Source organism: Vicia villosa, unplaced genomic scaffold (genome assembly GCF_029867415.1).
Source record: "Vicia villosa cultivar HV-30 ecotype Madison, WI unplaced genomic scaffold, Vvil1.0 ctg.002549F_1_1, whole genome shotgun sequence".
In the NCBI taxonomy this organism is placed as follows: Eukaryota; Viridiplantae; Streptophyta; class Magnoliopsida; order Fabales; family Fabaceae; genus Vicia; species Vicia villosa.
In genome coordinates, this window is record NW_026705965.1 from 41,183 (window position 1) to 113,271 (window position 72,089).

The 72,089-nt window shown below is 34.1% G+C and overlaps 6 protein-coding genes across 7 annotated transcripts in view; 5 read left to right on the plus strand and 1 right to left on the minus strand.

Annotated features, from left to right (window-relative positions):
- The window catches only part of LOC131639180 (protein FLX-like 4), a 3,999-nt gene extending 633 nt beyond the window's left edge, over positions 1–3,366 (plus strand). Inside the window, exons 1-3 of the mRNA XM_058909685.1 lie at positions 1–14; positions 2,495–2,634; positions 2,724–3,366. The exon at positions 1–14 is cut by the window's left edge and continues 633 nt beyond it. Of these exons, the coding sequence (XP_058765668.1) occupies positions 1–14; positions 2,495–2,634; positions 2,724–2,935 (366 nt within the window). The 3' untranslated portion in view covers positions 2,936–3,366. The remainder of the gene's footprint in view (positions 15–2,494; positions 2,635–2,723) is intronic.
- A 15,749-nt stretch (positions 3,367–19,115) lies between these two features.
- On the plus strand, positions 19,116–22,578 carry LOC131639170 (cytochrome c oxidase subunit 6b-2). Its single transcript, XM_058909674.1, has 4 exons — positions 19,116–19,184; positions 21,040–21,128; positions 21,210–21,291; positions 22,338–22,578. Exons 1-4 carry the CDS (start codon positions 19,176–19,178, stop codon positions 22,389–22,391), a joined length of 234 nt encoding a protein of 77 aa, XP_058765657.1. The 5' UTR covers positions 19,116–19,175; the 3' UTR covers positions 22,392–22,578.
- A 6,950-nt stretch (positions 22,579–29,528) lies between these two features.
- On the plus strand, positions 29,529–30,545 carry LOC131639174 (uncharacterized). The gene is made up of 3 exons (XM_058909680.1): positions 29,529–29,858; positions 29,967–30,185; positions 30,279–30,545. Exons 1-3 carry the CDS (start codon positions 29,529–29,531, stop codon positions 30,543–30,545), a joined length of 816 nt encoding a protein of 271 aa, XP_058765663.1.
- Positions 30,546–30,563: 18 nt separating this feature from the next.
- On the plus strand, positions 30,564–31,496 carry LOC131639175 (uncharacterized). The gene is made up of 2 exons (XM_058909681.1): positions 30,564–30,698; positions 30,831–31,496. Exons 1-2 carry the CDS (start codon positions 30,564–30,566, stop codon positions 31,494–31,496), a joined length of 801 nt encoding a protein of 266 aa, XP_058765664.1.
- Positions 31,497–33,585: 2,089 nt separating this feature from the next.
- Positions 33,586–36,382, plus strand: LOC131639168 (tetraspanin-8-like). 2 transcript variants are annotated; one of them, XM_058909672.1, is made up of 3 exons: positions 33,586–34,287; positions 35,358–35,408; positions 35,909–36,382. In XM_058909672.1, exons 1-3 carry the CDS (start codon positions 33,781–33,783, stop codon positions 36,200–36,202), a joined length of 852 nt encoding a protein of 283 aa, XP_058765655.1. In that variant the 5' UTR covers positions 33,586–33,780; the 3' UTR covers positions 36,203–36,382. The 2 variants fall into 2 exon arrangements, with proteins under 2 accessions (XP_058765655.1, XP_058765656.1); XM_058909673.1 differs by lacking the exon at positions 35,358–35,408 and having other exon boundaries at positions 33,606–34,287.
- An 11,251-nt stretch (positions 36,383–47,633) lies between these two features.
- On the minus strand, positions 47,634–50,426 carry LOC131639176 (pyrophosphate-energized vacuolar membrane proton pump 1-like). Its single transcript, XM_058909682.1, has 8 exons — positions 50,386–50,426; positions 50,024–50,271; positions 49,248–49,647; positions 49,053–49,139; positions 48,627–48,957; positions 48,510–48,525; positions 48,092–48,209; positions 47,634–47,841 (listed from the first exon to the last, which is right to left on the minus strand). The coding sequence occupies exons 1-8, from the start codon at positions 50,424–50,426 to the stop codon at positions 47,634–47,636; spliced, it is 1,449 nt and encodes a 482-aa protein (XP_058765665.1).
- Positions 50,427–72,089: the final 21,663 nt, after the last annotated feature.

A 72,089-nucleotide genomic window follows, 5' to 3' on the forward strand; every position in this document is an offset into this window, starting at 1 on the left:
CATATAATGATTCGGTGAGTATCCAAGTTTATACAGTATTTGGCATAGCAATTCTTCAATGTATTTAGTTAAGTCTGTTATTATATGGTCGAATCACTTATTTGAAAACATGGGTTTTCACATAGCATATTGGCAACTTCTGATCATGCTACTGATTCTGCCCAATGTTGTTTTTATTATGTTTGTTATAGTTGTTATCATGGTTATGGGAATCTGACTATACACTAGGTTTTAAAAAATGGTTCATTACTGCGAAAACAGCCGCGGAAAAATGGTATCAGGTGTCGATACTGATACCTTTATTCACCTTTTTTGTGATAAAGAACAAATTGTGGTTAATTTACATCGCGACAACCGCAATTAGCCTCGCAACACCTGAACCGACCGAAATTGTGAAAGCCTTTACGTGATCGCGACCGTTATTTAAAACTTGCGCTAGTACATCTTGATTTGATACAAAACTAGATCTAATCGACAAGAATCCCAGTGTCTATGTACTTTTGAAATGAATCTCATCTTGAGTTGTGATTCACTATGATGAATTCTGATTCATTCTAATGAGAATGAATCGCTACCTAACTTTAGTGTAGCTAGACAATTTTTGTCAATTTTGTATGGCCTTGCTTTTATTTTGTTGTTTTTTTAATTTATGACTTGGATCTTGAATTAATTTTAGGTCAGTACATGATATACTAGCTAATAATTTTGCTATGTTACTTTTTTTTACTTTGAAATGTCATGTTCTTGATGGTAATGTATCTCATGATTGATAACAAGATTCGATTCACGATTTTCAGAGCTGGTCTTCTAATTCACGAATTATTTCTAGGTCAGTACTCCCTCCGTCCCACAATGAGTGACCCAGTTGACCATTTCACACATATAAAGAAAAATGTGTAAAAGTAAGAGAGAGTAATGTTTTTACTATAATACCCCCTTATCATGTGTTGGAAATGATGAAATTTTTATTAATTAGAGGGTAGAATTGGAAAAAGTGTATTGAAAATTTAAATGGGTCATTCATTTTGGGACACTATTTTATTTTAAATGGGTCACTCGTTGTGGGACGGATGAGTGCGTGATATACTAGCTTATAATTTTGCTATGTTACTTGTTTTTACTTTGAAATGTCATTTTCTTATTGGTAATGTATCTTTTGATTCATAACAAGATTCGATTCACGATTTGCAGAGCTGGTCTTCTAATTCACGATTTGAAACTTGATTTGATAATCATAGTAGTTATACCAACCATGAGAATGAACATAGAAGTACACTTCTTTCTATAAGCAAATACTGCATATTTTATCCCTTTCCTTAACATACAGAAATATGAAACCATCTAAGAAGTTTATTCATGTTAGTTTATCAATGGTGAGTATGGTAATAGAAAAGTTACGATACATAAATTCTTGACAGACTATTATATAGTTTCTATTCCTTTCTTGGAACTTTCTAAGCTTAATGGGATATGTCTGCATTCAATTTTAAGATATGGCATGCTGTGTTGTTAAATAACCGGTATAGTGCCGCTATACCTCGACTACATATCGGAAATTTGGAGCAACCATGACAAAATTCGATACACAATTGGAATTCCGCTACCAATGCTATAGTGGTGGCTTTTTTTGCATATTGGTGATAGAGGTTATGGCTTACAAATTGGAAGTTGTTGTTATTGTGCTTTTCCCCCTAATAAAAACATTAAAAATATGATGTGAGCTTCACATGACATATTTTTAGAAACATTATAAATAAAATAAGGATGAGTTGGTGATGATACGGGGCTTGTGTAATCTCTACTAGGTAACCTCTCATTACTAAACCGCTTCTGCCTCTCCATCGTCTCTCTTCACTTCATATTTCACTTAATCTCCTTTAAGTCACTTTTAATTTATGTTTCTGGCTTTCTGCAGCAATGTAGCTATCTATGCATCATGCTTTATTAGTTGTTTTGAACTATTGAGTTTTTGAGTTTTATGTTGGACACTTTTGTTTTCTGTTTATGTAGCTTTTATTTGTGTGCAACATGCTTTATTTTATATACAATTATTTATTTCAACGGTTTTGCGGCTTCCTCAATTTACCCTCAACACTAACCGCAATTTCTCATATTGGATTTTGCCGATCCACTGTTATAAACACTGAAGGCATGTTATCTTTGAAGTGGATATTATGGGTAATGGATATCATAATAGTTTGAGTTTCCTATTGTGAAACCAGTGTGAGATGGAGTGAAAAATCAGATCAAAACTTGTATGAAGGGCTCCTGAATCATATGAGGGTTCGATGATATTGTTTATAATATCTATCAATTTGTGCTTTAAGTCAGTTTTGTTATCCATGAGTACCACTATATGCCTGAAATCTTTGAATAACTTGTTCCTCTTCTGCATCATGTTGCATACTTTCTTTGTCTCAGTTTGTTGCCTTAAATTTTCATCTCCTTTTTTGCTAACTAATCTTGTAAATATTCAAATCTTCTTGGCTAATAGTGACACATTCGACTATGAAAAGAGCAAAAATGTCGAGCTAGTAGATCAATTGAAAGCGAAAGAGAAGAAAGTAATAGCCATGGCAAGAGAAGTTGAAATGTTACGATCTGAGATTTTGAATGCTGAGAAAAGAATAAATGGTAAGTCAGAGTCTCTTCCTTCAGTACGTTATTGTCTCTTCATATGATATCATGCATATGTTTCTGATGGATTCATACTATGCAAACAGCATCAAATATGTATGGAGCTGCTCCCCCGGTAGATGGCAATGGTCCCTTTCTCGATCCCTACGGGAGAGCTCATGGTCAGATGGCTTTTGGTCAAGTAGGAGAATCTATGGTGCCAGTTGGTGGCAGCAATGGAGTAGCAGTTGTAAATAGTGCTGATGGTAGCGGTGCTGGTTGGGCAGGTCAATATGATCCCTCAATCGCTGGGAGGTGAAGTTTAATGATGCTGGTTGGGCGGATCAATATGATCGCTTCCTGTGTAAATCTTAGATTGGATGGCTTTATTGATGGCTCATTTCCTTAAAACATAATGAAGTTTTGGGAATTGTTGAATTGAACTTGCAAATGGAGGAGCTAGAAATATGTCTCGCAAACAACTTACTGCAGGTGAAGTTGTAAGACTTGCAAGCATATCCATGTAGCAGTGAGCAAATTATGTTATTGTTATTTATTTTAGTTTTTAACCTGGATGACACAATTTTCATATAAAACATGCTAAGGATCTGATATCCATTCGAAGCGATGAGACTGTTTGCAAACAAGTAAACTCAATTAGTTTTTTTTCCCATGTTTTCGTAATAACACTGTAAATCTTTTGCCAACTCGAGTTAAATTTTCCATTCTGCAATTGTAGATGCTTTTGTAACAGGTAATGCATATGCTTAGTGATATTAGCTCTAGCAATGACAAAACATAAGTTAGTCTATGAAATTTGCATTGGACATTAATGTGTACATTCACAATGATAATTGTGCATTACTATAATTTAACATTGACTTGATAAGTGTCCATGATAATGGTGCATTACTATAATTTAACATTGCATGACTATAATTTAACATTGACTTGATCAAGGTCCATGAGAGAACATTCTTCTTTTCAACAACACAATTTTGTTATTGTGTGTCAGGCTTAGTATACTTGGATATTGTCCTTTTTAATAAATTCAAAGACAACATGCCGGACATTTCGTCTCAAAAATTAAGATACATTTATCTTCCGTACTGTCCTCCGTAGTAACGGTTGCTAGTTTCTCATTCATTATGAATGTCATGTATAAGTCAATAACAATATACTAGTAACCACAAATATTTAAAACACACTTGTACGTTAATCCTTTGAATAAATTTCATGGGTTCAAAATAATTATATTTAAACAATGTTATGATTTCTATGAAAAAAAATACGAATGTGCTCAGATACATGATGTCAATTCTTGTTCGGTTTTTGATTTAAATTATGAAAATTTCTTCACCCACCTCCTAACCTTCTTGCTCAGCCCTGGTGAATTTACAACACTACCCCTTGTTTCGGAAGTTTATTTCCGAAAAGGTACTTTTTTTTGAAAAAAAGGTGTTTTCGGAAATGTATCTCCGAAAACGTGTTTTTTTTAATATAAAATATTGATTTCGGAGATGCATCTCCGAAATAAAGTTACATTTTTAGAAAATGTGGTGTTTCGGAAGTTCATCTCCGAACGCACCCCCCTTGGAGAAATTCGGAAATGAACTTCCGAATTTATGTCTGGACAGAAGAAAAATGGAAAACAACAACGATTCGCTTTATTTAATCGGGTGAAGATTACAACGATAATATTACTGAAAATTAAAGTTACATATTGTTGAACACGGGTAGGTGGGGATGAGTCAACATTTTGATTACGTCGTCCGCCGATCTTTGAAGTTTTGCGTCCAACTCGATCGGGCCTTTCGAAGAAAATCGGTCGAACGTTGTCCACAAAACTGCTAAATCTTCGTCGTTCTTGATCTCAAAAGGTGTGAACTTAATGCCTCCCTCGTCGTTAAGCGATGGCGAGCGGTACTCAAGCTTGACAACCTTTCGATTCTCGGGATAGCGCAAAAGCGTGTTGAGCGACGGTATCAACTCCGCAAACAGCGTGTCGCGCGAGAAGCAAAATTGGAACGGCATCGGGTAGCCGGTTTCAAAGTAGACGAATGCTAGGTGGGGGTAGGTTTGTGTCATTTGTGTTTTGTGGTGTGAAGAGGATGAAGAAGAGTGTGTGGTATTTATAGACTTATTGGAGCATTGATGGCCCAACAAACCTTATCCTGCCTCAGGGGACATTTCGGAAATGAACTTCCGAAAATAGGAGGCAGACAAGCATATTTCAGAAGTTCATTTCCGAATTATGCAGAAACAGACATAAACTTTGCATTTTGTTGATTGCTTAGTGTGTTGTGTAAATTGAACAAATGAAATTGACATTAAACATAAATTACACAAAGATGACATAAAACATACTTATATTATATATGTATTGAATCGGTTCGATTTTACATGATAAACAACAATACATACAAAAAATGATCGTTACAAACAAAAACGATCCGGAACGAACTAAAATTCACCGAACCAATCGGTGGATCCTAAGTCCAAAATAGGCACGTCCTTCGACCGCTCTCTATTTTGCTCGCGCTCTTGGCTCATCATTTCTTCAAACTCCACCATTCTTGAAACGAAAGGATCCGGCCAAGTCTCCGCCTCATTTGAACGATGTGCGGTCCATTGACAACAAGTAGCCGGTATAGGACACCCCGGTTTCAAAAACACTTGGACGAAGTGCCGCGATCGTAGATACCCGATGCATATGATCCGGCCCGACGAGTCTAATGGCGGTCGACTATGAAGTGGAAAGAAAGTCTCACTTAGTCCAAACCTCGTCAAATCGACGCATACAATATCATAGGCACTTGCTATTAGATGACCCATATCGGGGAATGACATCCACTTCGAGACCGGAGCGATACCGGTAAGTGATGGAACAAGTGAATCATGAATTTTCGCAAACTTTTCTTGATTTTCATATAGTCGGCCGTAGATGTCCCGATACGAAGTCAACTCCGCAATGAGTTCCCGTCGGACTAAAGTGTGATTATTTTCCCCTTTACCGAGCAAACCCGCAGCGGCCCGATATCCACAATTGCCGTCGCCGCCAACATCAACGATGTTATCGATATATTTGTGCATAAAAAGTGGCATCTCATCAATGTAGACAATTGGTGATTTTTTGATCGGCGGTGTGCGAGGTGGCTTCGAAATACGGGCTCCTTTGTTACCACTACACTTAGACTTCGGTGTCTCATGAATTTCCGGGAACGATGCATCCACATGTTCAAAATAGGAAGGAGATCGTTATGTTGACGTGTCATCTTGTGTAATTTTGGACTTTTTCGGTGCACCTTTCGTTTTAACCGGTTGAGATGGCAGTTTCAAATTGGTGGTCTCCGGAAATGCGATCTTTCGCAATTGTTCTTTTATGTGCATTTTTGTTGTGTCGTCCTCTTTAGCAAACTTCTCCATTATCACTTCCAACTCGTCGGAGATGGTGATTTTGGAGTCATTTTCTTTCGGCGGGTCAAAATCATCAAAACGAAGTTTCTTCCAATGGTCGGCTACCTCATCCATGCGTATGGGTGAATTCAACTTTTTCTTTTTTGCAAGTATACAAGCACACGGAAGGCCATATGTAGTTCTAATGATGCACCCACATAATGAACTATCCGTCCCCGTGGTCTCCGACCGCTTAGCTTCATGAAACAAAAAATTCAAACCCGTTCGAGATATGTTGTAAATCAATTGGGAGAATAGAATTTGGCCCTTATACCGGTGTTCCATAACCGTCTTGCTCCGACCGAACGATGTTTGAATTTCATTGTGTTGATTTTCAAGCACTTGGTTCACGGTGTCCCATCCGCGACACAAATCTCCCTTGCTATCACCCAACCACCTCTTGAAGACCGCATGTGCGGATTCAACTCGGTTAGTCGTGGTGCAACCAAGATGTCTAACCCGATTTGTCCAAGCGCACACGACTTTTTCTCTAACTTTGTCAAGAATGGTGGATTCGACGTAATGACAAAAAGTCTTAATGGAACCACACAAAGACCTAAAGTGTACCAATTTCTTGGTATAATCCTCTTCGGAGTATGCATCCAAAATTCCCCTCCATGCCGACATTATCCTATCAACCACAACACCGGCTTTGACAACTTTACCGTTTTCATCCGGCCTATCTTTTGTCCCAACCGCGGGTTTCAACTTGCTTCTCACGTTGCAAGTTATGTGATACCGGAAAAGTAAAGCGGTAGATATCGGGAAGACGGTATCGACCGCATTCATCAAAGCATTGTCCCGATCGGTGACAATGACGTTTGGCATAACCTCTTGATCAACTAACAAAGACTTGCAAATTCCCAAGGCCCATGTAAAGTTGTCTTCTTTTTCACACTCCAAAAAAGCAAACCCCACCGAATAAGTCTTGTCCGTCGAGGTCACACCGATGATCTCTAGAAGAGGAAGCCTATACTTGTTTGTCTTGTACGTCGAATCCATGACAAGAACGGTTGGAAATGTGTTGAATAATTTGATACTTTCGGGATGAGTCCAAAAAATATCACGCACCGTAACTTTGTCCTCGGAGGTTCGGAAGCTTGAAACATAATTGTTATCGCCTAGTAGTTTCAAAAGTTGTTGCATTTCCGACCGAGGGCCCATATTCAAAACCTTGAGATTGTGCCGTTCATTGTAAATTTGCTTGATATTTGAAACGCTATCCGGTTTCTTACGCTTCAAATCGGCAAGTATGTTGCGAGGCGCCACTTTGACTATCGTTAGGTCCGATATCACATTCCTCTCTTCGCGGGAAAAACGACACGCCATTGGATGCCCGTGTAACTTGAGATCCAAGGCATGATTATGCATTCCACAAATTACGGTTAACCGCCACAAATCATCAACCCTCCGAGTGGCACGCAACTTAAACGGACACCTGTAACGCCCGTATAATTTTAATATTAATTTAATCAAGAATATTGAATTAATAATTAGAATTATTAAGGATTTTGTGAAAATAATAAATAAATAATGGTTTATGGCATTTGGGCCATGTGAGAAATAGTGAAAGGGGGGTGTGATATAGGAAGGCCCTTTACTAATATTATTATTATTTTCATAAAATAATTGGAATTGGGAAGAAAGAAAGAACGTGAAAGAACAGAAGTCTGAGGAACGAGGAACGTGAAGGAGAACGGTAGAGGGAGAGACCAAGAATCAAGAAATTTGTCTAAGGTAAGGGGGGACTTATCTGATTATCATCTATTATCGGGTTAGGGGTTGATAATATTGAATAGATGTGGAATTCGGGTCGATTGAGTCATATGATAGGTTTAGGGATTGAGTCAATTGTATGATGTTTGATCTCTATGTTTGAATCTATGATGTCTGCGTTGTTATGGTCTCAAGTGATGTGTAATTGGTGTATTATGAGACGTATTTTTGTGTTGTTTGTGCATTCTATTTCTCTAGGTTCGTATTGGTATGAATTGGGTGTGTTTGGAATGCATAGAATGCTGTTTTCTGCAGGTTGGGGTTTCTGAAATCGCCGGTTCGCGCCGAATGCACAGGGTGGCGCCGCGAACAGGTGGGCAGAATGCCAGGAAGTTGTGATACGCTCAGGTCGCGCCGCAAAGGCGTAACTTTTTCTCGTTTCGCGCTGCGTGTGGATGTTTGCGCCGCGAACAGCTTGGCAGAGAGCCAATGAATTTTTGGGACGCTCAGTGCGCGCCGCGAACTGGTGATGGCGCCGCGTGCTGTTGGTGTTTTGAGATATTTTAAAAGTTCAAAGATGCATAACTTTTTAACCGTTGGTCCGTTTGATGCGCCGTTTTGAGCTAAACGAACCTTGTAGGATAATCTATATGATGATGATTGATTGGTTTTTAGAATGATAAAAATACATGTATGCTATTCTTATTGAGTATGATGATTGATGCAAATACGTGTATGTTTTGTATATGATGATTATGGAATTGTGATTGAATGATGTTAATATATATGAACATACTTGAATGATGATGATGATGATGTTGATGATTGATGATGATGATGGTAGAAGTATGTTGTATATGTTGCATTCATTCATGTTCATTGAGGATACTGTATCCATAAGGGTGTGTTGGATCAGTGAAGGGCATGATTCCCATCGTGTGGAATCTGTGCTGGCAGGGCCGTATCTTGGACGATGTTGGATCGGTCATGGGTTATCCCCATTTGATGATGTTGGTACCACATGCGTAGTGTCAGTTCATACATATGCATAATTTATAACATGATTGGATGCATTCCAGTGTTGTAAATGTTGATGATGTGTTGATTGTTGTTTGATTGTTTTAAATGTCTGTTTATGAAACAATTGGGTGAATGATACAACTGTGATGTGTTATGGCTTTATAACCTTATAACATTTGTTAATTATGATGAGACTCACCCTTACATGTTGTCATTTTCAGATTGAGGATAGCGGTTGTTCGACTCGGTGAGGATTAGCTCATGAGTCGGTGTTTTAGTAGCGTCAGGTGTCATGCTCTGATAGTTGTAACACTGGGGGTGCGATTGTTTAGAGTATATGATTATGACTCTAGTTATGTTTTGATGTTTTGAAGGATAAGTTTTAAAGATGTTAAACTTAGCCCGTTTTTGATAAATTTCCGCTGTGTGAACATGAAACGTTTTAATTTATGATGATTACCTCAGTGAATGCATGACATGACTGAATGATAATTGTTTATTATGAATTGTGGCACCCTTATTTCATGTACTCTAAATAATTGTTTTAAAATTGCCGCGGGGTTAGTAAGGGGTGTTACAATAGTGGTATCAGAGCATAGTCGGTCATTATGACCAGAGTCTTAGTGTCAGTTTTGCTTTCCTGTGTATGCGACTAGTAAGAGTTAACTGTCGATACTTCTGTTCTGATTAAATTGGTTGTGATTTAAGCAGAACAATGGCTGGAAGAGGAGGAAGAAATGATGATGCTATCGCTGAGGCTCTGGGCATGATTGCTGGTGTGATGGGAGGAAATGCCAATGGAGCTGCGATCGGTGCTGACAGACAGCTGGACAGTTTTCAGAGGAACAATCCTCCATTGTTCAAGGGCACGCATGATCCTGAAGGTGCTCGGAAGTGGCTTAAGGAGATCGAGAGAATCTTCAGAGTCATCGATTGTGCTGAGGATCTGAAGGTGAGGTATGGTACTCACATGTTGTCTGAAGAGGCTGACGACTGGTGGCTGACTACCAGGACTGAACTGGAAGCTGATGGTGTGGCTATTTCTTGGGCTGTGTTCAAGAGAGAGTTTTTGAGAAGGTACTTTCCTGAAGACGTAAGGGGTCGAAAGGAAATTGAATTTCTGGAACTAGTTCAAGGTAGCATGACAGTACCAGAGTATGCTTCGAAGTTCGTTGAGTTGGCAAAGTACTACGTCCACTACAACAATGATGAAGCTAGTGAATTCTCGAAATGCGTCAAGTTCGAGAACGGTCTCCGCGATGAGATTAAGCAGGGTATCAGATATCAGAGAATCCGGAGATTTGTAGACTTGGTGGACTGTAGTAGGATCTTCGAGGAAGATAATCTCAAGCTGAAGTCATCTCACTCTCGCGAGTTAGTTGACAGGAAAGGGAAGAAGCCTATGGATAAGGGTAAGCCATATGGTAGAGGTAATCCAAAGACTGGTGGTTGGAAGAAGCCTAGTGGGGGAGACTCCAGTGCTTTTGTCAGGTGCTATAACTGTGGTGAGGTCGGACACCGTAGGAATGAGTGCAAGCTGAATCAGAAGAAGTGCTTCAAGTGTGAAGAAGTGGGTCATGTTGCCGCTGATTGTAAGAAGAAGATTGTGACTTGTTACAATTGTGGTGAAGAGGGTCACATTAGCCCACAGTGTCCTAAACCGAAGAAGAACCAAGCTGGAGGGAAGGTCTTTGCTTTGACTGGATCGGAAACCACTCCGGAGGATAGACTAATTAAAGGTACGTGTTTTATTCATGGCACACCTTTAGTTGCGATTATTGATACTGGAGCAACTCATTCTTTTATTTCTTTGGATTATGCTGAGAGGTTGAATTTGGAAATATCTGAAATAAATGGAAGTATGGTTATTGATACTCCAGCGTCGGGGTCAGTAACTACTTCGTCCGCATGCTTGAATTGTCCGGTTGATATTTTTGGTAGGGAATTCGGGATGGACTTAGTGTGCCTTCCGTTGAAACAACTCGATGTAATCCTGGGGATGAACTGGTTAGAATTTAACCGTGTCCACATCAACTATTTTTCGAAGACAGTAATCTTTCCTGAAGAAGTTCATTCTGATGATCTGGAGATGACGGCTAGACAAGTGAGTGAAGCTATCAAGGATGGTGCAACAGTGTTTATGTTGTTCGCATTGATGAATGTGAAAGAAAAAGTGACGAGTAGAGAATTACCTGTGGTGTGTGAATTCCCAGAAGTTTTTCCGGAAGAAGTGAATGAATTACCACCGGAAAGAGAAGTGGAGTTTTCTATTGATTTAATTCCGGGAACTAGTCCAGTGTCAATGGCACCGTACCGTATGTCACCGTCTGAGCTGACAGAACTGAAGAAGCAGTTGGAAGAATTGCTGGAGAAGAAATTCATTCGTCCTAGTGTTTCTCCGTGGGGTGCACCTGTGTTGCTAGTGAAGAAGGAGGAGGGTTCAATGAGGTTGTGTGTGGATTACAGACAATTGAACAAGGTTACTATCAAGAATCGGTATCCCTTGCCGAGGATTGATGATTTGATGGATCAGTTGGTTGGAGCAAGAGTGTTTAGTAAGATTGATCTAAGGTCTGGGTATCACCAGATTCGTGTGAAAGACGATGATATTCAGAAGACCGCTTTCAGGACAAGGTATGGACATTATGAGTATTCGGTAATGTCGTTTGGAGTTACTAACGCACCTGGTGTATTTATGGAGTATATGAATAGGATATTTCATCCTTATCTCGATAAGTTCGTGGTGGTGTTTATAGATGATATCCTAATATATTCTAAGAGTGAGGAAGAACATGCAGAACATCTCAGAATTGTGTTGGAGTTGTTAAAAGAGAAGCAACTTTTTGCCAAATTGTCGAAGTGTGAATTTTGGTTAGAAGAGGTCAGTTTTCTTGGACATGTAATTTCAAAGAATGGTATTGCTGTCGATCCTACTAAGATAGAGGCTGTATCCCAGTGGGAAGCTCCAAAATCAGTGTCAGAGATTCGTAGTTTTATTGGTCTTGCAGGTTACTACAGGAAGTTCATTGAAGGATTTTCAAAGTTAGCATTGTCGTTAACTAAATTAACCAGAAAGGGTCAGGCTTTCATTTGGGATGTAAAATGCGAGGAAGGATTCCAAGAGGTGAAGAAGAGGTTGACTAGTGCTCCTATTTTGATTTTGCCGAATCTGACAGAATCATTTGTGGTTTATTGTGATGCTTCGCTGATGGGTTTAGGTGGTGTATTGATGCAGAACCAACAAGTGGTCGCGTACGCGTCGAGACAACTCAAAGTGCATGAAAGGAATTATCCGACTCATGATTTGGAGTTGGCAGCGGTGGTTTTTGTCTTGAAGTTGTGGCGACATTATTTGTATGGGTCGAGATTTGAAGTGTTCAGTGATCATAAGAGTCTGAAATATCTCTTTGACCATAAGGAACTGAATATGAGGCAGAGAAGGTGGTTAGAATTCCTTAAAGACTATGATTTCAGTTTGAATTACCATCCGGGTAAGGCAAACGTAGTTGCGGATGCTTTAAGTAGGAAGACTTTGCATATGTCTATGCTAATGGTGAAGGAATTGGATTTGATTGAACAATTCAGAGACTTGAGTTTGGTATGTGAAGGTACTCCTACTAGTGTTAAGTTGGGAATGATGAAGCTGACCAGTGGTATTCTTGAAGAGATCAGAGAGGGCAAAAAGGCTGATGTCGAATTAGTCGACAAGTTGACTTTGATTAACCAAGGCAAGAGCGGTGAATTCAGAGTTGACGAGAATGGTATACTGAGGTTTGGAAACAGAGTTTGTGTTCCGGATGTTGCTGAACTCCGAAGAAATATTTTAGAAGAAGGACACCGTAGTGGATTAAGTATTCATCCTGGTGCTACCAAGATGTATCATGATTTGAGAAAGCTATTTTGGTGGCCTGGAATGAAGAAAGAAATTGCTGAGTTTGTGTATTCTTGTTTGACTTGTCAGAAGTCAAAGGTTGAACATCAGAAGCCATCTGGATTTATGCAACCGATGTTTATTCCTGAGTGGAAGTGGGATAGCATATCGAAGGATTTTGTTTCGGGTTTGCCGAGAACTGTTAAGAATTGTGAAGCTATCTGGGTTGTGGTGGACAGATTGACGAAGTCTGCACATTTCATACCGGTAAGAATGGATTATCCGATGGAAAAGCTGGCTCAATTATACATTGAGAAGATAGTCAGTCTGCATGGTATTCCTTCGAGTATCGTGTCAGACAGAGATCCGAGATTTACGTCTAAGTTCTGGGAAGGTTTGCAGAAGGCTTTGGGTACTAAGCTGAGACTGAGTTCTGCTTATCATCCGCAGACGGATGGACAGACTGAGAGAACAATTCAGTCGTTAGAAGATTTGTTACGTGCTTGTGTATTAGAAAAAGGAGGTGCTTGGGATAGTTATCTGCCTTTGATTGAATTTACCTACAACAACAGCTATCATTCGGGTATAGGCATGGCTCCGTTTGAGGCATTGTATGGTAGGAGATGTAGAACTCCATTGTGTTGGTACGAAGCTGGTGAGAGTGCTGTGATTGGACCAGATATTGTACAACAGACTACGGAGAAGATTAAGATGATTCAGGAGAAGATGAAAGCTTCTCAGAGTCGTCAAAAGAGTTATTATGATAAGAGGAGGAAGACACTTGAGTTTCAAGAGGGAGATCATGTGTTTATGAAGGTTACTCCTATGACGGGTATTGGTCGAGCTTTGAAGTCAAAGAAGTTGACTCCGCGTTTTATTGGACCATTCCAAATTTCAGAAAGAGTGGGAGAAGTGGCATATCGTATTGCGTTACCGCCAATGCTTGCCAACTTGCATGATGTATTTCATGTGTCTCAATTGAGGAAATACATTTCGGATCCGTCCCACGTGATCCAAGTGGATGATGTACAGGTGAAAGACAACTTAACGGTTGAAACGTTACCTGTGAGGATTGAAGATAGAAGACTGAAGCAATTGCGGGGCAAGGAAATAGCTTTAGTCAGAGTAGCTTGGGGAGGACCAGCTGAAGGAAATATTACCTGGGAGCTAGAGAGCCAGATGAAGGATTCGTATCCAGAGCTCTTTACCTGAGGTATGTTTTCGAGGACGAAAACTCTTTTAGTGGGGGAGAGTTGTAACGCCCGTATAATTTTAATATTAATTTAATCAAGAATATTGAATTAATAATTAGAATTATTAAGGATTTTGTGAAAATAATAAATAAATAATGGTTTATGGCATTTGGGCCATGTGAGAAATAGTGAAAGGGGGGTGTGATATAGGAAGGCCCTTTACTAATATTATTATTATTTTCATAAAATAATTGGAATTGGGAAGAAAGAAAGAACGTGAAAGAACAGAAGTATGAGGAACGAGGAACGAGAAAGAGAACGGTAGAGGGAGAGACCAAGAATCAAGAAATTTGTCTAAGGTAAGGGGGGACTTATCTGATTATCATCTATTATCGGGTTAGGGGTTGATAATACTGAATAGATGTGGAATTCGGGTCGATTGAGTCATATGATAGGTTTAGGGATTGAGTCAATTGTATGATGTTTGATCTCTATGTTTGAATCTATGATGTCTGCATTGTTATGGTCTCAAGTGATGTGTAATTGGTGTATTATGAGACGTATTTTTGTGTTGTTTGTGCATTCTATTTCTCTAGGTTCGTACTGGTATGAATTGGGTGTGTTTGGAATGCATAGAATGCTGTTTTCTGCAGGTTGGGGTTTCTGAAATCGCCGGTTCGCGCCGCGTGCACAGGGTGGCGCCACGAACAGGTGGGCAGAATGCCAGGAAGTTGTGATACGCTCAGGTCGCGCCGCGTACCTGTGTTCGCGCCGCAAAGGCGTAACTTTTTCTCGTTTCGCGCCGCGTGTGGATGTTTGCGCCGCGAACAGCTTGGCAGAGAGCCAATGAATTTTTGGGACGCTCAGTGCGCGCCGCGAACTGGTGATGGCGCCGCGTGCTGTTGGTGTTTTGAGATATTTTAAAAGTTCAAAGATGCATAACTTTTTAACCGTTGATCCGTTTGATGCGCCGTTTTGAGCTAAACGAAGCTTGTAGGATTATCTATATGATGATGATTGATTGGTTTTTAGAATGATGAAAATACATGTATGCTATTCTTATTGAGTATGATGATTGATGCAAATACGTGTATATTTTGTATATGATGATTATGGAATTGTGATTGAATGATGTTAATATATATGAACATACTTGAATGATGATGATGATGTTGATGATTGATGATGATGATGGTAGAAGTATGTTGTATATGTTGCATTCATTCATGTTCATTGAGGATACTGTATCCATAAGGGTGTGTTGGATCAGTGAAGGGCATGATTCCCATCGTGTGGAATCTGTGCTGGCAGGGCCGTATCTTGGACGATGTTGGATCGGTCATGGGTTATCCCCATTTGATGATGTTGGTACCACATGCATAGTGTCAGTTCATACATATGCATAATTTATAACATGATTGGATGCATTCCAGTGTTGTAAATGTTGATGATGTGTTGATTGTTGTTTGATTGTTTTGATTGTCTGTTTATGAAACAATTGGGTGAATGATACAACTGTGATGTGTTATGGCTTTATAACCTTATAACATTTGTTAATTATGATGAGACTCACCCTTACATGTTGTCATTTTCAGATTGAGGATAGCGGTTGTTCGACTCGGTGAGGATTAGCTCATGAGTCAGTGTTTTAGTAGCGTCAGGTGTCATGCTCTGATAGTTGTAACACTGGGGGCGCGATTGTTTAGAGTTTATGATTATGACTCTAGTTATGTTTTGATGTTTTGAAGGAGAAGTTTTAAAGATGTTAAACTTAGCCCGTTTTTGATAAATTTCCGCTGTGTGAACATGAAACGTTTTAATTTATGATGATTACCTCAGTGAATGCATGACATGACTGAATGATAATTGTTTATTATGAATTGTGGCACCCTTATTTCATGTACTCTGAATAATTGTTTTAAAATTGCCGCGGGGTTAGTAAGGGGTGTTACAACACCCGCACTTTCTCGATCCCGTGTCCTCGTGTTTTAGCACCCGGTTTGATTGTACATAACTACCACCCCGTTCGCAATTCAAAACAACGAAAGCTTTCCGCCTACTATTTACGTTGTCCGACCTTAAAATAACAATTCCAAATGCATGTTTGTTAGCTTCCTTCCGAACCCAATCAATCAATTGTTCGCGACTACCGAAGCTCCGATCATTTGTAAAATGTTGCCGAACATCGACCGCATTGATCATAGGAGTAACGTCAATAACAGGATCGTTATTAACGTTGACAATTTCCGGAACTAATACTCCATCGTCTTGCACAATGTTGTCCGGATGCACCATACCTAACAAATGAATAAATTAGCAAAATTGGCCAAAACTGTTTTTTTTTAAACTGCCAGGGCATATTTCGGAAGTTCATTTCCGAAATTTTTTAGGTAATATATTTCGGAAATGAACTTCCGAACCATATCAGTTTTCAGCATAAATTTGTTGAATCAATGTAGTGAAATATGGGATGAAATGAGAGATGTTTACCTGAAATTGTAGCTTTCTATGCTCCCTTTAACGTGATCAACGGTTTGAAACTTGATTTTAGGGCGAAAAATTGATGGAGATTGATTGGGTTTTAGAGAGGGTTTTGAGAAGTTTTGGAGAAAAATGATGAAATAGTGAAGGAGGGAAATTTGTATATGCAGCAACAGTTTCGAAAATGAACTTCCGAAAATATGCATGAATTTTGAATTTTTTTTGACTTCGGAAATGCATATTCGAAAACACCAAAAAATTGGTGTTTTCGGAGATGCATTTCCGAAGTCAACAAAAATTCAAAAAAAAAATATAACTTCGGAGATTCATCTCCGAAGCAGGGGTAGTTTAGGTTTTTCGCTGGGGGTGACCCCCATAGGGAGGTGGGTAAAGAAATTTTCTAAATTATTCTCTCATCTCTTCCTTCTTCTTTTATGTGTATCTTTGATGATGAATATACTATTTTATTTTGTTTGAAAGAATAAGAAAAATGAGTGTTTCTTTCCTAATGATGTCTATTTTATGTGTCTTATTCCGACAATAATCTACTATTCTCAAAAGTCACGTCACAATAGTCATGAATTGAGATGATAATGGGTGGGTATCCGTGGGTACAGTTACTAATCCATCGCTACCGCCCCATTTAGTAAATATGATATACGTACTCGCCTCATACCCATGCGAGTATCCGTCAAACGGGTATCCAATATCCATGGGTATTAAACGAATATCCATAAATACTATTATTTAAATATTTTAAAAAATTAATAATATAATTAAATAAGTTTTTATCGCTATTAAAGACAAAAAAAATATTTTCAAATCTAACCCATAATAATAATAAAAAAATATGAATCACATTCATTTTATTTCTTCTTTTATTAAGTAAACAAACTCAACAAAATAAAATAATTACATATTCAACTAAATAATTTTAATAATATATAATAATAATAATTTTATATTAAATAAATTAATATTTAAATAATTTATTAATTGTTAACGGATACGGATACTTGCAGGTACGAGAACCATCAACTTCGTATTCGTGCCAATAAAGAAACATATAACTAAGTATCCGTTTATTTTACCCGTGGATACCTGTTAAACCATTTAACTCGTACCCGAGACAGATTTTACCCGCGGGTAATCCATAGATATGGTTTTTTTTACCATCCCTAGTCATAAAAGACAAAAGAGGGATTTGAATTTTATTTTTAATTTCAAAATAAAAGCTCACTGGCTTAATTACCCGATCAAACCCAAAAATCATCAGATTTAAGCATTTTATTTACATGAATCATATTTTATTGGTTAATAAATTAATCCAACACACCCTCTAACATGCCTGTTCTGTCCCCACTCCGTTTTTTCGTGTTTTTGCAGACTCGAATATTTATCAACGTAAATTTTTACCCTTATTAGACTAAAAATATACAGTGCTCCAGGAGTTTGTCCTTCTCAATCCCATTTTTTTTTAATGAGATGGACCAAAAAATTTTAAACCTGCGTCCTACACAATATCCTGTCTCCTACGTCCTATTTTTTTTTCTTTCAAGATTTTACATAATAGATCTAAACGGGACACTAGACAACTTAGCTACCTGTGAAAGTTCCTAGCATTCTTCTCTCCAACAATTAGATAAATATTATTAAATAAATAAAGATAAACATAAATAAAAGAGTTTGAAAAACTAAGCCCAAACTCAATAATATAATCTTTAAATTTATAATGATAAATAACTCTGACTTATTAGAAAAATTTGAAATTAAACAACAGAAATGTTATTCTTACACTAAACCTTACACCTACACCGTATGTACGGACGACATTGTTCATGTACGGACGAATACTGTTCATGTACGAATGAATACTATTCATGTACGGATGTTTATTTTTAATATTTGGACGTGCATTAACCAACTTCATTACTGTATTAACCAAGTTTTTACACTGCATTAACCAACTTTGATGACTGCTAAAAAATATTTTTAATACCTGAATGTTGCATTAAACAACTTTATTACTGCATTAACCAAGTTTATACACTGCATTAACCAAATTTATTGACTACTATAAAGTACTGTTAGGTGTAAGTATTGGTGTAACAATTGGGTGTAAGAAATTAAACAATGATGAAATATAATGGAATATCTCATTGAATTTATTTACTTTTAGAGAAAAAAGAATATGACCGATTTTTACACTGTCAATCAATCACAATCATGTATCTAATTAAAACACAATTTTAATTAAAAAAAACTAATATGACATGATAAGTGTAAGAATTTTGATTGATTATATGTATATAGTTTACAGTATCAATGCACTACCTTTAAATTCTTCTAACATGTATATTATAAAAAAAGTGGTGCTATATATTTTGAAAAGAAGAAAATTTAACCAAAATCATAAATATTCCAACTATACAAAGTTTAAGATTAAGAACACTTGTATAAAATGGTTGAATCTTTCAATTTAAAAAACAAATTTGGACTCCAATTCAAACATCAAAATATATTTAAAAAAGTAAAGAAAAAAATTGCAAAAAAGTGAAAATCAAGCCGAGTAATTTCTGAATACCTTTTGATTAATCAATAATCAATATATTTTTTTTTAATATTCACCACCTTTTGAATAATTTATAAAAGAAGGTGCAAAAAGCAATTTTCATTAATCAGTCATAATTAGGCCTTTCTTAAGGCCTATATTACAACCCTTTTGTTAATTATTTATTTATTCATAATTATAATAAGTTACCCTTTCTTTTAGTTTTGTTCATTTCTTCATTGATTTGTTTATCGAGTCTCCCTCACTCATCATGGCCGAGGTACGCTCTTTCTCCGATTCTGACTCAATCCCCGTCGAATATTCATTTAGGTTTCATTTTTCTTTTTCTCTTTTCGCTTTTGAAAAATTCTGATTCATTATCTTTTGAGATTATGCATATTCATATGTTAGAAATTGTGTATATTCTCTCGCTTACCTATTGAATCATTTTGTTGCCGTTAGGTATTTTTCCGTAAGATTGTGGATTTGTATGTTTTTTTTTTTAAATAATTTTTTTATGTGAATAGAGCTGCATTTCGTGTTTTTAGATTTTAAATTATGGTCTTTGCTGGTTTTATTGTTCAATGTTGTTTGAATAAATTAAGATTATAGACGAGAGGTTGGGATTGTTTATGATCTTTAATTTTAGGTTAAACTAATCTTAAGGGGTGATTTCGGTTATTTTAGAAGGGAAAAGGATAACAGACCAGAAACTGCTCTACTCCGCTATTCTGCAATTTACTCTATGGCGGCCGCTAATAGGCTATAGCAGCCGCTATAAAGTTCTGCACAACTAAGGCTCTTCCCATAGCGGTTGGCCTCTGCTCCGCTATAGCGCGATAGTGCAGCTATTGACTACTCTAATTTTATATTTTAAAATAGTTATTGAGTTAATAGTTTCATTTAGCTATAAAATCCCTACTGCTGGAGCACTGATATATAGATGCAGTTTGGATAATTAAAACTATTAAAATGTATGTAGTTTTGAATGAATTTTAATTGTGCCCTTATAATTGGTGCTCATTGTAGGGATCCGAATGTAAGTTCTTAAAACGGTTGAAATTGCAGCTGACGATGTTTAACTGTAGTTTTTGTTAATATTTTAAATTAATAGCCATACTTGTTTATAGTGTGTACCTGTGGTGTGTCACAACTCTGTTTGTTAGACTTGCAATTCAACATGTAGACTTAGACGAGTTTCCGTGTCTAGGAATCCAAAACGAGTTCACTCATACTCAGACTCTTTCTCGTGATAGACTCGCCTAGTCTTTGGATAGACAATTCATTTTTTTGCTCTATTCATTTTGTTCTCTTTTTATGTATTGTTTTTTATGCCTGCTCTGTTTTTGTTTCATTTTTTTTTTGTCTCAAGTGAGTGCTTCTTGTTTGTGTTATCTTCATTCACCAAAAATGGCATTATTAGTTTTACTGGTTTTTTGTTGCTTTATTTTTTGAAACAACGCGGCCCTTTGTTTTGTTATGGCTTGTTCCCTTTGTTTTGTTACTATTTGAAAATGGAATTGTCATTTTAATTGATGTTCTATTATGCATATGTGTCTTTTAATGCTTCTTTAGAGTCATTTTTTATTTTCCATAGACTCTTAAGAATCCACGGAGCCTTCACAAGTCTACGTAGACTTACAACCTTGGTCACAGCTACCTCAGGGATTATTTTTTTGAATTTTGACTCCATATCAAATATTTTGCCAGTATGTTACTTATGATTAATGGTTCATTTCACCTATATTGTAGTTATTTATCACAAAAAAATGGCAAGTTGCAATTTGGCTGCACTTTTTGATATTTGATCACGGCGTTTTAAGTTATCCCTCTAAAGTTGGTTTTAGTTTTGCTGCAAATGAAAGCACCGTCCCCCAATAACACAACTTACAATGAATTTGATTCAAGATGTGTGTTTTGTCTTTGTTTTCATTTTATTCATTCATATGGATCATATATTTAAGACATGCATATCCTCATTGCTTAAAACTAAATGGCATGATACAATATCACTCAATAGCTTTCTACTGTGACACATTTTATCTCATTTGTGTTTTAATTTTAATGTAGCCGATATCTTTCTATATCGTCCTGTTGTCTTTTTCCTGACTTGATATTGTGTTTCTTCCTTGTAGATTGAGCTAAAAACAGCACCTGTTGATTTTCGCTTTCCTACAACTAATCAAACCCGGCACTGTTTCACTCGCTACATAGAGTTTCATAGGTGGATTTCCTGACTCCGGCTATATGATTCAGCAAAAAATTGTTCTTTATGTCTTTAATTTAAGCCTGACTTTAATTACAGGTGCCTTACAGTAAAAGGTGATAACTCAGGGGAATGTGAGAAATTTGCCAAATATTACCGTTCTCTTTGCCCCGGTGAATGGGTAAGCACCTCTTAGCTTTTTTTAAAATAAGCAAGCATTTAACTTTGATTTACATGGTTGGGATCGACTGCAAATTTACTTTAATGTAAAGATTGATGTCATGGCAAAAGTTAATGCGATTTGTGGTGCTCAACAATGCACAAGAGTTGGCACTTTCCATATGCTAGCTTTAAACATTTAGGAACTAGAATTTTTTGTTGTTGCGATAAGAATCAATGAACTTTCAGTTTGATTCTCTACTTTTTCTGCATGTGGATTACCCTTATTTTAAGTATCACTAGTCAATGCAATTTTCAATCTATGTTTTTACAAGATAGTCTTCATCATTTAATGGAATTTATTTTCCGACAATTGCTTGCTTGCTAATATATTATTCTGGTTTTCAATTGGAGTCAAAACTCTATTGGCTAGAACTCTTAGGGTGAGAGAAAAGCACTGTCTTGTCTGCATTTATAGTAGGGTAACTCCTTATAATTCAGTTCACACTATATCAATTGTCTGATGTTTTTGGAGGCCATGTGTTGATTAGTCACAGTTTAACCGTGACAAAACTAATAGAGGTCTTATTTACCGTGACAAACATTTTATGAGACTATTTAACAACAAATTAACTGTGATAAATTTTGGGCACTGTGTGGTAGCCTGTATTGCATGCCCTCAAAGACGGCTATGACTGTATGGCCATTGCACGAATCACACACTCGTGTCCTATCTTCAAATGTTTGAGCTTTTGTGCGTTTATGCATTTTGTTTTGTCTTTGTGTGTAGTTTTCCCTTTTTCTAGTTTGCATTCCTCACTCCCTGGTCTTTTTCCCAAATCACATTTACTTATTATCTCAATGACTAATGGACTGTTTCTTATATAGTCTAGTTTTTAGGATTTCCCTTCCTATACATTTAACTTCAATGAAATTAACTTGTTCCAAGAGCCATAGTTGCCTGAAATTAATCTTCATGCTTTTTACTCGCAGCAATTTTGTAACATGATTTGAATTAGCTGAACTGTTTGTGATTTCTCTCTCTTTTTTTTATGCAAATTATTGCAGGTTGACAAGTGGAATGAACAGAGGGACAATGGAACCTTCCCCGGTCCTCTTTGAAAGCATGTGTGTTTGATACCTTTCTGACAAATTTTTAAACATTTTGTTGGTTTGTTTTCTTGAATACTTTTGATTATCTTCACCAATTCATGGTGTAGATCAATAATGCAGCCTCTGATTTTCGTTGCTCCACAAATTATTGAAACCAGTTTTCTTTTTAAGCTAATGTCATGGTTCTGATATATTATTTTCTTTGCTCAGAAGATTGAATTTAATTTTAAATTGGCGCTGAAATTGGTCTAATAAATCGTGACTCATGAGTATAAAGGTTTTTTTTTTTTAATCTAGTGGTTACAAAATTAATTCTTATGTTTGTTTCATGGTTTGAAAACTAATTTTCAAATATAAAGTATTATCAGGAATAATAAACTTCATATTGGTATATTTTTATTCTAAACGTAATGAGTTGATATAAATAATTTTTATGAAGGTGACAATAAAAATTAAATAGCAACATATATATTTAACTTTTACAAATAATCTTAGAAATGCAGTGAATATTAACCAAATACTCATTTTATGGAAGTGTTTATGATTCAGATAATATTTGCATTTGTGATTAAGAGGAGAAAATATTTGCAAATGGGTTTTGAATAAAAGTACAAATGGGTTTATTTTGTGTAAGTCTCTAAAAAAATTAAGATCATACAAGATTAATTCTTGTATCTTTTATAAAAAGAATATTCAATCTTGTAAAACTTTTAACATAAAATTAAAAAAATCTACATTTTATTAAAAATATGTGGTAATAGTGTTAGAATACCTATCTATCATACTTATTATATTCACATTATGTTATGTGATGCTTATATACAAATAGTCTTTAGCTAACAAGATGTTTATTAGTTATAATGACCAACTTACTAGTTATTTGTGGCAAAACGGGCCGCTCGTCCCGCCCCGCCAAATACTCGTAAAAAAACGAGTGGGACGGGCAAGTCCATTAAGTAAAATGGGCATAAAAATCATGTCCGTCTCGCCAAGGTGACGGGTTGGCGGGTTTGTCCGCCTATTTTTTTTTATATTTTTCTTTCATTTTTTTAATAGATTAATAGTCTTTTTTTACCTTTCAATTAAATTTTTCATTTATTTTTTAGAACAATTTTTTATAAAGCGTCTTTAAAATAAATTTTATCTAAAAAAATATTGCATATATTTACAAATAAATGTATAAAATAAAACCATTAAAAATTTGAATTACTATTAACAAAAAAAAAGGCGGACTTAAGGCGAAACGAGCTTAATAAATAGGTGAGGCGGGCTTTAGCGGGCGTCGGACTTTGGTGGGGCGAGTTTGGGCGGGTGGCGCATTTTGACGGGAGGGCTTTGGTGGACAGCGGGCCCAAAATCTCAACCCAACCCGACATTTTTTGGCGGGTGTGTGGGCCAGCCTGGCGGGCCACCACCCGTTTTGCCACCACTAATAAAAGGTATACCAATTATATAGTCTCGGCCAATTGGAAATGTAAATTTTAATAGAAAAATTAAAGAAAACAATGAAGTAGACATCTGCGCATGCATTTGCACAGGTCGCACAACGTCGTTATAAATACAATTATTATTTATTTTATTAATAAATAACTCATCTTAATAATTAATTCTAATATTGACGCAACATAATAATAATTTATTTATTTACTATCATTAATTATTAATATTAATAATTTATAATGATTATACGCAAGTGTGAAAATAGGCTGGGCCGAGTTAGGCTTTGTCAAGTCTGAGCCTGACCTGTCAAAAAAACTAAAGCTTGAGTCTGACCTGTAGTCTGTCGTAGACTTATTTTTAGGCCTAGTTAGCCAGTTAGCCTACATAAAAGCCTATTTATTTTAGACATATGTAAATATGCAATTAAAATAATATTTAAATAGACTAACTAATTAAAAAACGAAGAGACTAAAAATTTATTTGCATTGACTTATTTTAACTTACCTATTAGCATAAGTTCTGTGAGACTATTTGTTTAAGAGAACTTATGAAAACAATGTTCATCACGTGTTTTTGTTTTATTTACACAAGGTCTTCAAGATAATCAAGTTTTATTAATGTATTTTAATTCAAAGTACAAAACATAACATAGTGATAATAAAAAATTATTTATATTTATTTAAATAAGCCGGCCTGATAGACTTAAAAGACTTTTTTTAGGACCTGAGGCCTAACCTTTTTAACTATATAGACTTATAAAAATGCATAGACCTTTACTATTTAAAAAAAATGTGTGGCATGACCTGAGCCTATATAGACTAGCCTATAGACCCCTGTTATCGGCCTGACCTATTTCCACCCTTAATTATACATATTACTCAAAAATGAATCTTTAAAATAAACATTTGAAATTTTTTTCTAAAATAATAAATTAAAGCATATCAAATTAATATATTTTATTAAAAAAAGAAATTTTGCGTTTTCATTAGAAAGTTTTGTATTTGTCAATCATAATTGTCTCATTTTTTTTTATGAAAATATATATTTATATTATATTTTTTTATTATAAAAACTACTATCTTATATAAACAAAGAATGAGATTTTTTTTTAATTTCTAATAATATAATGTTACATAAAAACATTTATAAATATTAATTAATATTAATATATGAATTAATGTAGGAATCACCTATAAACTACAAAAATATCTTTAAAATCTTTAAACGCATAAGAGTATAATTAAACATGTATTAACATATCACTGAAATATATCTCGAATGGGAAAATAATGAGATTCAGTTCTGATTTTACTTATGCAGAATATTCAACAAATATTATGCATCCCATGTGGCCTAGAATCAAAGGTCTAGAGATTCAATCAGAAATCAAGGAGAATGAAGACTTTCTAAATAAGGAGATTATTTCGGAAATAAACGATTGAAGACCTTTCTTGTAGCAGAAATTTCTGCTAATTGTAACAGCTAATGAAGTTGTGATTGAAGGCCCGAATCCAGTTGGGTATTGGTTATAAATTGAAAGGGTTTGTAACCTAGAAAAGGAAGCCAGCCAAGTTCATTAAGATGTAATCATTAGGGTTGAGTCTTAGGGCCACTCTCTAGGAGAGTTGGTAGGGGAACAATCCGAGTTAATGATTGTTCCATGTTCACACTCAGAAACCTGTAGGTAATGAGTTTTGTTGTGTGAACCACCCAGGCTGTGGGATGGTCACTATTCTTCTTGAAGCCTTTAGGTAAGAGAAGTACTGTTCTTGGAGGAAGCTAATGACACAACACCAAGTTGTGTTCCTTATTGAGTTACAAGCTAACAAACTGCAGAGTTTGGCTTTGCGTCTTAGCTAGGTATTGTTCTTATCATGTTGGGATAAGTATAGTCATGGAAGTGTGTCTTCCTGTTGGTGTTCTTTTTGTGTGATCAGAATTATCATGGAGTGGGATTTTCATGAGGTGAACAAGATGTTGAAGCAGTGGCTGAGTGTTGACTGCTAGACACCATTGCGATGGTTGGAAGTGGGATGGAGATATTCCATATCTAGAGAGGATCTAGGTAGAAGGGTGGGTAGTGATTAACTGAGTAGATCATCAACGGGTGTGTTGGTTGTAGGATTTATAAATTAATGTTGCTGATAGTGGACTTCATTTCTGACTTGGTATGCCCCCAGAGTAGGTAGTTAGACCGAACTGGGTAAACAATTTTGTTGTTATTTATCTTTTCAGTATGTTATACCTTGACTGTGTTATTAATGTCAGATCCGATGTCTCAACATGTCTTAGGACATCTGAAGTTTGACTTGCCAAAATTTCAAGTATTAGAGCAGGCATCTTGTTCTATTATCTAGGTGAGATCCCAGGGAAGATACTTTCAGATTATGGGTAAGGTAGGTGGTACATATTGAAAAGTTGTTTGAACTTGGAGAAGTTCATACTGTTGTTTGAATGGTCCGTAGAAGTGGAGGATGGACTATTCATGACAGGGTGAGAATTGTACCTGTATGTTAGTTTTCAGGCGTGTGCTTTGGTGATAAGCTGTTGTATCGTTTGATTTGTTTTCAAACCTATGTTTGCTATTGCACATGGAGTGTTGTGTTTGTGCAAATGTGGATGTTGTGCCTGAAGGCTGTACGGAGGTTGTGTCTGCGTATTCCACTGCATGGTATTTGATGTAACCCTGGTTGTTCCAAGTAAGGTATTTTCTTGGAAAAGCATTTGGGTTTGGTCTCTTCACCATGTGTATCCTACGGTTATAGGATGTGTGGAAGACTGTCTTAAAACAAACGTGGAAAGTTGGCAATGATACTTGAGTTTTATCTCTTAAGTCCACTCAAAAAGGCACTTTAGTGTGTGGTTGATATATTTTTCAAGAAGCCTGACTTGTATTTGACGGAATGTGAAAGAATGATTATAACCATTTATTTTGGTTTCTAAAAGAGTCTTCCTAATATTTGACCTAATTAGGAAAGTGATCCTAAGTCATGCTGTTGTTGGTGTAACTGGAGCTTGGATTTTTGTGAACCTTGAAGGTGATCAAGGGTTGGGTTTTTCTATAAGCTGGTACGACTTCAGAACTAAGCTCAGTTTTTGTGTCCCATAATAAAGGAACTAATGTCCTACCAGATGTTGGGACATTATGTCAGCAAGTGTGTGGATTCCTGTTGCATAACAGATGCTATGGGTGTTGAACAAATATGTGATGATCACATATGTTTGGAACCTACTCCTGGTTCGGAAGAGGAGACATTTTGGCTGTGTATCTAAGATGTTTGTCCAGAAAACACGTCTTAGATTGGTTGGTTGAATAATGGTCAACCAAATTGTCTATTTCTTAGTTCAGTTTATTTCTAATTCAAGTAAGTAGGAAGTGCAAAGGCTGAGCTTCAGTGTCCAAGAGAAATTTTTTATCTCAGCCAGATGTTTGAATATGAAGGTCAAATTCATATATCAAGGACATTCTCTCTAATATCTAGGTGATCCTTCTAATCAAATAAGCCAGAATTATGGAATCTTGTTTGTGGCCTTGTAATAGATTCTGTTGAGAAAGCTTTGTGTGGGTGTGCACTAACCACATGTTGTGCTGCAATTAAGGAGGAGAATATTTGATTCTCAAGGCCTTCATAGCAGTTGATGATGAAGAATCCCAAATTTAGAGTTAGAGATTCTTGAGATGTCAGATATAATGTATTGATATCTTTGTATTGAGAATTTATTTTTCTCAATATGTACGACTGTTGTTTCTCTCAAACACGATGGAGGTTGTTTGCTCAAACTTGATATCACTTGTCAAGTCTATGAGAACATGGAACTCTTGTTCTGATAAATTAGGAGAGACATACAAGGGGTTGTATGCAATGGAGATGCATCAATCTAATTTAAGTTAATATTATGAAAAATTAACTTACAGTCACGGTGAGATTCAACCAGTGGTCTATTGGTATCTTCCAAGTTGCTTGGGATGAACTGTTTAAGGCTGAAGAATGGGAGAATCAGACTTTTTTGGACAGTCTATTCATGGTATGATGATCAGTAAATACCATGGTTATTGTAGAGGGAGTCTCCTCTTTAGTGCAGAAGGATAGCACCGTATAGCTAAAAGTTAGACAGGTGGTATGAAACTTGCTTGTAAAGAAGCTCCTTGGTGTATGGTGACATCTGCTGATGTTTATGCATAAAAGGTTAGCTGCTGGAGTGTTGTTGCAAGACTTGAGTCAATCAGATTACTATTAGGAGTAGCCTGCATCTTGAAGTTCAACTTATTCCAGATGGATGCAAAAAGTGTCTTTCTGAATGGGTACTTGAATGAGGAAGTGTATGTGGAACAACCTAAAGGCTTTGTTGATCCAAATCTCCCCAACCATGTCTACAAGTTAAGAAAGGATCTATATGGATTAAAATAAGCCCTTAGAGCTTGGTATGAGAGATTGACTGACTTCCTGACCACAAATGGCTACAGGAAAGGAGGATAGACAAAACCCTCTTTGTGAAAGATGAAGGTGGAAAAATCATGATTGTTCAGATATATGTGGATAATATAGTGTTTGGTGGGATGTCAGATCTGATGGTTAAACACTTTGTCAAACAGATGAAAACTGATTTTGAAATGAGTATGGTTGGAGAATTGACATATTTTCTTGGGCTGCAAGTTAAACAAATGGAAGACTCTATCTTCCTCTCTCAAAGCAAATATGCCAAGAATATAGTCAAAAAGTTTGGAATGGATAATGCTAGTCACAAAAGAACACCTGCACCTACTCATTTAAAGTTATCTAAAGATGAAGGTGGCACTAGTGTTGACCAGAGTCTGTACAGGAGCATGATTGAAAGTCTGCTATATCTAACAACTAACAAACTAGATATTGCCTTTGCAGTTGGAGTATGTGCTAAATATCAAGCAGAACCCAAAGTAAGTCACATAATCAAGTCGATAGGATTCTCAAATATGTGAATGGAACGTGTGACTATGGTGTATTGTACTCTCATGGGTGTGAACCTATCTTATCTTGGTATTGTGATGCTGATTGGGCTGGAAGTGCTGATGATAGTAAAAGCACGTATGGAGGATGTTTCTTCTTGGGAAACAATCTCATATCATGGTTCACCAAGAAGCAAAATTGTGGTTCTTTATCTACTGCTGAAGCTGGGTGCATAGCAGCTGGTAGCAGCTGTTCTCAACTGATGTGGATGAAGCAAATGCTGACTGAATACAATGTCACTCAGAATGTCATGACTTTATACTGTGAAAACCTCAGTGCTATCAACATATCCAAGAATCCAATTCAGCATAGCAGAACCAAGCATATTGATATCAGACATCACTTCATAAGAGAACTGATAAAAGACAAAGTGATTTGTTTAGAACATGTATCAACTGAACTTCAGTTAGCAGACATATTCACCAAAGCTCTTGATGCTACACAATTTAAAAACTTGAGGAGCAATTTAGGAATATGTATCCATGAGGAATTATAGCAATTACAAAAGCTGGGAAATAAGGTTTTGGACAAGTTAAATAATCAACTAGTGACGTGGTTGTTGAGTGTAAAAGACCTTAAATTCCCTCCTCATTTGCAAATTCACCTCCACTGTTTCTATTTCTCTCACAAGTTCAAACCTTATTCTCTTAACTACTTCATCTCCCTTGCTCTCAACCACTTCCAAGAACCCCATTCTATCGTCCATTCAAATCTATCCAATATGTCTCAGTCATCCAAATCCCCCTCTCCCAAGACTGCATCTGACTCGGACTCAAGAACTCCAAATATCAACCCTAATGAAGTTCTTGCAGTTGCTCCCCTGAGAATGGTGTCCGCTGAAAATCTTCGTGTGAAGAAGCCTCGCTCTCCACATGCAAGAAGACCAAAAGAAGCAGTACGTGGCAAAACCTCTAACCCCTCGCCGTCTAGTGATCTTGAGAACCTAACAAAGGAAGGATCACAGTATACTCATCAGGCTATTGCGCAAATAGTCACTAGAATCTTGGATGAACAGCGTCAAGTTCTTGGAATTTCTGTACCTCTACAGACTGTTATCCCTGACTCCACTCAGAACCCTAACCCAAATGTTGCTTAAGAAGATGAAAATGTGGATATGGATGCTGATGAGGTTCATAAGATGAATGATGATGATGTTTAGGTTACTGATGAAGAAAAGAATGTTGAAGCTGTTGATGTCGCTAAGGATGTCACTGACACCAGAGAGGATGCTCCCAATGGTGATTCGGGTAAGAATGTTGTTGATCTGGATGAGTTCTCTGATAATGATCTGGTTGCTAGTGTAAATCCCAGCATAGTTAAAAGGCTCATGACTAGGAAAGGTAAGAAAGTAGTTGATCAGAATCCTTCCAAGAGGAGAGTACCAAAGACTACTTCAACTGGACCCATCAGAAGTAAAGTTGTGTCCAAGAGTACCTCCACTGGCCCTAGTAAGAGTAAGACTGTATCTTAGAATGTTCCTGTTGGACCTTCAAAGTCTTGGAGCAAAGTTATTCCAAAGAAGAGGAAAGCTCAAGTCATGGACGACTCTGATTCTGATGTTGAAGTAGATGTTCAAGACATTCCACTAAAGAAGAAGCCTACTTCCAGCAAGCTTGCTGCTAAAGTCCCTGATGTGCCCATAGACAATATTTCCTTCCATTCTACTTTAAGTGTCAACAGGTGGAAATATGTCTACCAAAAGAGACTGGCCATTGAGAGAGAATTAGCTCAGAATTAGCTTGACTGCAAAGATATAATGGAACTGATTTATGTTGCTGGGTTGATGAAGATTGTTGCTCACTTTGCAACGTGCTATGAAGTGCTGGTGAAGGAATTCATTGTGAACCTCTCAGAAGAATGTGCTGATAGAAAGTCTAAGGAATTTAGGAAGGTGTATGTAAGGGGCAGGTGTGTTACCTTTTCTTCCACTGTGATCAATAACTATTTGGGGAGGTTTAATTAAGCTCAACCCGAGCTGGAAGTCTCTAATAACAAGGTGTGCTAAGTCATCACTGCCATCCAGGTCAAGAGCTGGCCTTTAAAATGGAAGCTATCTGCTAGTAAGCTAAGCATGAAGTATGCCATGTTACATAAGATTGGTGCTGCAAATTGGGTGCCTACCAATCATAAATCTACCGTTGCTACTGTCCTAAGAAGATTTATCTATGCCGTTGGTACAAAAGCCAAGTTTGATTATGGTACTTACATATTTGAGCAGACTATGAAGCATGCTGGAAGCTTCAGTGTAAAAGGTCTTATTGCCTTCCCACCTATCATATGTGGCATTATCTTAAATCAGTACCCAGGAATTTTGGTTGAAACTGACTCTGTCTGCAAAAGGGAAAATGGTCTTTCATTTCATCATAAACTGTTTCAAGGAACCCATGATCCTGACGTTGTCATAACATCAGCTGGGACATCCAAAGGAGGCTCCACTACAGGTAAAGCTGTTGTGATTGCAATGCTCAGGGAAACATGCAAGGAGTTGGAGTCCAGAAAGCTGGCTCTTGAAAAATTGATCAGCTCTCTTGAAATGGAAGAAGGTGCTGAGTTTGCTGAGAATGAAGAAGTAGGTCTTGAGGCAGATGATGAACAGGAGGCTGACTCAGATGAGGTGGAAGAAGAAGAGGTCAGTCCAGATGAAGAAGGTGATGAAGACAGTTCTGGTGGTTCTGAATTTGAAGACTAGAACTGATGATAATGGTAGTTTTTTTTGGTTTTCATCTTTTGTTCAATGGCATGTACTTAATTGAATCTCAAGGTTGCTTTGGAAACATTTCTAGAAAAAGGGGGAGTAGTGTATGGTGTCACCCCAGGACAATAATTTTTTTGGTGCTGTTGAATGAAATTTAATTATGGAGGTTTACTACTGCAGTTTATTTCTGTAGTTAGTAGTGTTGCTGCAGTTTATTTTTGTAGTTAGTAGTGTTGATGCATGATGAAAGTATTGATCTGTTTGTGTGGTAGTATGCATGATGGTAGTATAGATATGCATGATGGTGTGTGTGATAGTATAATAGTTATGTAGCTCTGATTGATGTGGTAGTTTAGCTGTAATGGTAGCTATACTTGATGATTGCTTGATGGAACTGTGTAGTTGTATTAGCTATTCCTGCAGGTGTGGTTGTTTGGTTGTGTGCTGTGTGTTTTTCTGCTGCAAAGATTCTCTGATGATGTGGTGACAGATTGTTTTAGCCAAAAATTTGCCAAAGGGGGAGTTTGTAGATGCTTTTATATTGGCTGCATTTTATGGTAAAACATTCCTGTGTGTGTGATGTCTTGACTAATGTTGTGCAACATAGAGCATACCTATTGTATTTGGTTGGCACATCTTTTTTTGTGGACAAGAGTGTCACTTATGTGGATGTGGTCTACATGTGATACTTCTCTGAATTAGGGCGGAACCATGAGTACAATTGTGGTCTAGCTGAAGGTTGTATGTGGCAGAGCAAACAAATGACAAGAAGCATCACACTGTTAACGGTAATATTTCTTCATCTTTTAGTGTTTGTGTGTCATTTTCATAACACTTATGAAATAGCATTACTAATGATTCATATGTACCATTTTTAGGTTTTGATCCTCCGACACTTCCCACACATATTTGGATGGTTATGTACATTGAGGATATACCACGTACTTGTGCAATCAACTCACTCAGAGGGAATCTAGCGACAGATCCATATAATGTATCTTGACTACATGGTGGCAGTGGATATACACTACCATGCGTACGTCAATCACCATCCGACTTATCCATTGAAAGACATAGCCTACTACTCTGGATGGTTGACATGCGATTCACGTCTAACGTATCCTTATCTGCATGAGCGCGTCATGTGAGATTTTGGCTTCATTCATATTACTCCTAGAGACCCTTTCGACTCTGCTCATCTCGATATGACACGTAGAGATATGAACACTATGTTTGATGATTATCTTTATCATCTGGTACCGTATGAGGCACACACTACCATAACTCCTAACGATTGAAGTGATGTACAATATCTGGTGGTATTTCAAGGTGTCACATCCTTATATGATACCAGATAACCTAGAAGATCCACCTAGGCTAGCTCATCAATAAATACTAGAAGAGGAGCAGACTAGGACATATCATGTTGTTGATGTGTTGCCTAGATGTCGTTGTATCATGTAGATTAGACATACGAGTATAAATAAAGGACTTTTATCGAATGACTCTAAGATAAGAGACGTCCTAGATGCCATGGTCAGGGAGGGACAAAAGGTTTCTATAGTACATGAGGCAACGTAGGAATAGAGAAACCCAAATCCATCATACACAATATAATCTTTGTATTATTTTTAATCTATTTTATTTTGACTTCATTGTATACTCTAGATTTATAAACTTACATGTATCGTTTTCATATTATTTTGAAAATGTATAGTTTACTTTATATAAAATTGAATATGGTACTATAAATACATAGTCAATTTCATCACTGCATCTAAAACAAAGCCAACAATACTCAGATCAATTTTTCGATTTGTATCCAAAACAAATTTTAGTGTAAAATTGACCAAATAAAGATTCTATTTTCAATTTAACCAATTAAAACAGCCGGTTCAGTTCGATTTCAATTACCTTACTTTTTCAATAAAAATTGGACGGCAGTCTTGGCAACTCTTCTTTCAGAGAAGAGAGTAAGCCGTTTCAAAAACCAACAAGAAACGCGTTGTAGAGCTAAAAACCAACGTCTTTTTCCATAGTAAATAGCGTGTAAAATTAATTCATTCCTATTTCCTATCACTAATTAACATTTTTGTTTCTTTTTTTCCCAAATCAATTTACGTGTCATCTTACCTCACCTTCCCTGTCATTTCTCAACAATCAAAACAACCCTTCCAATAATTTCCATTATAAATTACAAATTTTCCTCTCACAATTAAAATTAAAAAAAACCCTAAAACCCAATTTCACCAATCTTCATCAATCTTCACATTCAACCATGTCTCGATTCAGCAACAACCTAATCGGAATCCTCAACTTCCTAACCCTACTCCTCTCAATCCCCATCCTCGTCATGGGCGTCTGGCTCCACAAACAATCCACCACCGAATGCGAACGCTTCCTCGAAAAACCGATCATCGCGCTCGGCGTTTTCCTCTTGGTGGTTTCTCTCATGGGCTTAATCGGTTCCTGTTGTAGAGTTTCATGGCTTCTATGGTTTTATCTTCTTGTGATGTTTTTGCTGATTGTGCTGCTTTTCGCGTTCACGATTTTTGCGTTTGTTGTTACTAATAAAGGGGCGGGGGAAGCGGTGTCGAATCGGGGGTATAAGGAGTATAGGCTTGGGGATTATTCGAATTGGTTGCAGAATAAGGTTACGGATGGAGGTGCTTGGAAGAGGATTAGGAGCTGTTTGGCGTCCGGGAAGGTTTGTGAGGATTTTCAAGCAAAGTATTTGAAGGATAATGTTGAACAGTTTCATTCTGAGCAGTTGTCTGCTCTTCAGGTTAGGGTTTTTTGGTTTTGATTTATTGAATTGAATTGAATTTCTGTTCTTGATGATTGTTGATTTTCTGGGTTGGTAGTATCAAAATTTTAGCTTGCTTGTGATTTATATTTAGGGGTTTGTAGTTTGAATTTATGTTCTTGATGTGAGTTTTATAGTAATAGTAAGCTCTGAAGCACCGACTCCAAACATGATTGACACTAACTCGTTGACACCAGTAATAATTAAAAAAATGAATAAATTAAATGTAATTACAAGTATGTAGATCATTTTCAGAGCTACTATCGGAAATTTTGAGGTTATGAGGAAAGCGAATATTTATGTTAAGAAGTTATAGTAGTAATGAAATTGTACTTCAATTAATTATTTACTATATGTGTAGAAAAAAATGATTACGAAGTTTCTGATTATGTGAGCATGCAGAGATTTCACGTTATAATAGTACTGTATGCATTCTTGTGTTTTGTGTATAGGATTAAATAAATTAGATTTAGTTTATAAGTTAGTGCTACTTTATACTTTTTCTGAGTATTTTTCAAGGTATCTTTCTGAAAAGTGAATTTTTAAACTGGAATTTCTGAGTAGTCATGGTTTCTTTTTGAAAAGTGTAGACTTTTTTTATTTTTTTAAACTGGGAATGCTTTTTGTTTGAAAAGGGTGTGTTCTTTATGGAAACAGATTTCAAATGCATCTTTTGTTGAACTTTTTGGCATCTTTTTTTGTTGCTAGTTTTTTCCACTTAATGGATTCTAGTGCTACTGGTTTAAAAGTTGATTACTTTTTTAATGTTCACTTTTTTTTTGCCAATAACTAAGAAGCATTGGTTCATTGTAGCTTTTCCAAACTTTAATATGTTTTGCTTCACAGTTTTGGTGTTATCTGGTGATAAAAGTTTTCTATTCTTCCTTCATACATATTAACATATAAGAATCTTCTTTCATGAGGTTTTCTGTGGTTTGAATGTTTTCTTGAGTATTAAAAAAAAAGTTAATAATTGCAAGTTAACTACAAAAAGTGAATGTTTCTTTTCAAAAACCTTTATTTAGTGATCAGTTTGCTATGATGCATAGGTTGGGGTACGATATACGGTCCAGCATACGGCATTTTTAAAAATATTCAAGGTACGGGTGTCTATAAAAAATAAGAGTTAAATAAATTAAAATACATAAATCTATTATGTTAATACATGAAAAATTAAAATTTTCACTTAAAAAAGAATAATGAGAAAAAACGAGGTGCCATGAGTATTGTCCGTGTACCCGCCGGTACCGGTACTTCACTAGAAGTATCCACATGCTTCAGAGGTTCAAAGCCTGATAGATCCTCCTTGCACAAGACACAAATTTCACAAGACAAGTTAATGTGAGATTTTAAGGATAGAAATATGTTGAGTTTAAGTTATTAAATAACTCAAACCGCTCTGCTTAAGGTAGAGGTGTTCTGCATTTGCTCTGTTTTTGGGGGGATGAATTTGTTCCTAGGATTGACATTCATTCTTCGAACTTCTACTGTGGTTCCTTGATTTCAAAAAAGATTATAGAATATTTATGCATTTGCTCTATTACTGGTTTGTGAACTTTAGACACCATATTGATTTCCATTTTTCTGATGTTTTGTGCAGTCTGGATGTTGTAAGCCTTCAGAGGACTGTGGTTTTACTTATGTGAGCCCAACAAACTGGACGCCCGGAACTGTTAATTCTACCAACCTTGACTGTAAAGCTTGGAATAACGATCCAAAGATTCTGTGTTTCGATTGCCAATCTTGCAAGGCTGGGTTACTGCAAAACCTCAAGACTGATTGGAAGAAGGTGGCCGTTGTGAACATCATATTCCTGATTTTCCTGGTCATTGTATACTCCATCGGCTGCTGCGCATTCAGGAATAACAGGAAGGACAATTGGAAGAGATATTAGGCTCTTCAGTATTATTAGCATCAGTATTATTAGCATGTAGATGATTTAGGCCATTTGGTTTTATATGCTGATTTTGTGTGTGTGGATTTCATACTGTTTTTCAGTACAGTTTGACTGTTTTCTGTAAATTGCTCAATTTTATTATATTACAGTATGTGGATTGAGATGACTTCAAATTAACCTTTGGTGCAATCTATAGTTATCACTTATGGAGCAATCTATAGTTATGGGGAAATTTCTTCAATCCTTTTGTTATCACACCATCCATGGTGATGACAAATAAATCATCATCACCTTGTGAGCATAAAACCAAGTTTTCTAGTCTTAATTTACATCCACTTGATCAATTGTCTAAAAGAAAATGATACCAATTGTGAAGGATGGAACATAGTTTACTCTGAACATACAAGTGGTAGAGGATAGAGCATGTGTATTGATGGTGAAAGCCAGAGTGTCCTTTTCAGATTCGATAACAATATTGAATTATTGAGTGTGGAGGTTATAATCATGAAAGCTTGACTAGTTTGGCATGTGGTCCATGACGCAAATTTCCACGTGTTTTAGATAAGAACTCTTTTCTAATCCTTTAATCACCACTCATTCAAGTGTGTCTATTAACGATGAACATAATTTATTTCGACACAGAATTGAGTTTGATATAATTGATTTTAATAGAATTGTATTTACAAAATTGATTTATGTTTGAATATATTTATGTAAAATTGAATTGAATAATAAATTTTAATTGAAAAATTACGTTTAAACTAAAAAATTGTTGCTAAGTTCTAAGGACTTTTCTTTGGAGAAAATCCCGAAACATCTTCGAATCGAGGAGGAATCGAAGGAAAGGGAAAAATCAGAATCTGCGGGTCTTTCCAAAGCAAATGTTGTGACCACCAAAGAAAAGAAGAAACATGATGACATGAATAGTCATTTTGGACCAAAGAAGGAACATAACAAGTTCAAGAATTCTGGCGGTCATAAAGGTCCAAAAAATAGATGTTACGTGTGCGATGAACATGTCAAAAAATGAGATCAATGCAGTTCCAGCCAATGATGACATAATTGCTGCGTAGAGCGAAATTATGACAATCAAAGGGCTGCATTCAAAACCTATTCTGAGACAAATAATGGACAAGAAGTACAAATGAGAAATGAAGTCCGCTCTAAGGTTGTTGGAATCAGATCGGTCGAACTCAACTTCACTTCCGGAAAGAAAGTTACTCTTGTCAATGTGCTTCATGTCCCCAACATGAATAGGAATCTTGTTAGTGGGTATTTATTGGGAAAACCGAGTATTAAATCTGTTTATGAATTGGGAAAACTTATTTTGACCCGTAATGGAGTGTTTGTTGGAAAAAGATATTCCGCTGAGGGAATGATCAAATTATGTACTACCGATAATATTATTAATGAAATTTCTAATTCTGCTTACATGCTTGAGTCTGTTTTTTTATGGCACAATAGATTAGCACATTCTGGTATTAGTTCTATAAAGAGACTAATTAAATCTAGATTGATTTCATGCGATTTAAATGATTTCAAAAAATGTGAATTATGAGTCAAATAAAAATGATTAAGAAACCTTTCAAAAGGGTTGAAAGAAATACAAATCTACTTGATCTTGTACATTCAGATTTGTGAGAATTTAATGGCATGTTAACACACGGAGGAAATAGATACTTTGTTACATTCATGGACGATTCCTCTAGATACACTCATGTATATCTCTTAAAGCATAAAGATGATGCTTTTAATGCCATTAAGATTTATAAAGCAGAAGTGGAAAATCAATTAACTAGAATTATAAAAGTTATTAGGAGTGATAGGGGCGGTGAATACTTTTCTACTGAATTTGATGTGTTTTGTGAAGAACATGTCATAATACATGAATGTTCGGCACCTCGCACACCGCAACAAAATGGCATGATTGGAAGAAAGAGTGGAACATATCAAGAGATGATGAATGCCATGTTGATGCATTCCGAACCACCTTTCAATTTATGGGGTGAGACCCTACTATCCGCTTGCCACATAATCAATAGAATTCCTTTAAAGAAAATCGGTATTTCTCGATATGAAGCATGGAAAGGCAGAGCGCCAAATATCAGTTACTTTAAAGTGTGGAGGTGTGTGGCTTACTACAAAAACATGGATCCTAAGAGAACCAAGTTGGGTCCTCGAGGGATAAGATGTGCCTTTATTGGATATGTACAAAATAGTAAGGCATATAGACTGTTAAATTTAGAGTCTAATGTAATTGTAGAATCCCGAGATGTGGAATTCTTTGAAAATATTATCACCAAGGATAAAGAATCAGAGTCAGCCGCGAATAAAGAATCTTGTGAAGAAGAATCTTCTTGGATTGTAGAAATATAACCTAAAGGCACTCCTCGAATTATTGAATCACAACCCGAGCCTAGGATAAGAAAGAGATTTCGGAAAACAAGGAATCTAGGACCAGATGAAATCGATCCTCAATTTATCTCCTTTCATATGGTTGAAGGAAATTGTAAGAATTTCGCTCAAAGTATTCCGGTCATTCTTCAAGTAGGGGATGATCCTAAAACATACAAGGAAGCAATAACTTCAAGGGACTCTTCCTTTTGGAAGGACGCTATCCAAGATGAAATGGATTCAATCGTGTCAAACCACACTTGGGAACTTGTTGACTTACCAAATGGATCAAGGCCCATTGGATGCAAGTGGGTGTTTAAAAGAAAATACCATAGTGATGGTACTTTAAACACTTATAAGGCCAGACTAGTGGAAAAATGATTTAGACAAAAGGAAGGCATAGATTACTTCGACACCTATGCTCTGTAGCAAGGACAACCATAATTAGACTGTTGTTTGCCTTAGCTTCTTTGAATGACCTTATAGTTCATTAGATGGATGTCAAAACAACCTTCCTAAATGGAGATCTCGATGAGGAAATATACATGGAACAACCATAAGGCTACGTGCTTCCTGAAAACGAACAAAAGGTGTGTAAGCTTATCAAATCCTTATATAGCTTAAAACAAGCACCAAAACAATGACATCAAAAGTTTGATTTTGTGATACTCTCTAATAGATTTATTCCTAATTCTTGTGACAAGTGTTTTTACACAAAGGTGTGCAAAAACAGTGTATTATTCCTTTGTCTCTATGTCGATGACATGCTTATAATTAGTAATGATTTGAATGGAATTTTAGAAACAAAGAGGTTTATAACTTCCCCTTTCAAGATGAAAGATCTTGGACTTGTTGACACAATTATAGGGATCAAAGTTAAGATAAATAGTGGGGGTTATGAACTTAGTCAAACACACTATATTGAGATAATGCTTGATAAGTTCAAACACCTACAATTTAAGGAAGTAACCAATCCTTTTGGTCATGTCGTCAAAATTCAAAGGAACAATGGATGGACAGTGGATCAATTGGAATATGCAAGTGCAATTGGGTGTCTCATGTACTTAATGCAATGTACCAGACCCGATATATCATTTGTAGTTAGTAAAATGAGTAGATTTAATAGTAATCCAAGTACTGAACATTGGAAGGCAATCACGAGGATTTTTGGCTATCTATTGAAAACCAAAGATATTGGCCTTCACTATGGTAGGTTCCCTGCCATACTAGAAGGATATACCGATGCGAGTTGGATATCTTATGTTGGAGAGCATAAATCTACAACTGGGTGGATATTTACACTAGCTGGAGGAGCAATTTCTTGGAAGAGCAAGAAATAAACATACATTACGCTTTCGACCATGGAATTAGAGTTTGTGGCTCTCGCTTCCGCTGGTCAAGAAGCAGAATGGTTGAGGGATCTTCTGTTGGAAGTTCCATTGACTAAGGATAATGTCTCAAAGGTGATGATACACTGCGATAGCCAAGCCACTTTAGCAAGAGCGTTCAGCGAAGTGTATAATGGAAAGTCTAGGCATATTGGACTTAGACATTCGTTAGTGATAAAATTGATTAAGGATGAAATCATTTCACTCACCTATATTCGAACAAGCTATAATTTGGCAGATCTGTTTACTAAGCCACTGACCAGAGACTTAGTAAAAACAACCTCGAGAGGGATGAGGTTGAAACTTCTTAAATAAGAGTTCCGACAGCCGCATCAACCCAATCTTATGTTAACAGAACATTAACTTCAAGATTCAATGGGTAACAACAAGTCGTTGAATTGGATGTAAGTCAGACGTTTGGGTAACAATGCTGACTATTTTCAATAGAGGGTTGAGGTTTTCAAAACGTCTTAATGAAGTTCATAAATGAAGAAACGTATCTCATCGAAAAGGATACAACATGAACTTCACCTATGTGAATTTTGAGATGGTGCCGTCTCAAAGTGAGAGTTGGAGTTTCTCTCATGAAAAATTCATGAAATAGGATAGCATATGACCATAAATAAGTACTAAGCGAGATATGTAAAGGAAGAACCTTTAAAGAGTGTGTGTAAGGTAACACCGATCTAATCATATAGATTAATGGTTTAAAAGCATTGCTACCTAATATTCTGATTAAACTTTGTGTTATCCTTACTAAGGTTAAGTTTTAAATCGAAAGATACCTAACTGTATTAACATTCTTTATATCTTTATTTTTGGAATGAGTTTTTGTCATTATTAGAACAAGTGGGGGATTGTTGGAAATTATAAAATAATAATTACCATAGTATGTTCTAATGTGACAAAAATGGGAATATATTTTTGGTTGTTGCATATTTTTTTTTAATTCAAATTTACAACACTTCAGGAAGGGGTGCCTTGTGTCATTATAGATGAACCATTGTAATATATGGTGAAAAGGTGTTGTTTCATCAAAAGTTGCAAACTTATGAAACAAAACATGCATGGCCTATAAATACACACATTTATGAATCCAAAATGAAACACAAAAAATCATAAATCCTCTTCATTATTCCAAACATTTTTCCTTGCATTCGAGTTTTTCACCGGTCTTATGACTCGAGTAAGACTGACATTATCCTGGGTATTCTTGCTTTCCAAACTCTAAGACAATTAAGAGAGTCTTGAAATACTTTTAAGGAAAGTGACTTCATTCACGATTCAGCCTGGATCCTTTTGATCTTTCCGAAATTTCTAACAAATAATTCATAGATTTCTATCATTTTAACCGTTATTCATATTTTTTTAGGGTTAATACCTATTTTCACCCCTGCCATATGGGGTTGGTTTGAAAAACCCCCTGCCAAAAAAAAGTTGCAAGAAATTCTCCTAACATTTGAAGATTCTCTCGTTTTAAACCTTGTAAAAATTTTGTTTTTAAAATCAATCTTGCCATTTGAAGATTCAGTCATTTTAAACCCTATAATCTTGTAGATTATGTCATTTTAAACTCTCTGAAATATGACGGACAAGGTTGGTTTTACTAAAAAAAAAATAATTTACAGGGTTCAAAATGATAGAGTCCTTCAAATGGCAAGGTTGGTTTTAAAAATAAATTTTTTACAAGGTTTAAAACAAGAGAATCTTCAATTGTTAGGGGAATTTCTTGCAATTTTTTTTGGCAGGAGGATTTTTCAAACCAACCCCATATGGCACGGGTGAAAATTGGTATTAACCCTATTTTTATTCAAACAATAAAATTTCATTCAAATGATTTTAAATTATTTTAAAATATTACATTACCTAATTAAAATGATTAATCCAAACACACTCTTTTTATATATTAAACAATAAATTTTTGTTCAATAGCTTTTTGAATCGATTTTTCTTCTCAACTATGTTTACGACATTGAATGCTACTTTTCTTAAATGAATTTCACACAACTGTATTACTAGCATAACTGCATATTTTGATTGCATGGTTAATTATTTAATAAATTTAAAAAGATAAAATTTGCTTATAACATGGAACTGAGACCAATGAAGTATATATAGCATTTCTCATACAATAAAGATGACCAATTACTTGACAATATTTTCAAAATAAAGGAAAAATTTCATAATCTACATAAATACTGAAGGTGTAACATTCTCTTTCTAATATTTGCAAAGAGAATTTAGACCTCCAATATTTAAGAGAAAGACCATAAATCACAATCTAACCGTGAACATTAATGTTTTGCACTGTGTCAGGATTAAAGTTTGACGTCCAAGAAAACAAAAGATGTATTCGTGATTAGGAATGACAAAAAAATTTATATCCGAAAATATTTTCAGATAAAATCTGTATAGATACAAGTTAAATAGTTTAATGAACATTCATAAATAAAATAAACAAATATTTAATTATCGATTATTATTATTATTATTATTATTATTATTTTATTAAATATGAAACTATTATTGCTATTATTATTATTATTATTATTATTATTATTATTATTTTGTTGAATATGAAATTATTATTATTTTGTTAAATCTAGTATAATTATTTTGATAAAAGAAGAAATAAAATGAATGTTATTTATTATTATTATTTGTTAAATTTAAAATTAAATTTTTTTGCTTATAAGGGATAAAAATTTAATTAATTATATTATTTTTAAAAAATATATTTAAATAATAGTATTCATGAATATCTTTAAATATCGACATTATCTTAAAAAGCACGAATATCCATTTAGAGAATATCCACACATATAAGAGACGGGTAAATATATCATATTTACTAAACGGGGAGAATAATAAGGAACTAATATACGTGTCTATGAATACCCATTGTCATCCTCTTTTTGACGCAAGGTTTTAAGCTCCCGCAATAAGAACTCTATATAAATCTTCAATAGATGAAAAACTAAAAACATAAAAAATCGTTTATCAATAGGCGTGAGACCCCATTCATCGAGAAACTTCCATAGATGGATTAATTTATCATGCAAGTCATCCTAATTGAGATTAATATTTCTATTCTTTAAGGTCAATCTTCTATGAAGGAAAGTTTTGTAGTTGTCGACTTCGACACTATACTCAAATTCTGAAATTTTAATGGCATATGCATCATCGTTAAAGCAAGGTATCAGTAACTGAACATATACTCAAAGCCTTCCAAGAAAATAAAGGAATAGTTGACACCTGCAATATTCAAACTCGAGACTTTGAGATAAGTGCACACCTATGTCTCAAGCCTTCACAATCAGATAAACACTCGTGGGTTTCTAAATTGAAGTGTCTCTTAAGTTTAGAAAACCCTTTTTTATTTATTTAAATGAAATGTGATTTCAATGATAGTCCACTATCTCGTAAAGGCAGTAGAGAGGGATAAAGTATTGATATAACAAAGAAATATTTCTATTCGTTCAACTTTCTGAATATTTCTTTGTTGTCTTCAAAAATATATTTTTTTTTTTTTAAGAAAAGTTTCCTTCAGTGAAACCTCTATAGAGATTAGTTAGTTTTTGAGAAAGTTTATCTTCGTCAAAGAAATCATTGTGAATGGTCTTAGTATCCTATTTGAGAGTATATTCTAGAAATGCACCTAAAGTACAATACGGTATTGTGCAATGTAACTAAGTTTTTTCATCACGAGGATTTTGTGGTTGATAGCTTGCTTATATAATTTTGGACAATGTCACAAAATGTATTAAAAAAATAATCTAGTACGCGACTCTACTAGTAATTTCTTTAGTGGCATACACATTTTTTTCAAAGTTTTTCAATTTCAAAATCAACAATTTAAGATGTTTGGTTTTGCCATGTAACCCAATGGTATTATCGGTAATAGTTAACCTATTTTTGACTTCAACAAACCTTTCGAGTTTAAAGAAAGTTATTCCATACAATGATAACAAAATATAATATTTTTGTTAACAATGAAAAAAGTTGTTAGTGCATTGGCTAAGGACATGCCAGTTGTGGTGGACGAAAGAAACAGTTGATCAATATGATTAATCATATGCCTTGCAAATGACCATCTATGCAAAATTATTTATAAATGGTATTACTAGAGGTAGTAAAATGGGTCTCCGCCCCACTCCATCTTAAGTCCGCCAAAAAAGAGATAGGATGGGTAAGCCCGCCAAGTAAAATTGGACTTAAAAGTCTAACCCGCTCCGTCAAGATGTCGGATTGGCGGACTTGCCCGCCTATTTTCACTAGTACAAAAACATCAATATAATTTTAAAATTTACACCCAATATACTAAAAACGGGTGTAAATCAGAAATGCGGTGGCAATTTTGTAAATAATATATCATTTTAAACATTATCAGGTGACAATATACACCCTATTTTCTAAAAACGGGTTTAAATTAAAAATATTATTATTATCAAAGTTCAATTACTCCCTTTAAATAAAAAACGGGTGTAAATTTATATGAAAAAAAATTGTTTAAATTTATAACTCAAAATATATAATCTCTGTAGCATATTAATAAATAATTTAAATATTATTATTAAATTAATGAATGAATATTAATGGGTCTAAATTTATTTATTAGGTGAATAAAATAGTTTAAACATTATTAAAAAACTCTTTATTAGATGAAACATTATCCTTTAAACATAATTCTTTAAATTTATTAACATAATAAAATACTTTCTCTATTTTCTATTCAACTCTTTCACGAAACTCATTTTCAACTCTTTCAGAAAACCCATTTTTCAATCTAACTCTGTTACACTCATGCATTTCGCGCGGCCATGGCAATTTCGGGATTCAGCGAGTTTGATTGGAAAAAGAGGTTGATTTCGGATTTCTGCGAAGTTTGATTTCGGGCTTCACGAAATCCTTTCTCTAAACCACACTCGGTCGAACAATACCCTTGCTGTGACGACACCATTCGCTCACTGAAAAACGAAGATCTCTTCTTCGCTCACTCTCATCTCACCAAAACATTTACGACAACGAAGCTAAGAGGAAACTATTGCAGTGACGACAACGAAGTTGAGAGGAAACCATTCCGCAATGACGACAACGAAGCTGAGAGGAAACCATTTCACAGTGACGACGTTGATAAGGAAGAATTAGGGTTTTATACTTTGAGCATATTGGTAGCTGAAGAATTAGGGTTTTATACTCACAAACTAGTTTCTATTGCTATGTGTAATTTTGTTTGAAATGAATTTATTTTACACTCACAAATCTGAAATGACATTGGTTGCTGAATTTTGTTTGAAATGGTGCGGATTCATTGTTTAGGTCCAAACAAATTGTATTGATTAAAGCTCCCTCTTCTTTCAACCAACCCCTGCATCTTTAGCATCACATTTTGAGGTGAGTGTTTTGGCTAAGTTTCTAACACATAGAAAGTGTCTTCTATTTCATCAATAGTACTAATTATACTGTGTTATAGAAGCCATGTTTAAGTGTATCAGAGGCTTTCCTTCCTCTCGTTTGTATCGCGCGCGTATCGCGCGCGAGAGTGTGATTTTCGTGCAATTTATGGATCCTTATTAGTTAAGTTTGTTGTTTGCTTCATATTTGGAAATAGGTAGTAAGGGTGATAGTAATAATTCTGGTGACAATGTTGGGGATATTGTTGGCATGGGATCCGATCTATTTGGTTCATATGCAGAGGCATCTTGTGTTGCCCTTGTTGTTGCCTCCATCTCTTCTTTTGGGATCGATCATCAGTTCACTGCCATGTTGTTCCCTCTCATCATCAGTTCTGTGGGCCTCCTTGTTTGTTTGCTCACCACCTTATTTGCAACTGACTTTTTTGAGATCAAGCTTGTAAAGGAAATTGAGCCAGCATTGAAAAAACAGCTTGTTATTTCAACAGTATTGATGACTATTGGAATTGCAATTGTTAGTTGGATAGCACTCCCATCTTCCTTCACCAGCTTCGATTTTGGAGAGCAGAAAGTTGTCAAGAACTGGTTAGTTTCATAACTTATTGTTAGGGCCCAGTCTATTTACTAAATAATGATTTAAATGATAAATTTTGAACAGTCTTGATACTTAATGGATTGGTTTTGGCTTTGCAGGCAACTATTCTTGTGTGTGTCTGTTGGTCTTTGGGCAGGTCTTATCATTGGATTTGTTACTGAATACTATACCAGTAATGCATACAGGTAAGCAATTATGAATCATATTTTGCAATTTCACCTTCATTCATCTAATTGGTTAGATACTAACAGGACTTGCATTTTCTTTCTGGTTTTTGCAGCCCTGTACAAGATGTTGCTGATTCCCGCAGGACTGGTGCTGCTACCAATGTTATCTTCGGCCTTGCCTTGGGATACAAGTCTGTTATCATTCCAATTTTTGCCATTGCAATTAGTATTTCTGTTAGTTTCAGTTTTGCTGCCATGTATGGTGTTGCTGTTACCGCTCTTGGAATGTTGAGTACCATAGCAATTGGATTAGCCATTGATGCATACGGTCCAATCAGTGACAATGCCGGAGGTATTGGTGAGATGGCTGGAATGAGTCACAGAATCCGTGAGAGAACCGATGCTCTTGATGCTGCAGGAAACACAACTGTTGCCATTGGAAAGGTTCAGTTTTCCTCTTTTTTTCTTCTTTCTTTTCACCTAGTTCAATCTGTTTTGTTCATGTTACTTATGTATGATATTACTGATGTATGATATTACTGCAGGAAATACTACAATTTTGTTTGAAATGGTGCGGATTCATTGTATAGGTCCAAACAAATTGGATTTTGATTAAAGCTCATTCTTCTTTCAACCAACCCCTGCATCTTTAGCATCACATTTTGAGGTGAGTGTTTTGGCTGAGTTTCTAACACATAGAAAGTATCTTCTATTTCATCAATAGTACTAATTATACTGTGTTATAGAAGCCATGTTTAAGTGTATCAGAGGCTTTCCTTCCCCTCGTTTGTATCGCGCGCGAGAGTGTGATTGCCGTGCAATTTATGGATCCTTATTAGTTAAGTTTGTTGTTTGCTTCAGATTTGGAAATAGGTAGTAATGGTGATAGTAATAATTCTGGTGACTTAGGCTTCTCTAAATGGACACAAGGCATACTTGGAAAACCAGGTATATGGATTCATCTTCATTTGTCCTAAAGGTCTTTATATAAGTTTGAAAGAGAAGTAAGTTTCAAACATAAATGACTTTATCCAAACATAAATGAATTTACCAGACTCAATTTACTCATAATCAATTTTTTCCCCACAAAACCAAACACACATATAGCGTAGTGGAATAGTTGACTGCACTGAAGTGCACCCTATGCAGCTAACTTCTAGACTAGATGATCCATTTCTTTTGATTGATGGATTAAGAAAATGACTGCAGTGTGTTTTTTTTTGCAGAAATTTCTCACTTGCTGAACTAGCGCTGATGAAGTATATACTCCCTGAAGGTATAGAAATTGAAAAGGTGGTTGTTATTGATAAGAAGAGCTTGTGTATGAAGCCGGATTTGAAGATCACCTTGGTTTTTGACGTTGTAAAAGATCACTCTTGCACATCCTGCAATTCCTGCAGAGAATACATGAGCCTGGAAAATCACCAAGCACATAGAGAAATTTAGATGGAGAATGTTTCATCCAATAAGCTATATCAGCAGACTGGAATTGAAGTATTGTCCAAGAGCTATATCAGCAGACTGTTCAGAGTGATCTTTTACAACGTCAAAAACCAAGGTGATCTTCAAATCCGGCTTCATACACAAGCTCTTCTTATCAATAACAACCACCTTTTCAATTTCTATACCTTCAGGGAGTATATACTTCATCTGCGCTAGTTCAGCAAGTGAGAAATTTCTGCAAAAAAAAAAAACACACTGCAGTCATTTTCTTAATCCATCAATCAAAAGAAATGGATCATCTAGTCTAGAAGTTAGCTGCATAGGGTGCACTTCAGTGCAGTCAACTATTCCACTACGCTATATGTGTGTTTGGTTTTGTGGGGAAAAAATTGATTATGAGTAAATTGAGTCTGGTAAATTCATTTATGTTTGGATAAAGTCATTTATGTTTGAAACTTACTTCTCTTTCAAACTTATATAAAGACCTTGAGGACAAATGAAGATGAATCCATATACCTGGTTTTCCAAGTATGCCTTGTGTCCATTTAGAGAAGCCTAAGTCACCAGAATTATTACTATCACCATTACTACCTATTTCCAAATCTGAAGCAAACAACAAACTTAACTAATAAGGATCCATAAATTGCACGGCAATCACACTCTCGCGCGTGATACAAACGAGGGGAAGGAAAGCCTCTGATACACTTAAACATGGCTTCTATAACACAGTATAATTAGTACTATTGATGAAATAGAAGACACTTTCTATGTGTTAGAAACTCAGCCAAAACACTCACCTCAAAATGTGATGCTAAAGATGCAGGGGTTGGTTGAAAGAAGAATGAGCTTTAATCAAAATCCAATTTGTTTGGACCTATACAATGAATCCGCACCATTTCAAACAAAATTGTAGTATTTCCTGCAGTAATATCATACATCAGTAATATTATACATAAGTAACATGAACAAAACAGATTGAACTAGGTGAAAAGAAAGAAGAAAAAAAGAGGAAAACTGAACCTTTCCAATGGCAACAGTTGTGTTTCCTGCAGCATCAAGAGCATCGGTTCTCTTACGGATTCTGTGACTCATTCCAGCCATCTCACCAATACCTCCGGCATTGTCACTGATTGGACCGTATGCATCAATGGCTAATCCAATTGCTATGGTACTCAACATTCCAAGAGCGGCAACAACAACACCATACATGGCAGCAAAACTGAAACTAACAGAAATACTAATTGCAATGGCAAAAATTGGAATGATAACAGACTTGTATCCCAAGGCAAGGCCGAAGATAACATTGGTAGCAGCACCAGTCCTGCGGGAATCAGCAACATCTTGTACAGGGCTGCAAAAACCAGAAAGAAAATGCAAGTCCTGTTAGTATCTAACCAATTAGATGAATGAAGGTGAAATTGCAAAATATGATTCATAATTGCTTACCTGTATGCATTACTGGTATAGTATTCAGTAACAAATCCAATGATAAGACCTGCCCAAAGACCAACAGACACACACAAGAATAGCTGCCTGCAAAGCCAAAACCAATCCATTAAGTATCAAGACTGTTCAAAATTTATCATTTAAATCATTATTTAGTAAATAGACTGGGCCCTAACAATAAGTTATGAAACTAACCAGTTCTTGACAACTTTCTGCTCTCCAAAATCGAAGCTGGTGAAGGAAGATGGGAGTGCTATCCAACTAACAATTGCAATTCCAATAGTCATCAATACTGTTGAAATAACAAGCTGTTTTTTCAATGCTGGCTCAATTTCCTTTACAAGCTTGATATCAAAAAAGTCAGTTGCAAATAAGGTGGTGAGCAAACAAACAAGGAGGCCCACAGAACTGATGATGAGAGGGAACAACATGGCAGTGAACTGATGATCGATCCCAAAAGAAGAGATGGAGGCAACAACAAGGGCAACACAAGATGCCTCTGCATATGAACCAAATAGATCGGATCCCATGCCAACAATATCCCCAACATTGTCACCAGAATTATTACTATCACCCTTACTACCTATTTCCAAATCTGAAGCAAACAACAAACTTAACTAATAAGGATCCATAAATTGCACGAAAATCACACTCTCGCGCGCGATACGCGCGCGATACAAATGAGAGGAAGGAAAGCCTCTGATACACTTAAACATGGCTTCTATAACACAGTATAATTAGTACTATTGATGAAATAGAAGACACTTTCTATGTGTTAGAAACTTAGCCAAAACACTCACCTCAAAATGTGATGCTAAAGATGCAGGGGTTGGTTGAAAGAAGAAGGAGCTTTAATCAATACAATTTGTTTGGACCTAAACAATGAATCCGCACCATTTCAAACAAAATTCAGCAACCAATGTCATTTCAGATTTGTGAGTGTAAAATAAATTCATTTCAAACAAAATTACACATAGCAATAGAAACTAGTTTGTGAGTATAAAACCCTAATTCTTCAGCTACCAATGTGCTCAAAGTATAAAACCCTAATTCTTCCTTATCAACGTCGTCACTGTGAAATGGTTTCCTCTCAGCTTCGTTGTCGTCATTGCGGAATGGTTTCCTCTCAGCTTCGTTGTCGTCACTGCAATAGTTTCCTCCCAGCTTCGTTGTCGTAAATGTTTTGGTGAAATGAGAGTGAGCGAAGAAGAGATCTTCGCTTTTCAGTGAGCGAATGGTGTCGTCACAGCAAGGGTATTGTTCAACCGAGTGTGGTTTAGAGAAAGGATTTCGTGAAGCCCGAAATCAAACTTCGCAGAAATCCGAAATCAACCTCTTTTTCCAATCAAACTCGCTGAATCCCGAAATTGCCATGGCCGCGCGAAATGCATGAGTGTAACAGAGTTAGATTGAAAAATGGGTTTTCTGAAAGAGTTGAAAATGAGTTTCGTGAAAGAGTTGAATAGAAAATAGAGAAAGTATTTTATTATGTTAATAAATTTAAAGAATTATGTTTAAAGGATAATGTTTCATCTAATAAAGAGTTTTTTAATAATGTTTAAACTATTTTATTCACCTAATAAATAAATTTAGACCCATTAATATTCATTCATTAATTTAATAATAATATTTAAATTATTTATTAATATGCTACATAGATTATATATTTTGAGTTATAAATTTAAACAATTTTTTTTCATATAAATTTACACCCGTTTTTTATTTAAAGGGAGTAATTGAACTTTGATAATAATAATATTTTTAATTTAAACCCGTTTTTAGAAAATAGGGTGTATATTGTCACCTGATAATGTTTAAAATGATATGTTATTTACAAAATTGCCACCGCATTTCTGATTTACACCCGTTTTTAGTATATTGGGTGTAAATTTTAAAATTATATTGATGTTTTTGTACTAGTGAGACTGAGACAATGAAAATTAATGTATTATTTTCAATCAAGGTGGGGATTGTTGAGTTTGGTTGAAAATATATATGTTGAAGAGGTCCTATTAATGCTCCCAACTTCCCCGGACTCCCCAACAGTGGTATCAGAGTCGTGGTTCGACTTGGTGCGGGAGCGGGAGCTAGATCCGGTGTTGAATCCTGTTATAGGATATGGGAGACTCACACTTGTGGGGGTGTATGTTGGGTGCAAGTGTGAGTGGTTAAAGTCCCACATTTCCTGTGAATCAGTTGAATGTTGAATTTATAAGAAAGATAACCCATTCACATATCACCTTAAGGTTTTGGGTTGAGATGTGGTGTCTCTCTCTCTTGTGATTTTAGAGCATTGATCTCATTGGTGCTTCCGACTCTCTCGAACTCCCCAACATGGACAACTTAAGATTTATGTCAATGGTATGATCCTCTGTTGCAAGAACATGTTGTCATCCACACCATAACTAAATTTTATTTTCTACAAGAATAATTTACTTGTTTTTCATCTCAACATCAAATTAGAGACATCTAAACAATAATACACAAGATACAATGATAGAATCTTTAAATAAAAAATATACTATATTGTGCGACAAGATTATCTATTAGTACATATGATGTAAAATATCTTGCTTCAAATAGTACAAAGTCCCAATAGTCACTTTATTAAAGATCAAGATAAAAAATAGTCATAAAAAATAAGTCACGTGAAGATTCAACTTCTTGGTGTTTTATTTAGAACACTGCACAATATTAAAACAACTTTTTGCATAAACATGTTGAGAATCTACTTGATAAGAAAAGAAACAACTTAAAAAAAAAAATCTAGCAAAGAAGCTCTAGTCAAAGAAAAAATAATAAAGAAAGAAGGAAGCAAGTGACTTCGTTGTATACACTTTTTGTTGAAATATTCAAACACTTGTTTTTATGTTTATATTTGTTTATATCTTTTGAGTGATTTTTATAAACACCCATTCATTTATTTTTTATATATAATTGTAATTCCAGTTATGTTCAATTCTTTTTATTTAATAAATCTAAGATATATGTCAGTTGAACCAAAAAATATTTTAATGATCTTGTAATTTAGTGAAAATCTATGTGTGTGGGGGATTGGACGTAGATTTTAGTTAAGGGTGTGATCCATGATAAACTCTACGTGTTAATATCTCTTTTCTGATTTCTTTATCATTTAAAATTTGTGATTGACTTGAGTTTAATTTGAAACAAACCAAAATTTTTTAAACAATCAACAAATTCAAACTCCACTTTATTGTATTTTTTTTCCAGTTTTAGTAGTCATTAGAGCTCCATCATCTTTTTTAAATACTTCTCTTAAAGAGAAAAATATCTTTGAAAACAAAAAGGCTGAACTTTCAAATGCTAATGGTTAAAAGACTAAGGTTCTGTTTGGTAAAACTAGCTGGTAGCTTATAGCTGGTAGTTGATAGCTGATAGCTGGTAGCTTATAGCTGGTGACTGATAGCTGATAAGCTAACATGAGTGTTTGGTAAATTAGCTGTTTCATTAGCTGATAGATACAAAATGACATAAAAGATCATTTTAATTAATAAGCGTAATAATATTTTGTTAAAATAATAAGGGTATAAATGAAAAAAAATCACAAGCTAAAAGCTACAAGTTCAAAAGCTACTTCAAATAGCTTTTGAAAAAAAAGAAGCTAAAAGCTAGTAAAAAAGCTTCAAGCTAAAAGCTAAAATAGTGTTGCCAAACAGAGTTTTTTTCATAAATGTAAGCTGAAAAGTTAAAAGCTAAAAGCTAAAAGCTCTTTTTTTTTGTCTTACTTAATTAAATCTCTTATGTTTTTGATGGAAATATTTGAAGATTTCAGAAATTCGTTTCCAGAAACGAATGAAGATAGTTAAGATTTCGCTATCGTTGTCGTCTCGTTCGCTATGACATCCTTGTGTGTTATAAACAAAATAAATAGTCTGTTATGTTTATATTAAGTGAAAATAATTTCACAACGGTTGCAAGAAAAAACCGTAATGAAATATGGAACAAATAACCACGATTGAATGAAACATTCGTGGTTGTTATACTTTAAATTTTTAAATAACAAAAAACATTAAGGGTTACACGCTTATTTTTAATGAAAAAATGAAAAAGTGTTGATGTTGAGATTTGAAGTTTGTCACCTAATTTCTATCATCACTGTTAAATTTAAAAGCCGTGATGAAATGTTTCTTCATAAAATTAAAAAAATAATGCGCGCAAAAAATAAGATATTACTACGGTGAATAAATGATCATGGTAATATATCTTCACCGTAAGTATGTTTTGTAGTAGTGGTAATATCGAATCGATGAAAATTAAAATTAATATCTGAATGTCTGTCCTTATGCTCTATTTCACATCCTTGGGGGCATCTTTCCAATCATCTATCAATATACTGACTTTGCTACGTCCAAAGAACACAACATAACTCTTAAAATTCAAAGAATGAGGACCATCAACTATCAAATATACGACATTAAACTCGATTAAAATTTGTTACCTGAGGTGTGGAGTTTTGTTAATTTAGCCATCATTGTGACACCTCTTTGTTTTTTTTTCTTCTGTTATCCATTTATTAATTCATAATCATTTGTACAAGTTTTATTTGTATAAGTTTTGTCCCTACTAGATGAAGAAAAGACCATATATCAAAACAAAAAACATTCAACATCAAGACAAAAACATAAACATCAACCATAATGACATAAATAACATAAATAACAACACCAACAACTACATAAACAACAAAACCAACAACAACATAAACAAATAAATCTTTCATCAAATCCTATTATTTCCACATATAACCATAAACAACAACAACAACAACAACAACAAAAGATTCATCCAATTTTAATCAAACAAATGTGATCATACATATTCAACAACATAAACTTAAACATCAACATAATGGCAATTGAAGTTTACTGTAAACACATGAGAAAAAATGCTTATGTACCGAAATCGTGATGAATAAGTAAACAATCTAAATAAATATCTTCGTCTTCCTCCTCAATGGTTGTTAAGCCAAAAATGATAAATCTAGTGTCGTCTTCCCCCTCAACGGCACGTAAGCCAAAAACGATGAAGATGCCGTTGGTTGAAAAGGGTTTTGTTTTGTTAATGTATGATGAAGATGCAATTGATTGAAAATGGTTTCTCACCGCTAAATGTTAAGGTTGAAAATGATTTCACTAATGAAAAAGAAAAAATTGCTACTGAAGGGACATGCTAGACGTGTTTCTTTTTAAATGAATAAGACGTTCCACTACAGTCATCTAAACCAACCCTGGTGATATATGGTTTACTTAAAGGAAAATTATAAAAATGCAGTTTTAAGCATTTAAAAATATATCACAATGGTTAGGTTAAACAATTGTAGTGATATCACTTTTATTTTTTATTTAAAAATAAATCAAAACAAAAGGCGCAACTAAAATAATAACGAAATCACAAATTTATTGGTGCTGAGATTCGAACGCATGAAAGGTTAAAGATATCACCACGGTTGATCTAAACAATCGTGGTAATACATTAACAATATATATATATATATATATATATATATATATATATATATATATATATATATATATATATATATATATATATATATAGGGCATATCATATGAGAATGACATATTTATATGAGAATATGAGAATGAATCCGAACCATAGAGAGAGAAAAAAAAGATTCACTCATAATCTCCACCCTTTATTTTAAAATCCAATGGTTCAGATTCATTCTCACATTCTCATATAAATATGTCATTCTCATATGATATGCCCTATATATATATATATATATATATATATATATATATATATATATATATATATATATATATATATATATATATATATATATATATTGGCGCATGCGTTTAGAGATGTTACCACAGTCCTTTGGTCATTGTTGTATATCTTTTTTGTAATAGTGATATGCACATCCTTTTGACTTGGAAATAGTATCTTGGTAGGTCTGCATGGAACTCATGTGATTTTTCAACCTAGCTCGAAAACCTTATCTGACATCTGAGTCAATAGAAGTATGTCAATAGAAGTATGTCAATAGAAGTATGCGTGTCTTCGGCCTCCTTTTAGAGATTGATGTCGTTTCTTGCAGGTCCTTGACTGAGGAGATCTAATTTGTGTTCCCTTCTAGTGCACTTAGTTTTCTTCCTTCCTATGAGCTTCCTCTCTTTGTATTTATTTAACTTTTTTTTAATCTTTTTGTAATGTTGTTTTTCATATTTTGGTTGTTGTTTCATTTTGTTTTTATTTTGTTTGTTGTTTTGATACATCTTGTACTGCCTATCATTTCTAATTTTGTACTTTTTTCTCTTTAGTATTTTGTTATTTATATATAGTTCTATTTACTTTAAAAAATAATAAAAAAACATAGATTATATTTTTTGGGATAATCAACATTTACGCTCTGCCATATATGCGAGATTCGGGTTACCCCTTATAATATTTTTTTTAGATTATCCCTTTGAAATATGAAAAGTTTTATGTTTTTGTCCCCTATGACCTCACTGTAAAATTGTTTTTTTTATTTATCCTCCCGGGTTTTCCCTGTTTTTTACACGCTTAGGAGGTACCCTAAAATTACAGGGGATAATCCAAAAAACAATTATAGGGGGATAACCCGAATCTCGCCCATATAATTAGTGGGTAGTAAATGTTGATTATCTCTAGTATTTTTACCCATTAACTTTGTTTAGTTAATATTCAAGAGATTAGTTCCTTTCCAGGATAATTTGAATTGTTTCTTCCTATGAAAAACTATAAATTTTGTTTTATTTTTTATTTTTGTTACAATAATATTTAACTAATATTTTTAATCATATAATTATATATATTTTTCTTATATTTTGTTATTTCATTCTCCTCTATTCCTTCCTTAATAATCTATCTTTTCAATACATTCAGATGAAAAAATATAAATAAAAATTTCGGTCAATTCTTTTATACAAAACATATATCTTTTGTTTTAAAATTACAAATAGATGTGAGTTGTCATCTAAAATTTAATTGTATCCAAAACCTCTACATAATTCTTTTTCTCATCTTCACTAATCTATATCTCTTTTTATTATCTTTATATTCATTCTTTTCCTTCCTATACGAGTTTGCTCCACCTAAATTACACGAAATCTAGCCATAGAAGTTGGGGTTCTTCCACCTAACGCATACAAGCATGTCTTTCTACTACACCACTTGAGTTTTTATTTAACACTAACAATGTATATTACATAATGCAATAATTTGGTTTGAAATAGATTTTGTTTTGTTTTGAATATTAATTTTTGTTTTGTTCTAAAAAATAATAATATATAGTAATTTATATATTAAACAATTTGAAACATTTTAATTATTAATTAACTATATTTAATAGTTGATAGATTTATTAAATATATAAACTATTTATTAATCGCATATTTAATAATTTATATTTAATAATTTATATTTAATAATTTATGTAATATATAGACTATTTATTAGACTAATAGTTGAAATAGTTGAATTAAACTAAATATTATTAAATGACTAATGTATTTCAACTATTTAGTTTATTAAATATTTAGTCTATTAAATATTTTAACTATTCAATATTTCCACTTTTTAATATTTCAATATTTCAAATATCAATGTTTAATAATTTATTAATATCTCAACTATTTAGTTTTAATAAAATATTTAATATTTTAACTATTAATGATTAATTTTTCTATTAAGTATTAAATAATTATTTTATATTATTTCAATTATTTAATATTTTAACTATTAAGTGTTAAATTGTCTTTTTATAGTAAATAGTAATGTTAAGTTTTGTTTAAATCAATTATTAATAAACTAATTATATTAAATATTAAATAGTTAAAGTAAATAGTTTAGTTCAACTATTTTATTTATTAAATAATTACTTAATTAAATATTTTAATTATTAGTTTATTATATTTAACTTTACTATTTAAAATTTTAGTTATGTAATTTTTACTATTTAATAAAATAGTAATCAAATAAACTAATTAATTAATTATTTAATTAATTAATACTTTATTTAGTGCTATAAAAAAACTAAACTATTTAATACACTATTTCGGTACCATTAAAGTATTTATGTAATATATATCAATATTATAGTTATGGGTCATGCTAACATGTGCTCTAAGGGCACATGTTAAGAATACTATAAATAGAAAAAGTTAAATGTAATTAAATGCAATAAAGTCATATTTAAAGTTTCGATATATTGAATGCACGCATTTCTAAAAAATATTTCTAAAAATATTTCATTAACTTGTGTCCTTGGGGCACTTGTTAGCTTTTCCCTATAGTTATTTAGATAAAATGGGAAGTTGATTTAGTGGATGGCGAGTAACTTGTTATTGAAAAACAAATTATTTAGAGACTAAAAAAGAGAGAGATTGAATTCAAAACAAATTATTTAGAGACGTAAAGAAGAGAGAGATTATATTCAAAAACAAATTATTTAGAGACTTAAAGAAGAGAGAGATTAAATTCAAAACAAATTATTTAGAGACCTAAAGAAGAGAGACCACTTTTCAAGTTAGAGATTAAATTCAAAACAAATTATTTAGAGACTTAAAGAAAAGTTTGGAATGTTTTTTTTTTTTTTTGGAACGGATCAAGCCCCCAAGAATTTTTTCATTTTTATTTTTGGAATGGATCAAGCCCCCAAGAATATGTTACAATATTATAAAACATCAAATTTTTTCATTTTTATTTTTGAATTGATCACAAAAATATTTTAATCACTTCAACACAAAAATATAAAAAACTGAACCAAAAATCGAGAAAAAGAATATAGTGAAAAAGACTTTGCATATTTCTTAATTGCTACTTATATTATTCAGTTCTAGCATATAAACAAATAGAATAAATAAAAAATACGAAAAAGAATTGAGATAGAAAATAAAACACTTGCAGAAAGTTTTTGTAAAAGAAGAGGTAAAAAAACTCAATATAAAGTGATAAAACTGACTATATATATTTTTATAGCACAAATTACACATATATTTTCTATATAAATGAAGTACCTCATGCTTTAAACATTTTCTTACCCAACCTCATAACTAATACATGTAATTATATATTATGTGATTTTTACAAAAGATATAGTTTGCATGGTATGTGTTTGACATGAAATTGTTATTTCCACATGGTTACGACTACGTTTAAGTAATTTTTATTTTTTTTCTTATATTTACAATTGAAAAGAATACTTTATACAGTGAATTGAAAAGAATATATTTTAAATGATTATAAAATTGAAAAGAAAAATTTATACAGTGAATTGCCATTCGAGTAATTTTTTTTATCTTCTTAACACTATTTATTATTTTGAAATTTAAAAAAAAGGACCATTTACCTATAATTTTTTAGGCGTGATTTATGCTATCTGTCAATAAAAATATGACAAGTGTACTTTAACATCATTCAAGGAGTAAAAATAGGAGAAAATTGTATATGTGTTAGAGGAAATTATACACTTGTCATATTTTTATTGGAAAATAATATAAACCACACCTAAGGACTAAGGAATAGTATCTAAGTATTCTCCTTAAAAGAATTCTTCATCCATATTTATGATTTAATAAAATCGTTTCCAAATTAATTTGAATTAACAAACTTCTTCCCCAAAGCAACTTGTGAATCTTCTAAACGAACTCAAAAGAAACAAGATTTGCTAACTAAATACTAAAACGGCTATGTAACACAATCAGAGTAATACGCGCGTCCGAATGTCACCTAACATGTACATCTTACACAACAAATTTCTAACAAAAATTATCCAATTAATTATGATAACAAATATATTATTTAATTTTATCTAAATTTCAATGTGTATATCATGGTGAGATATTACTGGGATATTAGATATAATATCAAATATAATAAAATCCAATAATATCAAATATAATCCAAATTATTTAAACCCAAGCTCAATCAGGGTTGTATATAAATAGTCATAGTCTATATCATTATTTGTACAATTCAAGTCAATAATATAATCCTTATTTTCTTTATTCTCTCTATTCTCTTCTCACTAAAAGTGCCTCACGCAATAAAAGATGAATGGTACTAATGGCATTCTGAATTCTCTTATAATGCTTGACGGTAATAATTGGATTCGATGGAGAAAATAGATGCAATCTCTGCTTGGCTTTCATGAAATCTTAGAACTGGTTACTAATGGAGTTACTGTGCTGGCTGCAAATGCATCAGACGCATAGAAAACTTCCCACGCCGAAGCCAAGAAGAAGGATTGCAAGCTGCGTATTGCATTCAGATGGCGGTTAATACGACTAACTTCAATAGAATATTTTATGCTGAATCGGCAAAGGAGACATGAGATATTCTTGTCAAGTATTATGAAGGAGGTGAGAAAGTCAAGGCTGTCAAGTTGCATACCTTGCGTCGACAATATGAATTGTTATCGATGGAAGAAGACGAAAAGATTGTAGAGTATGTGTTGAAGGTGGAGAAACGCGTCCATCTCATGAAGGATTATGGTGAAACCCTAATTGATAAGATGATAGTTGAGAAGGTAATGCATATGTTAACCTCTCACTTTGATCACATTATCGTAGTTATTTAAGAACCCAATCAACTTGAAACCCTACAATTGGAAGATTTGGTTGGTTCGTTGGAGGCACATGAGATTAGGATTGTCGAAAGGAAAGGAGTTCAAGATTTGATACAAGCTTTGCAGGCTCAGCCATGGAAAAGAATAGTGGTTCCAACAAATTCAGAGGAAAAGTATACAAGACTCAGAATGCTCGAATTACATGACTGGTCAAAATGTGTGGTTGGCAGATTTCGACGAGTCAAAGAAGAGCAAGGTAAAACTTGTTGATAATAGTTTGTTGCAAGTAGAAGGTATTGGCAACATAATATTTCAAATAAGTAATAGAGGGAAACCTATGATCAAATATGTTCTCTATGTACCTAGAATAAAGTGCAACCTGCTAAGTGTTGGACAACTAGTCGAAAAGGGTTTCTCAATTGTCATGAAAGATGGAATTTTAAAATTGTTCGACACCTAGAATAATTTGGTCTTGAAATATCCTCTATCGAAGAACATGACGTTTAAGACCATGATCAGTTCAACTAAAGTACAATGTCTAAAAACTGTCGTCGACCACAAGGATAGTTGGTTGTGGCATTTGAGGTTTGGACATTTGAATTTTTTATCACTCAATCAACTGATTACTCAAGATATAGTTTTCGGTATTCCAAGTTTTGATATTCCTGACAAATTATGTGAAGGTTGTTTAGTTGGAAAGAAATCTAGAAATTCTTTTGCTTCGACTATGCCAATGAGATTATCCTGCATACTCGAAGTGGTACACTTAATAAAGACCATACTTTGGTTATGATACATATTGTTTGCGTAGCTATGGAAAAAGTATAAGAAGCACGAATCTATGATGGAAACTTCATCCACCTTGTACTTTTTCGTCATAGCTTCACAAACAAGATGGTTTTCATACTCTGTTGACAAGAACAAGAACAAAACAACAGCAGAAGCAAACTTCATCTAGTTTGAAACAACAACGACAGCAAACTTCATCTAGTTTGAGAACCTATGAGAAAAAAATATAAGAATTATGAAACTGTTGTTTAAAATTCGTACTCCTTATATTTCTTTTCATAGCTTCACAAACTAGATGAATTTCCATGATTAGTTTCAATAAAAGGTGCGTCCTGAATGATGTTGTTTTGTTGATAAATGCTTTTGTATGTTGTTGTTATAGTTGTGGTTGAGTTTATTATATTCAATGTTTTCAAAGTGCATCCGTCTCATCATTTATTTCTAGCTCTTTAACATATAGAACATGGTATAATGACTTGGCTCCTTCCTTACTGTTGCACCCCAATTTTTGACCTCTGAGATCCCATCATTTTCTAAGTGTTATGATCATTATTGTTATACCCCAAAATTCGCCCTCGTTCTTTTTCAAAAAAAGAAGTCAACAGACTTCTGTCTAAAAATTTGGATTTTTATACAATCTTGGATTTTTATTTCATAAATATCCTGATTTTATGAATACTCAATTTTTAGAATTTTTTTTATACAGTATTTTGGTTCGCTGTTAAATTTGTTCTTACATAAACGCCAAATACTGTTTATCACTTCATACACTGTTTATTTGAGATTTATTTTCAGATAATTAATGCTAACACAGTTGGTACAGAATTAAAATTTGCAGGCGCGGAGTCCAGGTTTCAGATTATACTGGTAACAATTAAATTATTATTGGTTTTATTTCCCACTAATTTTTATTTTTATACTATATTATTTTTTTCAAAAAATCTCTTTCTTTCTTTTCAAATCCTAGCTTTATTCTACACCCCTTTTCTTTTCAAAACCTACCATACTTTTTTTTCAAATCCTACTACTATTCAAAACGGTAACACTCCACTCCCAACGACTCTATCTCTCTCTTTTCACTCTATAAATACTCCTCATTTTTTCCATAAATTCTCACATCAAATTTCACTCATCTCCCAAATTTCTCAAACTTCTATCTCATAATTATTTTCTCTTCTTCCTCGGCAAAAATGGCAAAGTGGATGGATACACTTTTTCTTATAGTCATCACTATTTTTACGGTGATCATGTCCTTCTTCTGTCTGCATAGTCCTGAAAAATGCGGACCTGCGATGGTTACACTTCCGATCATCTATTTTCTGTTGTTCATAGCATGGATTATTAATCGTCATTTTTAAAGTTTGTTGTATTTGTCGCTTTCAAATAGTGTACCGTTTATTTTATTTGTCGTACTGTTCATTATATTATGTAATATTTGTACTGTTAGTATTAAATGTTGTACTATCTGTCGTACGGTAGTTTAATTATCAAGATAATATTATGTGTGTTAAATATTTATTTTTCTGTGCATTAAATATTTTTTTTCAAGGTTATTATCGGTATTTTCGTTCGCGTACAGTATATTTTATTTATTTATTATGTTTGTGTTTTTCTAACAGCTCAGGTAAATAAATTTTTCACCATTAACACAACAAAAACAAAAAAGAAAAAATTAACTTTAACTGTTGAATTTTCAGTTTAACTGTTACGTTAATACCCGGACAGCTAGTTACCAGTCAAACCCGCTATCAGCGCAATTCTCCGTGTTTGTACCATCAGTCAAATCAATTTTTCGCACTTCAAATTTCCAAGATTTTGTTCTAGAAGTCTTCTGATAATCACATGGTCAACAGAGACTCAACACTGCACAAAAATCAGGTACGCCTAACTGTCTCCTACACAAACAGTCCCTAACTAGGTTTTTTTATTTTTTTCAGGAGAACGAGTTTTTGAGACCTCAAATGGATTTCATGGATCTACATACGTCTCAAAGTACCACCAGACAAATTTTCAAACTTCGATTCGCTCGGACGCACAGTCAACAGCTCAAACAGTCAACAGACGACCAGTTTGACCAAAAAGTCAACAGACAGTCAAAAATGCAATTTTTGGTCAACATCCATATTTTGTCAAAAGATTCATCATGTGATCAATGGTTGATCATAATTCATCAAGAAAAGTTCAGAAATCGACAAAACTCAAAATTGCAAAATTAGAGTTTTTTACCTAAAAGTCAACTGAACTTTGACCGACCATAACTCTCTCATAATTTATCAGAAAAATTCCAACCAAAGCTCATTCTCAAGGAAATTAAATTCTCTACAACTTTGATGTTGGGACCAAGGTCAAGAAATGCTTCCGCCTAAGAGATATAAGCCAAAACATTACAGGTCATTTTCAAAGTCAACAAAAAGCAGTTTTTTGTCAAAGCCCATATCATCAAGATAACTTCTCCAAATGCAAAAACGCTTCCAAAGTGTCTTGTAGAGGACATCTTGGGCTTTCCAAAAAGTTAAAGAACACTTTCATAGGATCAAAATTGAGGGAGATATGCCTTGATGAAGTTGACCTTTTTTGGAAAAATGCATGAAACAAGTAATGACCAAAATTTGATTTTTTTTCAAAAAGGCCAATTCTTTTGTGATTCAATCTTGATTCTCATATGTTTAAAGGGCATCCACGACCCATCCATGATTCATGACATTTTTATTTCATTTTAATTAAATTTTATTCATTTAAAGTTTAATTAAAGTGAGATAATTCAAAGATATTATCAAAGATGCTTATGGTTGCCAATCAAGACCAATTCAAGATGTTTAAATATATTATTGCAAGATTGAAGAGAATAATACTTGAGTGTTTTAACCATGGTTAAGAAATACACTCATTGAAAATATTCCATTATCATATTTTTTCCACAAAATCAATCATGACAATTTCCACTTGTAAGGCTTCCAAGATCAAACTCTTTGCCTATAAATAAAGCTTCATTTTCTTCATTAAAGGGAGGGGGAAAAAAGAGAGAAAAAAGAGGAGGAGGAATAAGAGAAGAATAACAACACACTCCAAAAGCATAGCATAAGTTTTATATTTTTCAAAAGTTTCAAGAAACTTGTAAAAATCAAGGCTCATTCAAATAGCCACTTTCAATCAATTTCAATCACTCTATTCCACTCTTGGAACATCATAGAGTAAGTACAATGTAATTTTTAATATGTAGTAGTGTTAGGAGTTCATGAATTAAAAACTCCATATTTATGCATATTTTCAATTTCTCAAAAAAAATGTTTTAATTTTAGTTTTAAGTTGATAAAATGTTTATTTAATTTTTAACATAAAAATATTTTATTTCTTTTCATAATTAATTTATATTGCTTAATTAATTAGTAATTATGTAAATATTGCTTTTTAATTATTTTTAACCAATAAAAAAACTCCAAAAATATTTTTCCTTTTAGATTTAGGTTTATATTTTTTTTATAATCTAATTTTTGACATATAAAATAATATTTTTCTTTTTAAGTTTAATTATTTGTATAATTATTTGTTTAATTAGCTTGTTAATTAACTTAAAATCAATTCCAAAAAAAAATCACAAAAAGAATGAATTAAGTTTAATTTGTTTTATATTTATTTTTGTATATTATTTGATATTGTTTCTTATCTTTTTTCTTTGTCCCGAATCAGAATAAAAGATCAAATATGGCAGAGATTGTATGCAGTTGTTTTAAGACTTTTGGAAATTTATCGTGTAGTCGCTATGATTCTATCAAGCTTCTGCTAAATTTTCATTAATTTTAAATCCGAGATCATCATTCACTCACCATCGATCTTCACTAACATCGTGAATATACTTGACTAGCTTCAAGATGATTCACGTGCTAACATACTAACAATTAACTTTAAATTCCGCATTTTATTATATTGTTCTTTATATTTCTTGCTTTATACTTTATTTTATCATTCATCATATTTATGTTTATGCTATTTTTCCTTTGTCCATTTGGACATATTATTTATATTTCTGCTATTTTTTTTCTTTGTCCACTTGGACATATTATTTATGTTTCTGTTATTTTTTTCTTTGTCCACTTGGACATATTATTTATATTTCTGCTATTTTTCCTTTGTCCATTTGGACATATTATTTATATTTCTGCTATTTTTTCCTTTGTCCATTCGGACATATTATTTATGTTTCTGTTATTTTTTCTTTGTCCACTTGGACATATTATTTATATTTCTGCTATTTTTCCTTTGTCCACTTGGACATATTATTTATATTTCTGCTATTTTTCCTTTGTCCATTTGGACATATTATTTATTGTTTCTGTCATTTTCTCTTTGTCCATTTGGACATATTATTTATATTTCTGCTATTTTTTCTTTGTCCATTTGGACATATTATTTATTGTTTCTGTCATTTTTTCTTTGTCCATTTGGACATATTATTTATGTTTCTGTTATTTTCTCTTTGTCCATTTGGACATATTATTTATGTTTCCGCTATTTTTTCTTTGTCCATTTGGACATATTATTTATGTTTCCGCTATTTTTTCTTTGTCCATTTGGACATATTATTTATGTTTCCGCTATTTTTTCTTTGTCCATTTGAACATATTATTTATGCTTCCGCTATTTTTTTTCTTTGTCCATTTGGACGCATTGTTTATGTTTCCGTTATTTTCTTTTTGTCCACTTGGACCATACTTTACTTTTATGCTAAAACACTAATAAACAACAAAAATCTAAAAAACGCTTAAGGTTCTCTCTTGGACTACTGGTTACTATCCCTAGCATTTTGGAGATTTGGACTTATGGACTTAGTGCCTCTGGACCCCTATTCTGTTATTACTCTATGGTTGTTCTGTCTGTCTGGCATTGGATTGTTGTCTGTTTGTGTATGCAGGTATTTCCTTGAAAGTCCTTGATGGTTAATTCCAAGGCATTGAGATAAGAATTTTACCCGAAAACAGCCGTTACTCTGCCCGATTTTCATCAGAATTTTAATGTGCTTAATGCAAAGTGGTGCTAAAGATAATAAGTTCATCTGGATCCCCAAGTGGTAATGCGTCGGCCAACTGTTGGTTTCTTATTTTGGTTAGATCATTCTCTCCTTAAACTTTTATTTTAAGCACTAGGATAGCTTCTTCATCTCCTCCCACTTCTTAAATTTTCAAAATCTTCTCCCTTTTTCCAAAATCTTCTTATGTTTGTAAAACCTCTTTTAAAAATCTTTTCTTATAAAATACCTTTTGCCCTTAGTGGCTTTTCTTTCAAAGTTTAGACACGGTTAAGTGTTGTAGTGAGTTGAGATACCCCACGATTTTGAGATTGATTGATATAATGGAATCTTTTCCACGTGAAAGAGATAGTGTCATACTCGTTGATTTTCATCCGAGTTGGAGCCCTTCTTTCATTTGTGATGCAAAGAATCTATTTGTTCTCATGATCAAGATCAATGGCTGAGTATTCGCTCCGACGATGGTAAACGTGTTTATGTTTTTTTCAAACGTTTTTTAAAAGCGGAACTACATTAGCTCTGACTTCTCCATTGCACCGAGGAGGTATGTAGGCACAAGGCTTAATGTCTTGCCGAGCTTATTTTAAAAAATCAAACAAGAGAAAAAGTGATCTAAGCAAAACTAAGAGCCCATGGATAACCATGGATACAAAGGGTGCTTAAAACCTTCCCTTTGTATAACCAACCCCCCGAACCCAAAATCTGTCAAAAGGTCTTTTTCTGTTCTTTTATGCCTTTCCTTGTTTGGATAAAATAAAAGTCGGTGGCGACTCTTGCAAAAAATAAAAATATAAAAAAATAAAAAAAATAAAAAGAGCAAGGAGTCAGTTCGTCAAAAAAACCGAGTTTACAGAACTGGCGACTCTGCTGGGGACTTGACAAATCTTTTTAAAAGAGGGGTTACCTTAGAGTTTTTGATCACTTTAATATTTGCTTATACTTGTTTATTTTATTATTTTTTGCTATTCTGGATATATGTGTGGTTCCGTCACTTGAGATACATTATGGACAAATCCTAACCCGGATTAAGTACACATAAGAATTAGGTGGAGGGTATAGTCATGTACAGGCGTACGTGAGAATCCTTCCGCTCAGTGGAGGTTCCTTGTTGGTAGTATATGTTTAGCAAGTTCAGTTGCGAAGACATTATTGCTTTCATTGAACTGTAGAAGCTGAGTTGGCCGTAGAACCCTAACCCATCCTGGCCTTATTAGGTTGTGGCGCAGAAACTATTCAGGTGAAGACTTGGATTAGTTGTCATGCGGAGAGCCACACTCAGACGAGTTTTTCTTGAGAATATTATTGGCTCACAAGTTCAGTTGTGCAAGCCGGTAATATCCGAAAGAAGAATGTGGACTCTGACGTATCAGTAGAACATGTTGTGCAGGTGATTAACCCCTAGTACTATCCCATGTTTGGTTCTTTAACCTCATGCTCGTGACGTTGAACTTTGGAACCTACCTTATGTGCACCATGTTTGTGTTACCATTTCTGTATATGTGGCATTCATGCATTCATACATTCATAAAAATCTTTTCCTTTGATTTCCAATGAACTTAGAGGTCTTTTTTGTAAACATCGTAAGTTTCATCAAACTCAATGGATCTTGGGTGTTGATGGGGTGAAAACTCTAATCCACCAAAATGGATGATTGATTTTGATGATAACTTGACCAATGCTTTAATCCAATGCTTGAATGTTTGCAAATTAATATCTTAAGTTCTTTGAAACTCAAATAATATAAACAACAAATGCATCATTTGCATACATACATCCAGCTTATCCATGAAACTTATCCTTGTATATCTCCATCTTCGAAGTTGTCTGTCTACCATCGAGCTGATTCTTCCACCTCGGAATCCACTTCCAGAAGGTTTTAGGTCTGATCTTCATTGTCCTTTCCATCAAGGGGCAGCAGGCCATGATTTAGAAAGATGTTTCCCTACTGTTTGCATTTCCTCAGTTATATTGTTTGCTTTTAAACTTTTTTCATTCTAGAATGTTAATTTTAATGAAATGAGCATCGTATTTTTGAATTCATTTTCATCTACTATGTCTATGTTTATGCTTCTTTTACAAAAAAAAAAAATTATTTTGCTTTCTCTATCAAACTTGTGTTTTATGCAAAGATTGGAGGGAGGATGATGACAAGGAAATACCTAAGTTGTTGAACTGTATGCTTTCAAATAAAACTTTGCTGACGATGTACAGGCATTGTTTCAATTCCCAAACACTGGAGAAATAAGGAAGTTAATCCCTCGTCAACCCCTTTGAGCCTAGAAGTTGGTGTTTCTTTCTATACGAAATAACCCACATTTTAACCCGGGGCAGGGTAGTTCCCAGTTAATTTGGTTGTGCATTCTATTTTAAGAGAATCATTCAATACACCTTTCAACAAGTGTTTTAATCACAAGCTTTCCTCCGCATACATCAAAGAAATGTTGGAGACGCCGAGCAAAAGCCAATGATGGGTCATTATAATCATTAAGCAGGTAGTCACTATCTTTCAGGAAAAAAGTATCAAAAAAAGAAAATCAAAGAAAAGCCTGCTAAGTCAAAATCAAAAAATGACTTAGGCAAAAATTAAGGCATCCCGCTGACTGTGAGTTCAAAATAAACAGCTCAAGCAAAAGTTAGAGATATCAAAAAGAAAAAAGAGATAAGTCAATAAATTCTTAAACCACAAAATGTTGTGACTATCAAAAGGAAGAAGTGACTGCCATCACTAAGTTTTCTTGGCTTGTGAACTATCATCATCACAACAGATAAAATTGCAGAAGTCTCTTAGAACCTGAATGCATATTTTGAATTAACTGGGTTTAGGAATGAAGATCATCACGAAGATGGGGTGGGTTACAAAAAATTTGAGCCTTATACCTTTTATTTTTTAAACCGTGAACCTGACCACGTTACAACCTTCAAAAGCCCTAATTGAAGCAAGGTTTATTTTGAAAGCATACTACAACAAGGTTGCGTAAGCTGACTCCCAAGAGATTTACCAATCATTTATGTTGATACCATATCTTTTCTTTATCTTTTACTTTGGTTGTCTTAACCTTTGTGTTTTGACAAGTGATTCCATTTTCTTTACAAAGTGACTTTGATTTCAAAAATATGTTTTGAGCATTGCATTAAAATTACCATTCTTGAATAAACATTTTATTTGCAAGTAAGCACTCATCTTCTAGGAAGTTCAAACAGTAGAGAAACTTGATCAGTGATCCTGTTAGGGGCACATTACTTCAAGATCCTGTTGTTCAGATGTTTAAATCAAGATTTGTTGATCAGAATATCCTCTGCAAGACTTATACTGGGGCAATCTTCTTCAGCAATCCCCAAGCACAATTTATCAGTACTTCTCAAAGGATCATTTGTTTGATACAGTTATCAGTGTGATAAGAAGTTTGTTCATGCATCTTCTTTCCAAGCGGATTTTTTTTTAGAGTTCCTGTGTTGAGGAATCAAAGCTCCAATCTTGCCTCACAAAAGAGTCAATCCCAGTCGTCATGAATAACTACATTGCATTGAGCATTCATCATGCATAGAAAACTTTAACATCATCCATAAAAACAAAATCATGCTCATTTACATTCTTCTAAGGTCCTGTTGTTGTCAACATCTTACCTTGAGATCAAAGTCCAACTTACTTGGCACCTACCCAAAACAAATTTATCCTTTTGATTCGTTTTGTCTGTATCTATCTGATATTCTTCATGATATGTCTTGTTTGTTCTGACAATTTTTCAGAACTTTGTCACTTTTTATTCAAAGCTTCTATGGATGTCCCAATTCCCAGTAAAGTGTTATTACCTCATTCAAAGTCACTCTTGAATATCTCTGAGTTCAATCATGTTTTATCTTGATTGTCGTTTGATGCTGCTTCATTCATGGTTTATCTTAAAACGCTTTTGATATTTTCTTCTTAAAGTTCAAATCATGTTTTACCTTGATTGACCTTGGTGTTCTCTAATCATGTTTTACCTTGATTGTCACTTGGTATTCTCTAATCATGTTTTACCTTGATTGTCATTTGGTATTTTTCAATCATGTTTTACCTTGATTGTCATTTGATGATTATCCAATCATGTTTTACCTTGATTATCCTTAATGACATCCAATCATGTTTTACCTTGATGGACCTGTGATCATGTTTTACCTTGATTGTCCGTTGATGATTACCCAATCATGTTTTACCTTGATTGTCATTCGATGTTGCCCAATCATGTTTTACCTTGATTGTCATTTGATGTTGTCCAATCATGTTTTACCTTGATATTCATTTTATGTAGCCACATTCATGTATGCCTCAGATATTCTCTTCTCAAAGTTCAATCATGTTTTATCTTGAAAGCTTTTGTTAACTGTTTCTTTCTTGTGTGAAGTCTGATTCTATTCCTAGATGACGTATACCTTTTCCCTAGCGGAGTCTGTTTACTTCTCCCCATTGGTGTCCTGTTTCCATCTCGTAGAAATCATGTGAATTCATAATCATAAGCATTACATTGCATCTCAGGTTCAAAAATTGTGTTTTTTTATATATTTAAGTCTCTTCCATCACGTTAAAACGAAGATTTACAATCATCGTGTCTCCGGATAGAAGAAACTTAAATAGGGGCATCTGTTGCACCCCAATTTTTGACCTCTGAGATCCCATCATTTTCTAAGTGTTATGATCATTATTGTTATACCCCAAAATTCGCCCTCGTTCTTTTTCAAAAAAAGAAGTCAACAGACTTCTGTCTAAAAATTTGGATTTTTATACAATCTTGGATTTTTATTTCATAAATATCCTGATTTTATGAATACTCAATTTTTAGAATTTTTTTTATACAGTATTTTGGTTCGCTGTTAAATTTGTTCTTACATAAACGCCAAATACTGTTTATCACTTCATACACTGTTTATTTGAGATTTATTTTCAGATAATTAATGCTAACACAGTTGGTACAGAATTAAAATTTGCAGGCGCGGAGTCCAGGTTTCAGATTATACTGGTAACAATTAAATTATTATTGGTTTTATTTCCCACTAATTTTTATTTTTATACTATATTATTTTTTTCAAAAAATCTCTTTCTTTCTTTTCAAATCCTAGCTTTATTCTACACCCCTTTTCTTTTCAAAACCTACCATACTTTTTTTTCAAATCCTACTACTATTCAAAACGGTAACACTCCACTCCCAACGACTCTATCTCTCTCTTTTCACTCTATAAATACTCCTCATTTTTTCCATAAATTCTCACATCAAATTTCACTCATCTCCCAAATTTCTCAAACTTCTATCTCATAATTATTTTCTCTTCTTCCTCGGCAAAAATGGCAAAGTGGATGGATACACTTTTTCTTATAGTCATCACTATTTTTACGGTGATCATGTCCTTCTTCTGTCTGCATAGTCCTGAAAAATGCGGACCTGCGATGGTTACACTTCCGATCATCTATTTTCTGTTGTTCATAGCATGGATTATTAATCGTCATTTTTAAAGTTTGTTGTATTTGTCGCTTTCAAATAGTGTACCGTTTATTTTATTTGTCGTACTGTTCATTATATTATGTAATATTTGTACTGTTAGTATTAAATGTTGTACTATCTGTCGTACGGTAGTTTAATTATCAAGATAATATTATGTGTGTTAAATATTTATTTTTCTGTGCATTAAATATTTTTTTTTCAAGGTTATTATCGGTATTTTCGTTCGCGTACAGTATATTTTATTTATTTATTATGTTTGTGTTTTTCTAACAGCTCAGGTAAATAAATTTTTCACCATTAACACAACAAAAACAAAAAAAGAAAAAATTAACTTTAACTGTTGAATTTTCAGTTTAACTGTTACGTTAATACCCGGACAGCTAGTTACCAGTCAAACCCGCTATCAGCGCAATTCTCCGTGTTTGTACCATCAGTCAAATCAATTTTTCGCACTTCAAATTTCCAAGATTTTGTTCTAGAAGTCTTCTGATAATCACGTGGTCAACAGAGACTCAACACTGCACAAAAATCAGGTACGCCTAACTGTCTCCTACACAAACAGTCCCTAACTAGGTTTTTTTATTTTTTTCAGGAGAACGAGTTTTTGAGACCTCAAATGGATTTCATGGATCTACATACGTCTCAAAGTACCACCAGACAAATTTTCAAACTTCGATTCGCTCGGACGCACAGTCAACAGCTCAAACAGTCAACAGACGACCAGTTTGACCAAAAAGTCAACAGACAGTCAAAAATGCAATTTTTGGTCAACATCCATATTTTGTCAAAAGATTCATCATGTGATCAATGGTTGATCATAATTCATCAAGAAAAGTTCAGAAATCGACAAAACTCAAAATTGCAAAATTAGAGTTTTTTACCTAAAAGTCAACTGAACTTTGACCGACCATAACTCTCTCATAATTTATCAGAAAAATTCCAACCAAAGCTCATTCTCAAGGAAATTAAATTCTCTACAACTTTGATGTTGGGACCAAGGTCAAGAAATGCTTCCGCCTAAGAGATATAAGCCAAAACATTACAGGTCATTTTCAAAGTCAACAAAAAGCAGTTTTTTGTCAAAGCCCATATCATCAAGATAACTTCTCCAAATGCAAAAACGCTTCCAAAGTGTCTTGTAGAGGACATCTTGGGCTTTCCAAAAAGTTAAAGAA

Excerpts from the sequence above, each read along its gene's own strand:
- LOC131639170 (XM_058909674.1), top strand. Across the intron at positions 21,129-21,209 it reads CGCTACATAGAGTTTCATAG|GTGCCTTACAGTAAAAGGTG; the intron begins GTGGATTTCCTG and ends CTTTAATTACAG. Across the intron at positions 21,292-22,337 it reads CTCTTTGCCCCGGTGAATGG|GTTGACAAGTGGAATGAACA; the intron begins GTAAGCACCTCT and ends AAATTATTGCAG.
- LOC131639168 (XM_058909672.1), top strand. The coding sequence starts at position 33,781 with ATGTCTCGATTCAGCAACAACCTAATCGGAATCCTCAACTTCCTAACC. Across the intron at positions 34,288-35,357 it reads AGCAGTTGTCTGCTCTTCAG|GTTGGGGTACGATATACGGT; the intron begins GTTAGGGTTTTT and ends TATGATGCATAG. Across the intron at positions 35,409-35,908 it reads CATTTTTAAAAATATTCAAG|TCTGGATGTTGTAAGCCTTC; the intron begins GTACGGGTGTCT and ends TGTTTTGTGCAG.
- LOC131639175 (XM_058909681.1), top strand. The coding sequence starts at position 30,564 with ATGGAACTGATTTATGTTGCTGGGTTGATGAAGATTGTTGCTCACTTT. Across the intron at positions 30,699-30,830 it reads AGTCTAAGGAATTTAGGAAG|GTCAAGAGCTGGCCTTTAAA; the intron begins GTGTATGTAAGG and ends ACTGCCATCCAG.
- LOC131639174 (XM_058909680.1), top strand. The coding sequence starts at position 29,529 with ATGTCTCAGTCATCCAAATCCCCCTCTCCCAAGACTGCATCTGACTCG. Across the intron at positions 29,859-29,966 it reads TTTCTGTACCTCTACAGACT|GTTACTGATGAAGAAAAGAA; the intron begins GTTATCCCTGAC and ends GATGATGTTTAG. Across the intron at positions 30,186-30,278 it reads AGAATCCTTCCAAGAGGAGA|AATGTTCCTGTTGGACCTTC; the intron begins GTACCAAAGACT and ends ACTGTATCTTAG.
- LOC131639176 (XM_058909682.1), bottom strand. The coding sequence starts at position 50,426 with ATGGCAATTTCGGGATTCAGCGAGTTTGATTGGAAAAAGAG. Across the intron at positions 49,648-50,023 it reads ACTAGTTTCTATTGCTATGT|ATTTGGAAATAGGTAGTAAG; the intron begins GTAATTTTGTTT and ends TGTTTGCTTCAG. Across the intron at positions 47,842-48,091 it reads CATCTTCATTTGTCCTCAAG|AAATTTCTCACTTGCTGAAC; the intron begins GTCTTTATATAA and ends TTTTTTTTGCAG.